This window comes from Amborella trichopoda, chromosome 5 (genome assembly GCF_054954075.1).
Source record: "Amborella trichopoda isolate Santa Cruz 75 chromosome 5, AtrichopodaSantaCruz75HAP2 v2.0, whole genome shotgun sequence".
Classification (NCBI taxonomy): domain Eukaryota; kingdom Viridiplantae; phylum Streptophyta; class Magnoliopsida; order Amborellales; family Amborellaceae; genus Amborella; species Amborella trichopoda.
The window spans coordinates 3,721,683-3,793,771 of record NC_142340.1 but is presented as its reverse complement, the minus strand read 5'-3'; the positions used below and the strand labels follow the sequence as shown (position 1 = coordinate 3,793,771).

At 35.0% G+C, this 72,089-nt stretch overlaps 2 protein-coding genes across 8 annotated transcripts; both read right to left on the bottom strand.

Moving 5' to 3' along the window:
• Window positions 1-15,524: 15,524 nt before the first annotated feature.
• Window positions 15,525-39,002, bottom strand: LOC18443406 (golgin Putative 1). Of its 7 annotated transcripts, XR_016055651.1 has the most exons (23): window positions 38,813-39,002; window positions 30,355-30,435; window positions 30,158-30,207; window positions 29,475-30,071; window positions 29,313-29,375; window positions 28,959-29,036; window positions 28,570-28,773; window positions 27,002-27,058; window positions 26,759-26,833; window positions 26,603-26,674; window positions 22,778-22,840; window positions 22,602-22,700; window positions 21,946-22,023; window positions 21,662-21,730; window positions 21,425-21,472; window positions 21,232-21,327; window positions 20,763-20,842; window positions 20,427-20,635; window positions 20,238-20,283; window positions 20,037-20,129; window positions 19,177-19,221; window positions 17,852-17,966; window positions 15,525-16,041 (listed from the first exon to the last, which is right to left on the bottom strand). XR_016055651.1 is itself a non-coding variant. In XM_011628430.3 (22 exons), exons 1-21 carry the CDS (start codon window positions 38,838-38,840, stop codon window positions 17,892-17,894), a joined length of 2,097 nt encoding a protein of 698 aa, XP_011626732.1. In that variant the 5' UTR covers window positions 38,841-39,002; the 3' UTR covers window positions 15,525-16,041; window positions 17,852-17,891. The 7 variants fall into 7 exon arrangements, 6 of the variants coding, with proteins under 6 accessions (XP_011626732.1, XP_020528762.1, XP_020528761.1 ...); XM_011628430.3 differs by lacking the exon at window positions 20,427-20,635; XM_020673103.2 differs by lacking the exon at window positions 20,427-20,635 and having other exon boundaries at window positions 15,525-16,033.
• Window positions 39,003-70,074: 31,072 nt separating this feature from the next.
• LOC18443404 (uncharacterized) lies at window positions 70,075-71,763 on the bottom strand. Its single transcript, XM_006853594.4, has one exon. It carries the CDS (start codon window positions 71,084-71,086, stop codon window positions 70,445-70,447), a length of 642 nt encoding a protein of 213 aa, XP_006853656.1. The 5' UTR covers window positions 71,087-71,763; the 3' UTR covers window positions 70,075-70,444.
• Between the last annotated feature and the right edge of the window lie 326 nt (window positions 71,764-72,089).

Genomic DNA, 72,089 nt, shown 5'->3' with positions numbered 1-72,089 from the left:
ATATTTGAGGTAGGCTCAAAGTTGATTGTTTAGAGCCTCGGCTCTATATAAACTTTTCTCTATATGTTTTACTGCCATTACTGCTCTTCTAAATTTAAATTGAGGAGATAAAGGTCTTTCTCTCTCTACTAGATATATTTACTCTACATCATTTATTAGGCAAATATGTCTTATCACCATTATTATTACATGTAAGAATTTTTTCTATATTTAAGCTCTAGATAAGGGATATGATATTTGCTTGCTAGAGAGAGGGGATTTGAAATAGTGAACATGAGCATCTTTGTTTCTCTCTCTACTTTCTCTCTCTTATTTACTCGACTGTGTGTAAATTGGTAAATGTGTCATATTACCCTAATTGCATGTAAGAAGCTTGTTTAAATTTGAACGAGGAGGCAAGAGAATGGACATTTGGTGCCTCTAAAGAGAGGGGCTATGAGTAAGTGAACATGGACATATTTTTCTCTCTTGAAATCTAGGTATGAGATTTTTAGACAGAGAATATCTCTCTCTTAATTTCTTGATATGAGATTTTTAGAATGAGAATACTAATTTTGATTTGCCAGTCAATAATAAGAAAATATCCTATTAACAAAAAAGTATAATAAAACCAATCCGCCTATAGTACAGTAAAACTTAGATGGCGTAGATTGAAGCAAGAGAATTAAACGATCAAATTTGAGCTCATAAGGCGCACTTAAAAAAAACAATTTTGAACACATGAAATTACTAAGCAAAATATATGCACCATTCTTGTCTAGGGCTGTTAACGGGCCGGCCCAATCGAAGCCCAGCAAGGCCTGGCAATGATCAGGCCCGGCCCAGTCTGAAGCTCGCTAAGTACCTTATTGGTATGGGCCTGAGCTCGACCCAGATCAGCACATTAAGAAACTTCGATTTTTTTTTTTTTTTTTTTTTTTGCCTTTTTTTTTATCTCACTCTTGCTAAAATATTTTTTATAAACTTTTTTTGGGTTTTTAAAGATAGAAAGAGATTGAGTTTCTAGAGAGACAAGAAAGAGAGATTGGATTTCTAAAGAGAGAAAGAGATATTGGAATTTCTATAAAGAAATAGAGATTGCGTTTTTAGAGAGTGAATGAGATATTGAGCTTCCAGAAGGAGTGAATGAGTTTTTAGTGAGAAAAAGAGTTATTGGGTTTCTAAAGTGAGAGAATAGGTTTTAGAAAGAGGGGTTGAGTTTCTAGATAGAGAGAATGAGATTTTAGATAGAGAAAGAGAAAGGGTTTTTAAATAGAATATGAGTAAGGGTTTTTAAATAGAATATGCGTAGGTTTTAGAGAGATATTAGGTTTCTAGAGAGAGAGAGTAGATTTTTAGAGATATTGAGCTTCTAGAGAGTGGGTTATTGGAGAAAGATTGGGTTTTTAAAGAGAGATTATGGGTTTTTAAAGATGAAAAGAGAGATTGGGTTTTTAGAGAGAGATGAGATATTGGGTTTTTAGAGAGTGAATGAGATATTGGGTTTTTAGAGAGAGAGATTGGATTTTTTTAGAGAGTGAATGAGATATTGGGTTTCTAGAACAAAAGAGATTGGATATTTAGAGAAAGAAAGAGATATTGGGTTCTTAGAGAAAGAATGGGTTTTAGAGAGAGATTGGATTTCTAGAGAGAGAATGAGTTTTAAAAATATTTTAGCAAATATTTATTTTTATTTTGTTTTGGTTTACTACAAAGAAGAAAATTTGTTAAAAAATGAAAAATAAAAACAAAAAGCATGCTAAATGGGCCGGCTCGAGACATTTTCCGGGGTTAGCGGGCCAGTTAGGCTTGTTGGGCAAAATTTTCAAGTCGGCCTGGCCTAATAAGCATATATGTTTATAGAGGCCCAGCCCAAAGCCCGCCAGCAACCCAGAACCGGGCCTAACCCGAAAGTCCGAGGCCTGACCCAATCCATTAACAGCCCTATTCTCTGCCATCCAAATGTCTATTTTTATTCATTTTGGGTCATCCCGGCTATGAGAGGTATATTGGCTCATAAAATCATCTTAACCAATATTGATAGAGATTATGATTCTAAATATATATATATAAAAAAAGGGTGCAATTGGCATATAAGAATGCTTTCGTAGTTGTAGAGGTAAGGTGCACCTTCAAATTTTATCATGATATATAATTTTGATGTAAAATGTTCCTATGATTCTCTCAAAATCTATTTTTATATCTAATTATAAAGTTTTAATTTTAAAAAATGATTAAAATCAAGTAGATCTATAAACATATGAAAATCTTAAAAATGGATGGTGTTGATAATATGCTGTAAAATGCACTATTTATGAGACTTAAAATCTTTTTATTTTTCATGGTCATACATCTCGATGTCAAGATGATCAATCAAAGGGTCTTTCAACATTAAAACTACATTTTTCGATGGATTTTTGAAGTGCATCCATAGTTCTACATTATAAGGTTGCATCCTTATATAAACGTGTTCCATAATAAAAAAGGGAAATGACCATGTGAGACCCTCCCACACCCATGTGGGTAGGACTCTAAATGATCACCATTAAATTTGGCACAGATCTCTAAAAAAATCAAGTCCTATACCCATGTAATAACTTTTTTAGAGACATGTGTCAAATTTAATGGTGATCATTTGAGGTCCTACATACATCAATGTGGGAGGATCTCATAGGATCGTTACTAAAAAAAATATCGTTTTATTCAATGGTATTATATGCTTGCTATAAGATCATTTACATATGATTCCAAATCTATAACTTGGAGGGTCATAATATTTGAAAAGATTTTATTTGGATGGGTCATAATATTTGAAAATATTTTATTTGGATGGTGAACCTAGTACAAAGAACACCACCAACCACCTGATTTCATATCTAACGCTTTAGGATGATTATAACCCTCTTATAATAAATGGGTCTTATTGCATAACTTTCATCATTCAATTGCTTTTATTTTAGCATCTACAAACTTCATGCATGCCTACACACTTCATTAAATTGCAACTACATATCTTAGAAGTGGAAATTTTAATTAAGTTCTTATTTAAATGTGGTTTGTTTCCAAAAATCCATATTAAAAAAGGATTTGGATTCTAAAACGGCAACTTAAAGTCATTTTAGATGCATTTGTGCTTTAGAGTCATGATCTTGTAGTTAAAAAAATTGTACAAGTCCAATAACATATGAAGAATTAAAAAGAATAGCGATGAGCAAAGTAAAAATAAATTTTAAAATAATATTTTTATATTTTATTTTTTAAAAATTCATGTTGATTATCCATTAGTAAACTTTCAAACTTAAAATTCTCATGCACGTGCTTACACAAACTCCACTCAAACCATAACACATTTTTTATTTATTCCTGGGATGTCCATATGAAGATAATACCTTCCTTTTTATGAGGGAGGTGGGGAAATATCTTAACGGTGGGAAAGGAGTAAGGGACATTGGGTTGAGACATCAACCACTCTAACCATCAATGCCTCAACCCCATTATTTTAAAATGAAGAATTGGCATATCTCACTCTCTAGCTATCTCAATTTAGTATGAGTACAGGGAAGACGTAAGAGGATAGTAAATCAATCTCTCTCTCTCTCAATTGGGCATGGCTATAGGGAAGACAAATGAGGATAGTAAATCTCTCTCTCTCTCTCTCTCTCTCCAGTGGGCATGAAGGGAGAAAAAAAGTTATTTGGTTGGAGTGTTTTAAAACTCTAAAAAGAAAAAGTTCAATTTGAATTGGTAATAACCCCCCTCCTTTTGGATTTGGTGCTATCCAAAATCACTTGTATTAGAAATCTCATATTATGATTGAGATTGATATTGATAAGTTTACTGAAAAAAATAAAAATCCAATAAGATTATGACTCTTTGATATATTTATAGGTTTTTTATATTTAAACATAAATAGGAAGTTTTTTATGTAGTGTGGATTCCTAATCTTATATATATATATATATATATATAAGATGAAAGATTAGAGAATTTGTGTGCCCTATTTAGGTCACCACATGGGAATGGTAGTTCCTCTAGAAAGAGAGGAGGGCAGGGCCTCCTGTGCATGAGATGCAAGGTTTTCTCTTGGAGAAAAATAACTTCTTATAAATAGAAATATTGTGATCGTGCCTCTTATAGACTCTTGAAAATTGAGAGGCATGTTTCTTGTAGAGAAACGGCTCCCATAGAGATTTTAGGTTGTTCTCATTTTAGTGAGATAAAGTATCGTTTGTTCTCAAAGTTCCTGTTCTTATCCCTTCTTAGACAGTAATCTAGTTTTGGTATCTTTCTAGACAATGATCTAGTTATGGAATAGAAATGAGATATCGGCAGTGGTGCCGTTTGGGAGAACAGTTTTAAAGGGTTTCCATGACTTGGTTTATGGTCGAGATTAGAGATATAACTCTATATCCCAAAATAGTTGATGTAACTTTCATTGGTACAATGGATTTTGGATTGTCGTGCCCTGTGGATGTAACCCTTATGCGGCGAATCACGTAAATCTTTGTGTTCTTATGGTATGTGTTTCATGCTTTATTTCTCGTACTTTATTATCCAAAAATTATCGCATCAGGTTTGGAGCTTACGTGCTCAACAAGTGGTATCAGAACCCTGGTTTGGGGTGTTGATATGACATTAAAGATTTCGAATACAAGGTTCGTGGTATGGTGTGACATTAAAGATTGCAAGGTTTGAGGTGGGGAAATTTAATGGCAAATATTATTTTTCAACAAGAATGAAGAAGAAATTTATTTGGAAACAATGATAAAAAATCCATAAAAGTATCAAATGGATGTTGACATGGTGAACAAGTGATTTTTGATATCAAGGTGGAGATTGTTGGATTTGGTTCTATAAAAATCATTAACATAATGAAATTTCATATTATGTAGAATTGAGATTGATATTGATGAGTTTCCTAAATGAAATATAAATCTTCTAAGATTATGACTCTTTGATATGTCCCTTGGTTTTTGAGATATATGTAACATCAATAGTAAGTTTCTGATTTAGTGTAGATTCCTAAGTTTATATATATATAGGATGAAATAGCAGAGAATTTGGGTGCTCTATTTGGGTCACCACATAAGAATGGTGATTATTCTAGGGAGAGAGGGGGGCAGAGCCTCATGTGCATGAGATGCAGTGTTTCATCTTAGAGATAAATAATTTATTATGGAGAGAAACATTATGATGGTGCTTCCTGTAAATTCTTGAAGATTGAGAGGCTTGTTTCTTGCAAAGAAACAATTCCCATAGAGATTTTGGGTTGTTCCCATTTTAGTAAGATAAATTCCCATTTGCTCTAAAAGTTCCTCTTCCTACATCTTCTTAGACAATTGTCCAGTTTTGGTCTCTTTCTAGACAATGATCAAGTTATGGAATAGAGATGAGAGATCGACATTGTTGTTGTTTGTGAGAGCAGTTTTAACAGGTATGCTTCACTTAGCTTTTTGTCTAGATTAGAGAGGTAACTCTATATCTTAAAATATTTGATGTAACTTTCATTGGTATAATGGATTTCAGTTTGTCGTACTCGTGGATATTCTATGGTGAACCACGTAAATCTTTGTATCCTTGTGGTATGTATTTCATGCTTGATTTTTTATACTTTATTTGCCAAAAATCAACCCATTAAGGTTAGAGCTTTCGGGCACAACAAGTCGTATCTGAGCCAAGATTTGGGGTTGTTGGTATGATATTAAAGATTTTTCGAATGCAAGGTTCGAGGTGTGGCATGACATTAAAGAATACATGGTTTGAGGTGGAGAAATGTGATGGCAAACACAATTTTTCAGCAATAATGATGAAGAAATTTATTTGGCAACAAGGATGAAGAATTCGTAAAGCTATCAAATAGATGTTGGCATAGTGAGTAAATGATTTTGATATCAATGTGGAGATTGTTGGATTTGGTACAATCCAAAATTACCCACATAAGAAAATCACATATTATGTGAGATTGATATTGATATTGGTAAGTTTCCTAAAGGAAATAAAAATCCAATAATATTATGACTCTTTGATATATCTCTTGGTTTTTGAAAGAGCAAAAAAATTGTGTATTATATGTGGGTCACCATATCGAAATGGTGGTTCCCCTAGAGAGAGAGAGAGGGGGGCAGAGCCTCCTGTGCATGAGATGCAAGGTTTCATCTTAGAGATAAATAATTTTCTTACGGAGAGAAACATTGTGATGGTGTCTCCCGTAGACTCTTAAAAATTGATAAGCTTGTTTTTTGTGGAGAAGTTGTTCCCATAGAGATTTTGGGTTGCTCCCCTTTTAATAAGATAAAGTCTCGTTTGCTCTCAAAATTCATGTTCCTACCTCTTCCTAAACAGTGGTTTGGTTTTGTTCTCTTTCTAGGTAGTGGTCTAGTTATAGAATAGAGATGAGAGATTAGCAGTGATGCCGTTTAGGATAGCAGTTTTAAAGGGCTTGCTCTGGTTTAGAGATCTCAAAGTAGTCCCCATTGGCCACAATTGCAAAAAATAGATAAAACACTAACACGACCCATACTTGCACATAGGCTAAGTGAGCCTTTGCACTAATATGAGCATGCAAAATGTAAGGTGTCTCAAGTGTGATCTCTCACCTATGACAAATTATTTCTCCTCCTTTAGCAAATCAGCATAAGTGAGGGTATCCTATAAACTTGGAACCCCTAAACAATATGTAGAACACCTATCAGAACAATGAGTGGATGAACATTGAAGTATGTCCATTAAAGCTAATCCTTCCACATTTCACACATTGATTTTAAAGAATATGTGACCTAATCGGCACATGACTGTTGCACTGTGATGTTGTTGCAATAAAATTTAGTATATTTTGAATTGAAAGAATTTAAATAAGAACTAAGATTGCATTTAAATAATTGTTATATAGGTGGTGGGTTTCTTTTTGTATGTTTCCTATGTAATCACTATTTTGAGAGTTTCAAATGTAGATTTCGGTCTTTAGAAGCATCTATACCTAAGTTTTTCAGTCTCTATAAGTGTCTTCAACGTTGAAAGCAATAGTGATGAATTTTGCATGAAAATTTATTCATTTTGCAAGCAATTCTTTGCTTCAATTGGAGTTGAGCACCCAAAGGTGAGTAGTTCCTATTACATGGAGTCCAGTGATTTTACCACAAGTTTGTTTAGTGGTTCCATCCACACCTCCCAGGTTTAGACCTTCTAATTTTCATGATTGCTGTTGAGAATCCAATTTTCAAAGAAAAAACTTTAACATTCACACTCATATGGATGAATCTATAGACTTTGCAGCTCAACATCCCAACCTAGCCTTGTATCATCTAGGCAAATGAATTCGTTAGAAGTTTTAGCTCAACCTCTCTATTCATTGTAATTCAAAAGTACCACATAGCTTGGTATAGACTGAAAAATACAAAATTCCACTAAATTTCATGATAAATCACATTAGACATCACATAAGTGACTTGCTTTTCCTTTTAAATCAAGCTCGTCCATTAGGTAAAGTTCCCATTACTATGTGACATATCATGAGTTGGCTTCAATCTCATCCATTTAGTTGTCTTCTAGACGTGGAACCTTATAAACTCTTTTAGCTTGTGAATCTAACAAGTTATGGTTAGATGTTATATGGAGCATTGAAATTACTTTATCTTCAAATAGCAGTCTCAATTGATTGTGCCTCAAGCAAATATAATATATTTTATACTGAAACTCTTACTCTTCGCTTGGTATAGTGCTTCTTTATAATCATAATTTATTAAGAGTCCAAGCAATGAACCTTGAACAAGTAGTACATGTACAGACAACTTCCTCAACTCCTCTGCCTCTTTACTAGCAGCTTCCAAGGCAATTGACTATTATTCCACTGCACATTAATATTTATCCGCTAGTAGATGTAGATTTTTCTGAAATTTGGTATCAAGTTCACATTTGTATCTATCCTTTTAATATAGTAGGTTCACCCACATAATGTAACCATAAAATGAGTGTAGCAAATGATGATGTTGAGATGGATGAGTGGCAAGACAAGAAGGGATAGAATATGAAATGAATATATTCGGGAAAGTTTAGGTGTAGCACTAATAGTCGATAAGATGAGATATAATAGACTCAAGTGGGCTAGCCATGTGTGGAGTCAACCCAGTACATCACCTATTAGGAGGTGCAAGTGGAAGGATTGAAAGAGCAAGAGGTAAGCCTAAAAAGATGTGGTTCGAAATAGTCTGAAAAATATGGGGACTTATAGTCTCACTGAGAGTATGGCCCTAAATAGAGTAGAATGGCGAACCAATATTCGCCTAACCGACTCCAAATAATTTAAAAAAAGCTATGATGATGATGATGATCCACATAATATATAAACCAAAGTCCATAAGTCCTTTAAGATGTCTTAGGAACCTATAAATTACATTTCTATGCTCTCATAGATTTGCTATTAAATTTGTTTAACTTATATATATCAAAGGATCCATCATACCTTTACAAGACATTGCATGCATAATACATCAAATAACCCTCGTATGTTATAATTGGGAAACTTGACCTTGACAAATCTAATCTAATTTTAGTATAAAAATCTTAGGGTTTAGGGTTGGCATGCAAAGTGATCTATCATGCCTTTACAAGACATTGCATGCATAATACATCAAATGACCAATGTATGTTATTATTGAGACACTTTACCTTGACAAATCTAATCTAATTTTAGTATAAAAATATTAGGGTTTACGGTTACAAAGTGATTAAATCTTTCATGCAATTTATAATAAATACATAACTAGTTATTTTTCTCACTATTTTGATTCTAAAAATTACATCAGCTTGCCCCATATCATTAATATTAAGTTCAAAAGACAATAATCTTATAGCATCTTCAATGCGTGGAGCTTTACTGTGTATCGCGTGCATATTATCTACATATAGGCAAATTATTATCATAACATAATTACAAAATTTAGGCCCATGGAGGAGCATGACTGATGTGAAATCCATGTGATAGAATTACTCAATAATTTTTTTATGATATTGTTTAGGTGTTTCTTTCAACCTATGTATGGATTTTAGGATGCTACACACATTGTGTTCGTGTCATTTAGGACAAACCCTTCATGCTACTCAACATAAATTTATTATTTAGCGCAACATGGAGAAAATCAATCTTAACATCCATCTAGTGAATTATTAGACCATCTCATCCTTGAACGCTTACTTCCACAATGGAGCTTCACATGAGGGCATGACTTCATGGAAATTTTTAGGATCTTCTTCTAAGAGTGTATGCTCTATTTGTATAAGAAAATATGACTTTTAAATTCTTAGGACTATCTAGCTCGTATGGTCCCTAGCGTGATTCTAGGTAGAACTAGGGTATCTTAGGGGATTAAAGGGGTAGGTTCAACGTCCAGGGTAAGTTTTGGAGGTCAACTAGGTTAAGATCTTAGGGATTTAAGGTTTTGGGCCCCTGGAGTTCACTTAACCAAAAAAAGTTGGATGTACGCATGAGGAATTAGGGATTATTTATTAAGTAAATGACATATGTAACCGTGGTTGTATTTATTGGAGTGCGGCCATGTTGGATATGGTGATATCCAAAATCACCCACAAAAAGAAATCCCATATTATACGGGATTGGGATTGACATTGATAAGTTTCTTAAAAAAAAATAGAAATCCAAAAGGATTAGGATTCTTGAGTATATCTTTTGGTTCTTGAAATACATGTAACATTTATGGGAAGTACCTTATTTCGTAGGGATTCCTAGCCTCATATATATGGGATGGAAGATGAAAGAATAAGTGTGCCGTGAAAGGACTTTATGATAAAGCACGGTGTATATATTTAAAAAAATTATTTATTCCTACATTGGCAAGATCATTTACAATGTCCAATTACAATTAAACCACTCTTAAAAAAAACAAAATAAAATCAGGTCTCAATTGCTACCCTCTTCAAATACAATTTTTTTTTTCAACAAACAAAATTAGACTTTTATTGCTTTATGGGAAAAGAAGATCAAAACGTTCATAAATATTATAAAAAGGTAAAATTGCCGGAGATTACCTCAACCGGGCTTAGTACACCCCACGCCGAATCTCCTCCGTCTAATGGTGCGCAGGATCTGTGATCGGTATGTTGATTTGGCTATTATGACAAAAATCCACTCAATAGCTTAATCTTGATAAGCCTCTTAGCTTGATTTTAGAGGGACGAGAGATGTCTATTAAGAGAGAGGGAGAGATCTACTAGTATGGGGTTCACCTCTTTGCCACTCACAAAAAAACACCACCTAGGCTTAGGTGTGCCACCCAAAGAGTTAAAGACACCCAATACCAACTTGAAGAGAGAGAGATAAAATTGGGGCGTGCTTCCATTTGGTAATCTTTTCAGGGAGAGCTAAATTTTGGGGTAGAGAGAGAGAAAATACATACGTAATTTGTTGAAAGGGGGAGACCTCATTTTATAGATTTTCTATACCATAGATTTTGCCGCAATCTATAGGGTCAAATCTCAATCGTCGATCTAGGGAGACTTGTGGGGTGAGAGATTTGAGTCATCCATCTCTTTGATCCACCATCAAGATTCAAAGAGATGAGCTAGAGCCTTATCCTCTATTTCCTAAATCTATTCCCATCAAATAAGAAAAGCTTATATTTTAATATATCAAATCCTTAATTATTGAATCAAGATTGTCATTAAATAAAGAAAACTTATATTTTAATATATCAAATCCTTAATTATTGGATCAACCAATCTTGATTTAAAGATTTAGTAAATATATCAAATATTCAACCTTATCATGACTATACCCAAAATATAAGCCAACAAGAGATAAACATTCTTCTTAAGAATAATACGTGAATGGGCAAGGCGTGCCACCCGTGTGGGCCCCACCTAATCCACATATATTTAAATATTGGGCCTCATATTTTATGGAGGTCCCATATATTTTTAGAAAATATTTATTTCATATTTAGAATTTTTTAAATATTATATTTTATTTAAAACATTGAAAATTAATTTTTTTTAAATTTATAAATCCAAATGACAAAAATAAAATATTATAAGATTCATAAATATTCATATAAATATTCTAAAAGTCAGATAGCATAAAATTAATGAAAATTACTTAATTTTGATGGGAATCGGATCCGTTATATCTAGGAAATTATCAATACATGGGAGCACTCTATCTTTAACTTTAAATCACAATCCGCCTAGCTTTCTCAAACTGACCCAGCAGTTCCCATGACCCACAGTCTATTGCAGGGGTTCATGATTGGACTACCAAAGTCAACCAATAGACTAGGAGACACAATCACAATTTATGGATTTTAGGTTCTCCCCTGGAGATAAAAATTATGGTCTTCCAAACCATGATGCAACCATGACTCTATGGTACATAGGGGTAATCTCTCGTACATATACACGCTTCACCATCATTGGTAAATCTCAAAACGGCTATCTATGTACATGTCATGCGACGATATAACAATGGGGTTTTAACCCTGTCTCTAAAGACTATTCATCACACGCAAGGGCTATATAGCCCATTGACTCTCATCTGGGCATACTCCTACCTCATCAAGGGATAACCCACTAAACCCTTATCGATAGATCCTTATGCCCAAGTATCTTGTGTTTTTCAAAACCTCGACTGGCCTAGTTCGTCGAGCCTAGTCCAAATATCAATAAATAACATTTGTTTAATATAATTCACAAAAGAACTACATCCCCACTGAGTTTATGTTTCATTTATTAAATATGTTTTCCACAGTCTCTCATGAGGCCTTTAAAGGCCACATAAACCCAACATGCCATATTTGGGTCACTATATTAAGAAACGTGGCTTCCTTTAGAGAGAGAAGCATAGCCTTCTGTGGATGAGAGGAAATGCCTCCCATTAGAGAGAAGATAGCTTCTTATACAGAGAAATGAGGCAAGGCCTCCTATTAGAAAGAAGATAGCTTCATATGAAGAGAAATATGACGATGTATATCTTACAGAGTGAGAGGCTCATTCCCATTAAAGAGAACATAGCTTCCTATTGAGAGAAATACTACGATGTGTGTCCTGTAGAGTGAGAGGCTCATTTATTGTAGAGAAATAATTCGTTTTCATGAAGATTTTTGGTAGTTTCTCCTTTTAGTGAGAAAAAGCCTCGTTGGTCTCAAGAGTATCTTCCTAGATAGCAGTTTAGCTATGGAATATAGATGAATATCTTCCTAAATAGTGATTTAACTATATAATAAAGATGAGATATCGATGGTGGCGCTGGTTGGGAGAACATGTATTAAGAGGGTTTGTCGTACCCGTGGATATAGCCTTTTTGTGGTGACCTACATAAATCTTTGGGCACTTGTGGTGTGTGTGTTTTTTGCTTGATTTATCATATTATAGCTCATATGCTCGCCTATTTTGTTTCTGGCTGGATGGATATTGGTAGAATATACCTTTGAGATTTCTGTTTCCACATCTAAAAAGGGCTATTAAATCCTAACAATGCCCTAAAGATACCCTCCAAAATAATAACGTTCACTCTTTAATGAGAAACGTTATAATGTGATCCTATTCAAATATTATCCCTTCCCAAAAATCCATCTCAAAGATCGATTCAAGATAGGATCCTAGATCCCTCGAGATACATTTATAACATCAATCATATGATCTATAAAGAATTAAAATGAATGGTCAAGTTTTTTAAAATAGTGTACTTACAAGGTTCAAAGACCCCCCTCTCTCTCTCTCTCTCTCTCTCTCTCTCTCTCTCTCTCTCTCTCTCTCTCTCTCTCTCTCTCTCTCTCTCTCTCTCTCTCTCTCTCTCTCTCTCTCTCTCTCTCTCTCTCTCTCTCTCTCGACGGTCATGGTGATCAGAATCATCCACATGTAAGGAAAAAGTTTATAGGAGAACCTATTCTACTGCAGTCTCATCCAAAAACCTATTTTAGAATTTAGAGATGGAATTAGGATATGTAGCACATCCTAACTTTAGAGGCAAACCATGTTTAGATTAAGGGTGTAGTTTGTATAGAGCCTAGGCTCTAAACAATCAAATTAGAGCCTACCTTCAAATAGTGTCGAGAAATGTGGTTTTAATATTGAAAATCTTTATAATAGACTTAAAATATATTTTCATCTTTATTTAGAAATGTTAAATCTTCAAAAATAGTGTAGATCGACAGATCTATAAAAACTTGGAAATATTGAAAATGGGCTGTGCAAAAATGTATTACAAAATACACTATTTTCAAAACTTGAAATCTATTTTTTTCTCATGTTCATGCATCTTGATGTTGAGATGATCAATTTTGAGGATATTTGGGCATCAAAACAACCTCTTCTAGTGAAATTTTGAGGTAAGCTCTTATTTGATTGTTTAGAGTCTTGGCTCTATATAAACTTTTCCCTTAGATTAATTACTTGTAAAATTTTAGATAAAAATCAAAGTAAAATGGATTTTTGAAGGAGACCCAATTGTATAGAAGTGTCAGGTGTACCAAAACTCTGATGTAAATCTAAAATTCAAGATGGATTTATGAAGGAGACCAGTCTCAAGTCCAAGACGAGTTTATGAATGAGACTGCATTTGAATAGGTATGTCGGTTGACTGACCAAAACCTATCCTTTAAATGTATTAAAAGATGTGTGGTTTGTATAAGGCCGAGGCCGTAAATAATCAAATTAAGGCCCACCTTCAAATAGTGTTGAAAGACGTTTTAATATTGGAAATCTTTGTGATGACTTGAAATTTTAGTTTCATATCTGATTATAAAATTTAAACTTAAAAAATAGTAGAGATCGAGCAGATGTATGAACACTTGAAAATTTTGAAAATTGACATTCGAAAAATGCATTACAAGATGCATTATTTCCAAGGCTCGAAATCTTTTTTTTGTCATGTCTATACAACTTGAGGTCAAGATGGTTAATTTGAGGATTTTTGAGCATCAAAACAACTTCTTTTAATGAATTTTTGAGGTGCACCTGATTCTTTAGGGCATCACCCTTGTATAAACTTTTTCCTTGAAAGAATTGTATTCCATGCCTATCTTTCCTCCTAGCCATGCATCACCTGGGCCGCCTGCACTATGGTGCACAAGACATTAACCATTATTTGTTGACAAAGAGCATGTGATATCACCTGTAGCACAGGGAAGAATATGATACAGGTACAAGGTATACTTTCAATTTTATGTGTGAGAAACAACACACCGTGGAAGTGAACCTAAATAAATTGTTTCCTTTAGTTGTTATGGGCCCTGATGCCTCTTTTCATGAAACTTTTATTTGGTAGTCAAGGGGACCAATTAAGTACCTGTAAAACAAAACATTAGTGATTAGAAAATTGACTCGAGACTTACCCAAATATTGCATGACTATATCTATTGATCATTTGGTTGTTCTCTATAAGGAAAAACTTTTCCCGGTGGTCACTTTTTTCCATGTATAGTCCATGAAAATGGGCTCGCCAGTGTGAAAGTGCATTCCCGTATAAAAAATTGTTTCATGCGGGCCTGTCTGAAAGTGCATTCGCATATAGAAAATTGTTTTAAGCGGGCTGTACCGTATTTCTACATATGCGGTACAGAAAGTGTAAAGCATCCATCTTTAAGATGGATGCAAGTAGGTATTTCATCTAAAAACAATAGAAATTAATGGTCGAAATGTTTTCTTACTATAATTCTTATTTTTAGTTTTTAAAATTTAGTTATTTTTTTATATTCATGATCTCCATGTTAGAGATTATATGTTCTAAATAATTAAGTATTCAAATCCATCTCAAAAATAGATTTATTAAGAGGCCTGCATTTCTACATGTGTGGGCTTGGCCACATAGAAACCTGGTCCTTCCTATATAACACTCTTGTCAATGTTGTTTAGTGAGAAAGCCCATGCATCCTAGAGATGCATATATCCACTTTTATATTGACGGACCATCCGATATATAAAAAGGAAGCTTTCTATGTTCCCCTACAACATAGAAGTTCTATCCTACCACTACTATTCAGCCATCAATTTTTTATCAAGAGAGCCACTCACCGTTTGATCTTAGATCCGACATCTCAAAGTATTTTATTTTTAGCTTTTTTAATACAATTTTTTTGAATATGAAATTTGGTACGTGCCATCTTCTCATTGGGCTCACCTATAAATAATAATAATAATAATTTTTCGATAAAAAATAATGACAAAAATACAGGGTATTTTGATTATTTTATTTTATTGAAAATATTTCATTTATATTTTTCGTTAGTACGAATTTAATAGAAGAATGGACGTCCAAAATTTGGTATCAAAATAGTTTATAGAAAAAAATTAAAAACAAAATAGTGTAGAGATACGACATTGTGATTGGGACAATCTTAACCCTCCATTAAAAAATGAACGGTTAGATAAAAAGAGGATAGAACTTCTATTTTGTAGGAAGAACGTAGAAAGCTTTCCCATATGTAAAAGCTCTCTCTAGGAGAAAATTTCCCGGCAAACAAAACAATCCCTTCTGAAAACAAAGAAAACTATTACTCTATTAGCTCCAAAAACATTATGCAAGTGTGATAATCTCCCTATTGTACAGCCAATCAAATCTCTCACCATCATTATCAAAAAAAAATTTAACCATTCGATTACATGAATTTTCGATGGCCATTATGTCAAGGGGCATACCCTTTTGAAAAAAAAAAAAAAGCCCTTTATGACCGAGACAATATAAACACAAAACTTAAATGAACCGTAGATATTATGATTTCATACATGCGATTTTAGGCATCTCTCTCTCTCTCTCTTAGATACCATACATGCATTTTTAGGCATCTCTCTCTCCCCCCCTCTCAACATGGACCACCCAACCTAATTTCATCAAAACTTATAATAGTAATGTTTTAAAACCCAAGACTGAATTCGGAATTGGCTGCCCATTGAATCAGTCCAGATCTGCGAATCCGCAACAGACAGGGACAAATGAAATTCAATATTCATAGGTGGGAACGAGTAATTCCAAGGCTGCTGAAACCCTAATCTTGCTTCCCGAAATGGCTGAAAAGGGTATACAATCGCACTCCAGGTAATGCCCATTTTCCTGAAATACTGTTAATACTCAAAATCAGTCAAGAGTACAATAGTCACCCTGCAAGATGTAAAATAAGGTCTCCAAAGTTCCATGAAGATTTCCTAGGACTTTGAGCGAGGTTTCAATATATCTCAAGCCCCCCAATTTTACATATGATGGCTTTGGATGATTGTTACCTTTTTAGTGCAGAAGTTAAAAAAATAATAAAATAAAATAAAGAAAAATGGTTTGATAGGGCTGCAGCCTAATCAAATTAAGTGAAGCCTAACCTCATAGCTCATAAAAAATTGCAATTCAAGCATTGGAAAATCTTTATATAGGTCATATCTTGCTTGAACATTATAGTTGTAAGAAAGAATAGGATTTTAAACTCTAAAAATAATTTATATTGGAATAAATTATCTAAACCGTCCATTTCACCCTAAAAATAAGTGTTTAAAATCTGCAATATACATTTTTTGAGTTTCAGATTCTATTGTCGTGTTGGAAATTGATTTTGGATTCATCATTGAGATTTCTATCACCAAAAGTGTTTTCTAGATGAGGATTTGAAGTGAGGCTTAATTTGCCTTAATAAAGCCTAAGCCTTATATAAATTTCATCCTAAAATAAATATATATTTTTTTTTCTTTTCACATTAAAAAAATTAAAATATATAGTTTAGCACATAATATCTGACCACCCATGATAATTAGGGTTCAGCCAATCTTACGATTGATGGCTTGGGATGATTGTTACCCTTTGGTGTAGACTTATTTTTTTTTAAAAAAAAGGTCAAAAACCAAGCCATGAGAACGGGTCAGAAGTTAAAAACAAGCCATAATGGAAATTTGCTACGTAAATTTTGCAACAACTTTGTATCTGCAGCTCGATATTTAGCTGCAGTTTTTATTGCTTATTAAAATGTCATTAGTCATTACAGGCTTTTCCATTTCAATCTCATACAAAGAAATGACAATTCATTGGGGTTTACTTTTTTTCACCATTGTACTTTCAACCTGTGGACAAGGGAATTGCTTCTTGAGAGAGAGAGAGAGAGGCCCATCAAGCTATGGTGGGCCTAGGCTTTGATAGTCAGGGTGGTAGTATGGGGCCACAATTTTACATCAAGGACTCCATTACGACCCGTCAAGGTATCAAAAAAGAAAAAAGAGAGGTCCATCATGTACAAAATTTTCCAAATATTGTCAGTACATTATTATTTCAAAAGTAATTTTTATTTGAATTTCCCCATTGCACCGGTTGATCTATCAAATGTCGGAACCAGCCCGCAATCGATACTTGGATTTACTGGTTCCTTGAACATTGATTGGGACTCAGTAATTGGACTTTGTATGATGCAATACACGATGGACATGGTTTCAGGGAGTCAGCCGACTCAGCTATTACCGTGCAGTCCCTTGTCCTTCTACCGTCCATCTAAGATTGATGTAAAAAAATGTTATATCTTATATCCACTAAAAGTTAAAATGGACAGTGAAGGAATTAAAAAAAATAATATTTATATTTTTTTAAAAAGATAATTTCCATATTAAGACCATTGTCATGGTTGAGATTATCGAATCGTAAATTTATCTTTGAGATATACTTTGTAGGGAGTCTGACAAAAATAGATTGAGTCGGCCGACTCACCAAACATATCTCCATACACAATTGAAGGGAAATTTTTTTTTTTCCTTCTTTATTCTGAAGATAATTCAAGTGAAATGACTCAGATTTCCATTCATTTGACCACAGATCCACTATACAAATATAAATATGAAAGAATAAAAGGAAGGAACAAGGGATTAAATGAGAGAGAAAATAATTGGAGCAATTGCTGCTTACTTCATGTGGTCCGAAGAGCATTGTGGGTAAGACGAAGATGTCATGGCAACTCAGGCTTGAGGAGTCCCATGGAGGCTGCGACTTCTCTTGAAGACGTTGAATTGTCTGCTTGCTCCTGCACAAACATGGCCAAACATCAGCTTTACTTCAATTCGATTTCTTTCTTTAATGTCTCAAATAAGTAGGTGAGATACTCCAAAACAAAAAAAAAGAAAAATGAAATCAATTGAAAGAGAGAGAGGAAGAGAGAGATGATAAGAAGTTGAAATCCAAGTAGAAAACTTGGATGGTCAAAATTTAGATAAACAAGAAAGATGGGTGACCTCTGACCCTTTTTCAAATTTCACGCTATCAGCATTCGTCTCCATGAGAGAGATGATAAGAAGTTGAAATCCAAGTAGAAAACTCGAATGGTTAAATTTGGCTGGAAATCAGATAAATTAGAAAAAAAAGTTGCCCTCAGAGTTTGTGTAGGAAATATTGAACTGGAATGGTCAACTGGACATGGGTTGGAAGTGGTTCAACCTGCCTACTAGGCAAGTCGTGAGTAGTAAAAAAGTGTTAAAAAAAATAAAAAAATACAAAAAAATCTAATAAAATATAAAAAATATATTTAAAGTATGATTATACAAAGCACATCCAAATGAAGTTGAAAATTAATGAAAAAAAATGGATTTTAAAGAATTGATTTGTGCCCAGGACTATTTTGAAATTTTTCAAAAAAGATGGGACAGTGTAAAAATAAGTATTAATGGCCAGAACAATTTCCAATCTTTACCAAAATGATGAAAAACATTAAAAAATGCATTACAAACAAAATCCTTTATTTTTTGAGATTTTATATACATTTGTTTTTTAAAAAATACTCGGCTTGTTCACCAAAACCAGAACCGGCCGGTTCTGATTAAACATGCGATTAGAATTCTAACTGCCCAATTTTTCCTACGCTGCTGCTGTTTTTCAAATTTGACGCTATCTATCAGCATTCGTCCGTGAGAGAGAGAGAGAGAGAGATAATTGTCAAAATGGAACATTCTTTTCTTAGACTATGGACGAATGTCAACATAATGGCTCTAGCTAGCATATCAACTATATGGATTTAAATCTTGCCAAAATAAGAAGTGATTGGGGAAAGTATTAATGTAAACAAGGAGTACCGAGGCCTACTTATAACCTTATTGACTGATGGAAATTTTGCCAAAAAAGAGGTAAAATTCAGCATAATATAAGTATCAACATGGAATACAATGGCTTACTAATAACATTTATTGACAGATGGAACCAAGCAAAAGAAGATTGTGTTTTCCTTGGAACAGTCAGTGTACCTGAAGTCGATGCAACAAGTATAGCAGGAAAATATGAACAAACACCTGGCAAAAAGTACGAAGAATTAATACTCTCATTAGCAATCGATGCGGAACTTCAATTTAGGCACCATTTGATTCCAAATTTCATCAAATGGTTTTTTTTTTTGGTAAAATTTGAATTAACCTAATGGCACTTTTCACAATTATCATTTGTTGTCAAGGTTGTAGAGCTAGTCCTGGTCTAGGCATATGCATCTATATATCAATTCAGGCTGAGATGAGCTCAAACCGAGACGACATGATTTGGGATTGACCGAGACCAGATCCAATAAGGGTTCAGGTCACATGGACCCTGAACTGACCCACAGGCCGACCCAATGCATTTATCACCCTTACTAGGTTGTTTAATTTAAATTGCAAGGTGGTGGTAGCTTGGCAGTGTTGGTGGCGGTGGTGGTGGTGGTGTGATGGTGGCCGTGGCAGGTAGGTCGTGACATGGAGGAGGTGGCGGTGGAACAAATGAAGTGGTGGTGGTGGTAATAATAGTGGTACGGTCGTGGTGTTGGTGGCCGTGATGATGGTGATGACAGGGTGGCGGCTGGTGTATATATATAAATATATATATATATATATATATATAGCGAGAGAGAGAGAGAGAGAGAGAGATTTGATATTCCAAGTGGTTTTCAAAAAACAAATCCAGTTTGGGTTGGGAATCATTTAAACGTTGAAATAGAATACCCCTTGAGATCAAATTGCAAATTTGTCTTCGAAATCAAATGGTGCTTTCAGCTATGCAACGAAGTTCTCTTAAGTCTTAACCTTCCCCACCACCCAAAAAAAGAATAGAAAAAAAAAATTAGTCCACAAGGATTCACCAGATAAAAAAGGAAGATGACTCGTGCAATAGGGTAACGCCACAAGAACCTAGTGGCACTCACAGCTCCTGAATCTAAAAGCTTTGCTGCTTTCTGCAAAAGAGTTGTCAACAATGTATGACATCATATTGTTTGCTAAGCATATGATAAAAATAGAAAAATTGTCAAAAAGGTATGATACCATACAAAGAGTATGAGTACCTGTATGCTTGCCCCAGCTATCTGGCGATGGTGCAAATGAAGTGGCCTGCATGTACACAGATGTTTTCTTAAATTTTTGTACTCTCAGGTGGAGAATATTCTCAATGATATTAGTCTTTAGGGCAGAGTGACTCATTATTTTATCTGCAGAAGAGTAATAATCTTAGGCCTTCTGAAGAATACACGCACAGGAATTTGCCCAAAGAGAAGGTTAGGGTCGGCCAAGTTAATTCCTACAGTTCCAGAACTTTGGAATCATGTACATGAAATTATGGTGGAATTTCATATAATCCATACTCCTGACAATTTTCAGAAGTCCAAGTCACTTTGGAGTTGTTAAAACTGGCAGCATTTTTGTAGATTCGAAGTGGAAATTTTTTCCACAATCATAACAGGCACTGCCAAAAATAGAACAAATAGTTGACTGGAAAGGGAACTTAATAAAAATCCATTGGTTTGAGTGCAAGCTGATAACAAGTCACTCAATAGCAAGATTTGAAAAAGGTAGGCAGTATATTCACTTACTCAAGCACTTTCAAATCTGCTTCGTCATCCCAAGTTGTTGTCGATGCTCGACGGAGGGCTTTACTTCTTTCTGCTTCCACCTATGAGAGGAAAGGTACAACATCCATGTGGAGAGAGAGAAAACAAAATCACTATACGAGATAGACCAAAATGTGGAGTTTTTCACGAAAAGATATCAAGACAGTACTTGTAACAGCTGCATAAGTCATGTGGTCCAAGAACTTGAAATGTCAAGACAGTGCTTAAACATATCAATCTTTAAATTACCTAGTTTACCCCCGTCTGGTGTCTAATATACCCGGTAAACCAGGGCCAATGGGTAAAACAAGAAAGTTCGATGGTCATTAAAAAGAAAACATTAACAGGACCAGGTATTATCCTGATATTCCATCTTTCTGAACTGCAGACATGTCTATGCAGGTAGTCCAGGTACTTATATTTTCCCAAATCTTAAAGCCAGAGTACATACCTGGGCTTCCTGATAACGCCTTGCCTCCTTCTCCAGTTGGAACTCAGCTGCAGCCTTCTCACTGGCCACGGCTTCCAGCTGAGTTTGCTTGAGATACTGAAATACAATAATTTGTTACCACAAGCAATAGGTAAAAAGTGAGATATTTTAATCACAAGAAATAGGGCAATAACCAATTCTTTGTCTGGCATACCAACAGATCAGTTAGTTCTCGATATCGTTTCTCAAGTTCCATATGCTCCTGAAACAGCAAACCCAAGAAAAAACCATTCAAGACTCAAGTATGTCAAAAAAATAGAGAATCCCATTTATTTAAAATTTGTTAAAAAAAGAAGACAACATAGTCAAAAGAGGAGAACATATGCCTGTGAAAACATCCTCAACGCATATGAAGAAAAATGATGGGGTCGTCAAACCTCATGTAGCTTACCTGACGTGAATAATGCTCAGCATCCCTTTTCATGCCAGCCATTTCCACTCTCATTTTCTGCATCTCAGCCTGCAAAACATTGTAGTAAGGACAAGTAATCTCTGAAGAAACCACCATTTGCTTAACAATATTCAACAACCAGAAAGAAGCTTGATAAGCTCAGCTTTTAAAGTAATCATTCTTAACGTAAAAGGTCCCATCAATCATCCACTGTTCATTCACCTCTGATTTTGAAATGATATAACTAGTAGGCGATAAAGAGCCACCAAAAGAAAAAAACTTGCCTCTAAAGCAAAAAGCTTGCTTTCTGCATCCCTTTGACCTTGGCGAGCCCGCTCTGCTTCTTCTCTCCATGCCTGCATCTACATAGATAAATACAATTGGTCAAGTACTTCATAAATTTACGATATTGTATTTATTCAGACTTTTTTGGACTGTTGATTCTAAGGATTGGTATATTTGTAGTAACGGGTGCACTAAATGGAGGTAACCCAAATATCCAACACCGATAAAATTATAGTAAGGATCATCCACAAACATCAACTTTTCTGAGGGATAAATTCCACTGTTAGATATGACTGCCATCTTAATTCCCATTGCTCCATGAAAGGCCATACCATTGTTCAACATTTTCAAAGGTGGAAACCACAGCATTCACATCATGAAAAAGAATACCACGGATTAAAATGACAGCTTTGATTAAAAAATTCATAAAACAGTTCAGGTTATCAACATTATTATTATTAATTTCATTTTCCTTAGAGACAAGGCTAAAGGTAAATTTACCCCCCAAAAAAGAAAGAATATGGTTCCAACACTGAACCACGAATTTAAATTTCTGGGGCATCTGCATGTCAAACACAGGAGTCCCCGGCACCACTGCAACGTTTTGCCAATGTAAAACACGGTGAAATCTACAAGACCAATATAGCCAACATACCTGAATGGTTTGATTCGCTTCCTCAGGAGACTTCTTCTGCTCCCTTTTAACACGAGATTCCACTTCTTGTAGCTCTTGGTTCAATGATGCACATTCCACCTGACAGAGATTTGAGAATGATTTCACGACATCACTTGAAAAGTTACTCCGATCTCCAAAACGTGTGCACTTCCTACCTCAAGCAACGATAACTTGTGCTCCAGATCTGCCGCCTTTTGGGTTCTCTCATCCACCATCCTCTGAAAACAAACGTCAGCTCCAATCAGTGTAATAATACTGCAAAATTGTAAATGCCCGATAGTGTTCTAGAAGGGAAAACAGATGCATCAAAACCAGTGTTTAAAAATGCAGACCTATGGGTTGAATAGGTCACATCCACCAGCCCGAATCGTATCGCCACCCAAAAGAAGGGGTAAAAATAGAGAAAAAAATAGCAAAACATAAGGTAAATACATAAAAAGATAAAATAAAAAATCAAATATTTGGTTTTATCTAACAGTTGTCAATCATTGTCAAAATAAAAAATAAAAATACAAAAAGCGTTTTGGAAAGCAAATGGCCAAAAAGAACGGAAAAAAAACAAACCAAAAATCAATCTGTCAGTTTCTTGGTTTTTATTGAAAAAAGTTTGTTGTGGCTTTTGTGGATTGTAGTGATGCAAACAGTTTGGACAAATTTGAATGTATTTGGTGAAAAACTGAGTGAGAAATTGGAATTTTTTTACTCCGGGTTAAAAAAACTCCAGAAATTGCGACTCTGGATAGATCTCTTCAAACAAGGGTTTCTATCCAACAAATTATGATATGGGTCTGTTGGGCTGATCCAGAATGATCATTTTGAGACAAATTTCAAATAATTTGGTGGAGAGTTGGGTGAGAATCGAAAGAAAGGGGGACAGGGTCTTGAAAAATGGAGAAAAAACCAAAACAAATCCGAAATTTGATATTGAGATTTCATGGATTTTGGGGTTTGTTTGGATACATCACTCTAGGGTTATTGCATAAGAACAAGATGGGAACAAATTAGGAAAAATTTGAGATAACTTGATGGAGAAACAAGAGAAAAATCAATGGTTCTCCACATTAGGTTTGTAATGAAAAAACAAAATAGGGCCTGATTTGCCCAACTCCTGGGGGTACTCGGGCCAGTCAACTAATTTTTAATCCTTGATCTAAAGTAACGCATATATTACACAAAATCTCAAACTCCACTGTACAAAAAATTCCAGTGTCTTGTAAAATATGGGCAACCATTAATGATTAAAAAAGAAGAACATCACTACGCAATTGGAATGCTAACATAGCATGAAAGCATCTGATAAAATTATGTGAAAAACATATGGCTCTTATCTGTTGGAATAGTGAGGAAAGGTCATTAATGATTAAAAAAGAAAGAACATCACTAAGCAATTGGAATGCTAACCTAGCATGAAAGCCTCTGATTAAATTATGTGAAAAACATAGGGATCTTATCTGTTAGAATAGTCAGGAAAGGTCTCACACATGAACCAAAAACTAACAAGAGTACAACAGTGACCAGGTCGACAAATATTGATGTATCATGACTCATCAACCTGAGTCACACATCTAGTAATATCAAACCAACCATCTGCGAGCCAAATTAAATCACTAGGATCCAAGAGCATTAATTGTGTCAAAAGAATGTCCTAGATTGTCCAACTAAAGACAACATTGGAGTTCCGGCAGTTAATGAGACATGTTAGCTGAGAAACATTGAAGTATAGAACTGCCGGATACACTGACTAGGACACATGGGTGGGCACCCAAGAACCAGTGCCTAGAGATACCTGCCCAGGCCTAGGCGAGGCGACCTAGGTCGCCTAGGCACTCGGCCGAGCATTTTTTTGAACTATATCTCAATCAGATTGCCAATAATTTCATCAAACGGCTTGCATCACAAATATGAAGTTCCTCTTTAAAGTCTCTCCACAAGGAGTGTGATTGAAGTATGGTTTATCCCAAGAGTTCTTAATACCTAACAACATCATCAGCTTCAAGAATTCCACCGCCGTCCAGTCCTCTGCGATGAGGTGAAGTTGACAACACAAAGCTCGTACTTCTGCATCTCTTTCCTCATCTAGATTTATATATGCTTCTCTTGAACTGTCTAACATGACCATCCACATTTGAAAACCCATATAATCAGAAGTTCTCAAGCACGTGATGGACGTAGATTGAAATGAGCAGAGGGATGCAAACACACAAGCTTTGTGTCTTCTCCTAGATCTTATCAAATAAGAATTAACACATATTGGAAGTCTTGATGCTAATAATGCTTTCAGTAATCAATAACTTCTCAAAAACCCCTATGTCAATTGTGTGCTGCGCAAAGAACCATTGGAAGAGGATATCTGAATAGATGGATAATTTTGACAAGTTGATTATAGATTTGATCAACCAAAACCAAATCTTGAAAACCACATGAGGATGAGATTAGAAGGCTGTTTGCATTTCTCAATGCCCATGGAGGAAAATTTTGGCAATTGGATCAAATTAACCCATCTTTTTTCTTTTTGTTTAATATGTTAATGGGGTAGGAATGGAATCCTTGATATCATGATGTGGCTCTGCCGCCCTGACCACCCAGGCCAAGGGACATTCCTGACAAGCTACCCCACCTATGATGAGAATGATGCCACTGAAGAAGAGGTCTTCTTTATCTTTTGTTTTTTTTTTGGTGGAAGATTGGTACAATAAGGAGTTTGCGCTCACAATGCTCACCAGTGTGTTTGAAGACTAATTTCTAAAAGAATTTTGAACAGGTTCCAACTTGCATTTTTGAAGGATTTTGCTTTGACAACATTGGTCTAAATGTCGTCTTGAGGTATAGACACCTAAGAAGGATTACCAACACAAGCAATGAAACTATGCTGACCAGATACATAGGCGAAGTCCACAATACGAAAGGAATACAATGCATGTGTAGTAATCACCTCTCCAAGATGAAGTCCAATGAAACTTGAGGGCAAGTTCTCTCCAACCATGGAAGAACAACGAAACTGACTTTTGTTTGATGCATTTCAGGGCTCACATTGAGCTATTGTCAAACTCTATGTTTTTCATCAGATTTGGTCATTTTCGGCCTCAAATCACAACATGATATTTAGTGACACGTCATAAGATTCTTGCATTCTTTAGTTTTAAGATTACGGTAAAATTTTGTTTCATATAAAAACTTGTTAGAAGGGTCATTTCATTAGTTTTAGAGCTTGATTGTCATTTGATACTAAAGTTGGAGTAGAGAAAGGCTTCTGCCTGAACAAGGCAGACTTGCTCGTTGGATTGTTATGTATCTAGTTTCCCGTGCTTTTCAATTCGATTTGCACGTTTGCATCTGCAGACTACATCCACTAGTATTAACTTTGAATGAGAACTACATCACAAGAAGTTAAGTCCAAATTGCAAAGATGGAAAGGCATGATACAGAATGACATTTAATTCATCATTGGATTAATAAGATTCCGGATCTCATGGAACACTATCCAGAATATGCATCATAGGTTTTGTCATTCTACTTCAGGCATAAAAAAATAGATGGCTACCCAACACACCATGATTTAACCAAAACTCATCCTCTTAACTCCTCAACAAGGCTTACTGATAAAACAAAATAACAATGATGTGTAACTTTATCAGAAGCATGACCAGCAAACCGTCCCAAATGAGATAAAAGAACTTTGAAATGAAAAGGTATTTACTCTTATGCATATTGCATGTTACACCTAATCAAAAGTGGATAATAAAAAAGTCTCCAATGAATTAAGGGAAAGCAACGAAGAGAATAAAGCATTATTTTTAAATGCTTTGTCATTTTTATGATGCAAAAAGCATGTAGAACTACAAATAATATAGGAATATATTCAGTGTACTACGCTAGCATGCTTCATCTCAAATATTTTCCATCGGTGCTAGAATTGCTATTTTAGCCCAAAGAATGAGATATATGTCTAATTCTAATTTACCCCATTGCTTGGATAATACCTGAGTCCTAGCAAGTGCTGTTGATGCCTCAACTGCCCTCTGCTCCAGTTCCACTTCTCTTTCCATAAATGCCTGAATATCCACCAATCCAGTCAAAACTTGATGAGTAGATGCATACTAAGGGAAAGATAAAATTAGGGTAGAAGAAAAAATAACCTTTTTAGTAGCATTGTGTGCTGCACGCTCTTGTTCTGCCCTGCGCTCCGTAGAGGCCAAGTCTTCTCGTAGTGCCTAACACATGGAGCAAATCCTGGTTCAAATATATTTATTATATTTGAAACCTGAAACGGCATACTCCTGTGCCTTACCACTTTGATGATAGGTTACCAAGCAGGGATGACTAAATGAAATTATTAGTGATAAATACTCCTTGAAACATTAGAAAGCAAATCATTTTACCTGTATCATTCGTGTCTCTGAAAGTTCTCGGGTTCTCATCATAGAATCCATGTTTGCCTGGTATAAATCCAAAAACACAATTTTAAAAAGTCGCTTTGTTATCTGTACCCAACCTCTGGGCAAAGAATCATGTATCAATATAAGTGAAGGCAAGTATGCAAGACTAAATGGTTATTGTTAGGCAAGTCCGCATTAAAAGAAGCTCACCAAGCCATATAATTCAAGAAAAGACAATTAGTTTAGAACTGATTCACAAGGTCAATTAGGTGCTCTGGATACAATATTCATTGATGAGTGGCAGTCATGTTCAAGCACCCTGTTGCCCCCAGAAGATATCTCTTCTGCCGGAAATTGACAAGGATACAATAACCATTGACGAGTGGCAGTCATTTCAAGCACCTTGTTGCCCCAGAAGATGTCTCTTCTGCCAGACAATGACAAGGATCCACTTACTACACGCTTTAGAGCCCCTTTATTTTAAAAGTGTAATATCTGAAAGTACTTAATGCATAACTGGTTCAACAAACAACTTGTTAACTATATAAACATTTTGGAGAGACTTCCTACCAGACAACATCACCCAAAACTGAGTGCTTCCAGTCTTTTCCCTGGTCGTCAAGTCCCTTGAGGCATAGATTATTTGTAAGTTCTAAGGCAATAATGAAATAGATAACAGCATAAGAATGAGGAAGAGGGAAGTTGTGGGAGGGGGCAGTGATTACTTTAAAAGAGATTAATTTAAAAGGAGTAAAGGTTCAAAGTAACAAAATGGAAGCCTATGAACGGTGAAACATCAGGGTGATGTTAACGAGCTAGGGAGGTGCCCCTCAATTGGTAGCAAAAGTTCAACAAAATTTAAAATGTGAAGTAAATTCATTTCGAAATCAGCCTACCATTATAGAACCCAGCTTTTGGGGCATTGGGAGGTCAATCAGGGACGAGCATGGCATGGTTCAAAGGCATTGCTGAGTTTGATAGGGATAGTGGATAACACAAGGCCATTATTCCCGTGCCCCCCCCCCCCCCCCCCCGCCCAAAAAAAAAAAGAAAAAAAAGAAGAAGATTACACAAGTCTGAGGCCAGGGCTCTCCTTACTGGATTCAAGATTTTCATGGATTGCCCAGCCCTTTGATTATGGAAGGGGATTCTATGAGTGACTCACTGGGCTAGTAGGGATATCCTATCTTGTGGAGATAGGTGGACATAATGGAGAAGATTCTAGATATTAACAGCTAGTTCTCAGTGTATCTCCTTTCCACATACTCGTAAAGAAGCGAATGTAGATGATGAATCTTGAGCCGCCACAAGCAAGGGACTGTTTAGGATTCTTTCTCCACTGTCAATACTGACCTTGTTGAGTACCTTTTGAAGTAATCTTTAAATCATCAATACAATTAGATTCTCCAAATAAATAAGACCGACAGCATTAACAATACAAGAATGATACCTTCAGAACTAAATATGATAAATGAAATGATATGGATATGTTACCATTAAGAGCATTTCTCTATCTGTAAACATAATTTACAATTTAAAAACAAACATATCATATTATGCAGATGACAAACCTGCAAAGAAGCCAACTTTCCTTCAGAAGTGGCGGCTTGTTTATTCAGTGAATCCAATGAACTTAGAAGTCCCTCGATTTCTGAATTTTTTGAAGCCAAAGCATCAGCCATATCTTTCTCCACCCTGGTCACTGCACTCTTGGCTATAGATAACTCTTGTTGTAGCTGTTTTACGTGAGCTTCAAATGCCGTTTTTTGTTCTCTCTGGTAATAAATAAGATTATGACTGATAGAGCATAAAGTACTTTGTAGCTTCAGAAGATCAAACTTTCAGATTTTTTTCATTTTTTCCAAGTAATTCCAAATCCAAATATCTCTCTATATACATGTTGCCTCTTTTTTTTGCCTACACTGAAGCTAACTAGAGTAACATGAATGAGTAATTTCACCTCAGCGATCAGAAGTTCTTCCAATTGTGCATTTTCAGATTTGTACTCCTGAAGACGAGAGGAAAGACCAGCACAAACCTGCATAGTGGTAAAGTGGCAACAAAAGAAGTGATCAACACTACTCTGACATGAAATAGAAACAGAAAATCTAATTATGATCATATACCCAGCCTCTACACAGATTTTCATAAGAACTTAAATTCAGAAAATCTAATTCTGATCATATACCCAGCCTCTGCACAGATTTTCGTAAGAACATAAATTAGAAACAAAAATAAGGAAAAAGTTATCCTTTTAAACAAATGAAAAATTAAAGATGGAGTAGCATGGCAATAGAATTGCACAGAATCTTACCCTAGCCAACCTTGCTTCCTTTGATTGACCAGTAGAAACTGCAATTTTAAGAAGTCCCTGCGCCTGATGGAAAACTAAAAGATTATTCAGTGGTGATCTACAATTTTTCCACCTTTTATGAAAGTCATAAAATGTTTTCGCAATAAACAATTGATGCCTCACCTCATCAAGTTGGTCTTGCACTCTTGCAACACAAGGGGTGTTATCATGCACCTGACTTACACTCAGAACGGGCTCGGGCTCCTGAGGCAAATTTATATTTTCCTTCTCTTGAGAATTCGTACTTAATTCCACTTCTTTTTGGATCTTCACTTCTTCAGCGTTTGAGGGAACTTTCTCCCTTGGTACTTCATCCCCCACCAAATGCTCTCCTTTTTTGAACTCACTATCACTGGCCTTGGCCAATAGAGACGGACTTTGAGGTCCGTCTTGCGCGTTTGATGCTTCAATTGGGGTATGCCCCATCGTAGAGGACAATGCAACCTCAGGAGTAATCTCATCTGTGGCGGTCTCTATCTTTTGTGCAATACATGCACCCAAATCATTTGGTGGTCGCTCTGCTTTACTTGTTGTGCTCTCAAGTAAGGGCTCTGCGTTCACTTGAGCATCTAAGTCACTCGCTGGCACGTTTTTAAGTGCAGGCATAACAATTTCATTGGTAGTTCCATTAGAAACAGATGAAGGTATAATAATTTGATCCTTTTCCTTTTCAGTAACATTAATCTTAGGAGGTTCAAAAGAGTTAAGCTTTTCCTGCACCTAGAAAAAAAAAAAGCAGTATGATTAGATCAGTCAGTAAGAAGAAGGTTTAATCATGAATGGGGAATGTCATTTTAGTCAAATACCTTTTCCTTCAGCTTTGGCTTGATGGTTTGAAAATCTTGTTCATTGGAAACTTATTGGGTTGCAAAGGACAAGAAAAGAAAATCATAAGTAGGAAACCAATTATTGAAATGAAAAAATTCATTTGAACTTCAGAATGAAAAAAATTAAAAGCTATGAATATGAGAATAAAAATAGTTGCATCGGCAATGATATACACCTGATGGCTGCAAGTCAGACTGTTCATCTGGTCGTTCCCCAACAACCAGCTTTGCTCTTCGATCAACAACGTCAAATAAATCTGTTTGCATCATAGAAACACATTAGAGTGTTAGACAACGTGAATAGGACTAGCCCAACAGTGGTCTTTTATGATTCAGGCCAGGTTAAGATTAAATGTACTCTGTCAATGCAAGCTTGAGGTATCAGGAATGCAGATGGATTACCAATGCCCATATATATTAGAAATCGAGAAATGAGAATATGAGAGATAAATTCAGACCAAACAACAGAGTAACTAAAGTTGATGACCCATTAAATGCATCCACATAATATATTAGATCCATACATGGAAGAAACACAACCATGCTGCATGATGGCTAGGCAAAAAGTACATGCACGAACAATTGTGAACCAATCAGGATTGAACATTTCATGCTCAGAATTCTTTGAATAAGGATACGCGACAACTGAAACTTTCAGCTCCAGAAGCTGGGAGTTCGAGTTTACAGTAGCACTTCCTTTTTTTTTTTTAATAAGAAGTGCTACAGGATTTGCTTCAGGGCGCTACAAATTCTCCATAAATGAGAACCTACTTCCATCTTCCCATGGAAGTTATCCTGTTTCTTAGGAAGTTCGCCTTTCACTTTTTTCCGCTTCCCATATCATTTCTCTCCCCTTCTAACTCTCTAACTGCTTTCTCTCTTTAACTGTTATCTCTCTCTCTAAATTCTTTCTCTAACCAAGCCCTTTCTCTCTCTTATCTTCTCGCTATCTTCTGTCTCAAACTCTCTAAATGTGCATTTTCTCTGTTTAACTAATCTCTCTATAAATCTAAATCTCTCTCTCTCTAACCAGGTCTTTTTTCTCTCTAACACTGTCCGACTCCTTTGTCTCTAACCATGCTCTTTCTCTCTCTAACTCTCTCTCTAATAGTTCCCTTTCTCTCTCTCACTCCTATCTCCCTAAGTATGCATGTTTTCTAGCTAATGCCATTCTCTTTCTAAATGTGCCCTTTCTCTCTCTTACTGTGTCCTTTTTCTCTCTAAATCCTCTCCCTAAGCATGCCTTTCTCTTTCTAACTGCTCTCTTTTTCTCTAACTATGACATCTCTCTCTCTCTAATGGCACCCTTTTTGTATCTCTCATCTAATTCTCTCTCTCTCTCTCTGTGAAGCCATGAAGATCAATCTCTCGAAGCTTTCTTAGATCACTCGAAGCCAGAGTTCTATATTTGAGAACTTACAGACAGGTTATCAAATAAGTGTTGTTGAACTTCCAGATATCATTCTAGCTTCCAGGGAACTAGAACTTTCAAGTTCTGAGAAATCCCCAGCTTCTACCAGCTACCAAACGTCCATAAGTTGAATCATCATTTTTTTAAATTAATGCATCACAATTTACCATCGCAATATTTCCTCTATTAAAAAACACACATTTGAAGGCGTAGAACCATGAGACATCTGATGTTATCACATAGCTTGTTACTATTGAACTAGCGCTGCATCGGTACTTAGGCAAAGGCATAGCCTAGTTGGATGTAACACAACATGACACATCTGACATCCTAGCCTCATGAAAAACCGTGGGAATCCTTACTACATCTAGAAGATCATTCCATCACTTCTGTTCTGAAATTACAAACTTTTCCCTAAGGTTGGGATATTGAGAGTCAAGCCCTAATGGCACAGGTTACATGCTTTCATGAGAGCAAGGAGGGTAGTAGCATACCAAAAAGTAGGCAGTTCAGTAACTCTTTCATTTTTCTTTTCATGGGAAGAGGCAAGCAGGACTTAAGGAAGCGGGGACTACCATGTTGTCCTCATCTGATGCAATTAGCAGTGGGATTATTTTGGTCATTTTATTCTTGTAGAAAATTTAAGGATAGTTTCGGAGATAGGTCACTTAGGGAATTTTATTTATTTATTTGTCTAGGATATGATTAGAAAGTCCATGTAGGAAGTTCTTAATTAGGGTTAAGTTAGATTATTATTGAATTTTATTCGATGTTCCTTGAATTTTGAGTTCCATTAGTGGTTATTGAACTCCCCCTCTTGACAATCTTTTTTTTTTTTTTGCCATTGTTGCCTATTTGCTGCATCATCATCCTAGATGCACAGGTCCACCCAACTTTTAACCGTCAAAACCTTTAATATAGAAATCACGTACTATGAAAGGTTGTCGCCATCCACAGACCAAAAACCACAAATTGACCCAAAATCAAGACCTAGGTCCATTCTCCACTAACATAAGAATACTAACTCCAGCTTCCTTCTCCATGCAGCCAATGGCCCTCTAAACCTTTGAAATGTTCCTCCTTTCAACTTAATAACCCATAAGCTCAGGCTTCAAGTATATACTTTTCTAACAACACAAGCATGAAGTCTTAGGCCCTGCATTAAGCAGGCTTATTAAGATGAGTGAGAGATTCTGGAGGAAAAAGAGAAGGGAGACGTGAGGAAATTATTTGGTAAAAAATTAAATGGAAAGTAATGCAGAAAAAGAGGGTCAACAACACAAAATTTACGTGGTTTGGAAATATGCATGTCTCTTTGGCAAGTTATGAAGTAAAACTAGGCTATCCACCATCTTTTCTCTCTTTAGAAGATCACAGTTTCCTCTCACAACCCAATACTTTTTCCCTTGGAATTGTATGTTATAAGACCACTTAACTATGGTAGAAGAGAGTAACAATCACCTCTAGCCATCAAATTAAAAGACATAGCTAGGGGTGTGCGTGTGTCTTTTCTTTGCACAAAGGCCGGGAAAATTTGCAAGGACTTTCAATAGCAGACCCCCAATAGCCTAATTTTACATATGATGGCAAAGGGTAATTGTAACCTGCTTAAGGCAAATTAAACTGCTTTATTACTTTCCCTTCTCTATTCATGAAAGCCCCCTTCAATTCCAAAGTCAAGGAGCTCAAGCTTCACAATGTTTTTTTCGTTTTCTCTCTTCCTTTTTTTTTTTTTTTTTTGAGAAATTTATCAAATTAACCATGAAAGATGAACTATTTAACACTTACCCATATCTTTTGATTTAATTTCAAAATATCCGTAGAAGAAAGAAATGGTCTTGAGTTGGAATAGTTCCAATTTGGCAACTCCATCTCTAATGGGTATTTTGATGAATTTCCCCCTTTTTTCATGCGGAAACATACAAGTAAAACCCAAATACGTGAATGCACACGATACCCTCTTGAAGTTATGTTGTATGAGTACGGGTATGGCTGTTGGTGACAGACACAGGTGTAGGGTATCAGATTCTTTGAGCTCTAACAAGTAGGATTTGGGGGCACTGTGTGCACATGTGTGAGCGTACATGTGTGTGTCTGTGACAAGATGAGGAGCATGAATGATTGAGAAACCAAGATGCTAAAGATTGCAACTATACTGTTGCACAAAATTTGCAAGAATCCAATGCACATAATATGTATACAAGAGCTGACAGAGAATACAAGAATCTAGCAAAGTTGCAAAGAGGAACTCACACGTATTTGACTGTAGTACAGGCAGGAGATATTGGGGTTTATGAACTTGAGATTTCAGATGCATACCTCTTCTTTATGTTTAAGGTTTAAATAAAGAAAAATTAAGAAATAAATGTTCAAAATACAATATTATATTATAGGATTCTTTTGGCAAAACAACATGAGAAGAATCAAGATGAGTCACATTCAACATGTCCACGTGTCTCAAGTATCCTCCCTGTAAGATTCTCGAGAATCGAGAATCCAGTCGTGCCCATGACATACAAATACCCATGCCAGTGCCCAGTCAGGTTCAACATGGATAATGAGCCTAGGGTAAGAAATCCATGCAACAAAGTCTTGAATCAAGGACTTCACAAAATATCATCTTTTAATTGAAAGATACCTTCTCCTTGGGAATACGTAACTTTTGAAAGAGGATGTGGAGTTGACTGGATCCAATTGGGTTTAGTATCCTAGGGTTCAAGATCTTTCATGTGTAGAAGATTTATTAGATGGCAAATCATTCAAAATGGCTAGAAGTGATTACATCACTTTGAAATCCCAAAGTTTGATGCATTGAAATAAGTATGCCTCTTAATAAGACTCATAGGAGGTTTTGTAGGCCTTGTGATCTTGGACACCAACTAGATATTCCTTTTTCTCTAGCTCAATTTCAGGTTCTTGGTTTGCCAAATCTGTAGATTTTCACCAAGTCAATAGACTTCCACCAAGATTCTCATGTATTTGGGTTTTTCCTTGATGTGAGGCTTCAGATCTTTGACTTTAATGTTCAAGGAAAAGCTTTCTTTGAAGGAAGCATCTACCAAAAGCCTATAGGTGAAGTTCTACAGTACATTACCTACACCTCATCACCGTCCAAAGTTCATCACACGGCCACAGTTGTCTGGTAGCATTTGAATTTTTATAATTATTGTACTAATTAGATTTATCTAAAATTTGGGGCGTGTGTACATATGACCAATTCACACCAAAATAAAATACTAAAAAAATAATAGTCATAAAATAAAATGACAAAATTACCCCTGAAACTTTATAGGGTATTTTGCGCAATTTATATTATTCCAATTATTTGTTTTATATTTTATTCATGTGCATCTCACTAAGGCATGCACCTACAAAATTCAGATCATTATAATTCGTAAAAAAAATATAAAAATTCAAACACTATCAGACATTTGTGACCGTGTGATAAACTTTGAATGGTGATAAAGCCATAGGTGAAGTACTGGAGAACTTCACCTATAGGCGTTTTGTAGTGTTTTCCTTTTTTGAAAGCGAAAGCACTTTTAGTGGAAGAGAAAATTGTCTGGTTTTCTAGCGGGCGAAAAACCTAAGGGTGGAAAATCAGTTTTATTTTGTGGCTTGCTAGACAGAGCTTCTTGTAACTGTCGCATTCTCCATGGCTTTTCCAATGGTATGAATTATCCCAAATCTTCGAGGAAATATTAGCATCCCAAAAAAACTTCAAGGGAAGTTCACACTTCCCCAAACATACCATATAGACCTTGAAAATTCTGAAAATGGAAGTCAAGGTCTCTACACTATCCATTAGGATATACAAGCTTGTAGAAATAGAAGTACACCCTATGTCATGCACACAATTATAGAGAAATCCATATCAAGGAATCAATGACACAACAGTAAGTCAATAATGACAAAAACTACCTTTTTATGGTCCCCTCAAGTTGGAACATGGATACCAAAGAAGCCCAATTGGCCTAGATTAGCATGAAATCAATGCTTATTGGATGCCTTGATGAAAAGTATAAACCAACTACTCTTCTATTTTGATATATGGAGAGTGTACATCCCCTTTGACATGATTTCATATTGAGTGAAGTGAAATCCACTTCAATGTGTTTCATCTAGTGGCCATGTGAGTGGCAGATTGATTGTCAATACATGTATAATAAAGTGTTGATCAAACATCATCATCATCATCCATGCCTTATCCCAACTATTTGGAGTCGGCCACATAAATCCTATTCCGTCATTCCCCTCTATCAAAGTTCACACCCTCAGTCAAACCATAAGCCCACACACCTCTTCTCACTACTTCTATCAATGTCCTTTTGGGCCTTCCCCCTAACCTTTTAGAGACTTCCACTTGAACCAATTCGCACATGTTAAATGGTGTTGTTCTAGTTTTACACTACACATGGCCAGCTTACCTAAGTTTACTCTTTTTTCTTTTTTTTTGATGCTTGCTTACCTAGGTCTATTTTCCCTCATCTTATCGCTTATTGGAGTCACATCTAAGTTCCCTTGAATGTATTCATTTCAGATTCTATCCTTTTTTGCCTTGCCACTCAACCGTCTCAACATCCTCATCTCAACTACACTCATTTTATGGATATATTGTTTCTTAACCATCCAACATTCTGTTCCATAAAGCACGGCTGGTCTTATAGTTGTCTTATAAAACTTCTCTTTCAGTTTTATTAGTTTATGCAGCAATCACATAAAACTCCAGAAGCACATCTCCATTTCGCCCAACCAGCTCTAATTCTAATTTTATGTACGAGATCTTCTTCAACCTCTCCATTCTCATGGATTACCGACCTCAGATATAAAAAAAAATCTCTTTTAGGTACTTCTTGGCCATCAATCTTAACTACTACCTCGTTTATACTCTTATTATTAATAAATTTGCATTCCATGTAATATGTCTTAGTTCGGCTAGTTTTAAAGCCTTTACATTCCAGAAAATCCCTTCAAAGTTCTAATTTTGCATTGACACCGTCTCTAGACTCTCATTCATCAAAGCTATCATGTGAACAACATACACCACATTACCTCCCCATGTAAATGCATATTTAACTCATTCATAACTAAAATAAATAGATATGGACTAGACGTTGACCACTGATGTAAACCTATTGTCACTGAAAACTCGCTTATCTTCCCATCAGTTGTCCTCACACTAGTTAGCGCTCCTTTATACATATATCTCACCATGTCGATGGACCCTCTAGAGACTCATTTATTTTCCAACACCTACCAAATTAACTCTTCAGATACTCTATCATATGCTTTCTAAAAATCAATAAAGACCATGTGGAGCCGTTCCCTAAATTTCTCAATCAATTACCTAAGTAAAAAAATAGCCTCAATTGTTGACCTCCATGGCATAAAACCGAATTGATTTTATGGTACACTTGTTTTATGTCTTAGTCATTGCTCAATCACGCTTGTCCACAGCTTCATAGTGTGGCTCATAAGCTTGATCCCTCGAGAGTTCATAAAATTTTGTATGTCTCCTTTATTCTTGTAAATAGGTACTAAAATACTTTTCCTCCATTCATCTAGCATTTTCTTTGTACTCACTATTTTGTTGAACAACTTGGTCAACCAGAATATGCCAATCTCTCTCATGCCCTTCAAGGATACCATTTGATCCTAGGGCCTTTCCTATCTTCATCTTTATCAAAACTTCTTTCACTTTAGATATCCTTATCCTATGAATGTATCTATGAACTCCGACCTCATTTATGTCAAAGGTTCCTGCTAACACTGAGCTCCCATTGTGTTAGTAAGTTAACAATTTTTGAAAATAGATTCTCCATATTTCATTGACCTCCTCATCCTTCACCAAGACCTAATATTCACTTTTAATGCATTTAATATGATCTAGATCCCTACACTTCCTCTCTTTCATTTTTGCTAGTTTGAAAAAAAAAATTTCAAAATCTCTTGTCCCCAATTGTTGTATAAGTGATCATATGCCTTAAGTTTGGCCTTACTTACTATTTTCTTGGTATTTTTGCTAGCATTTTAATTGATTCAAATTGCAAACCCATTTGCAGTTATACAACCTCAAATGTATATTAACTATCAGAGATAATAGTCTCCTTTGCTTTCAATTGTTAGTTAGGTGCAATAATTTCTATTATGGGTACTAATTTAAGTACCTTACAGTCCATTTGGTTAGTCCCATATGATTTGTGCACATGGAATGCATAAACTGGCAACCATCTTAACTGCATATAATAGCTAGTTCTACATGTAACATAAATAAGTCAACCATAAAGCCCCTCATACAATATAATATGTCCTAAACAGGTTTCTTGTAGATTAAATCTACCAGGCTAGACACTGAAGCAAGGATAACACATGCAAATAATCCTTTTGTCTTAGCACCAAATCTTCAATATTGCTATGAATTTAACCTTCTTAGACTTATACGAGCTTATAGGATGATAGAATCCACTTTTGAATAAATGTCCCCTTTGAAGATTGTCTTAAAATCTCTATGCAGGAGGCCTCCGTAATTCTTTTTCAAGTTAAAGCATCCTCAACCACCATTGTCACCCACAAAATGGATCACTTTGAAATTAGAATGGTTTAAATTCCCTATTCACTTTTTTTTCCTTTTTGATAGGTCTATTCCCTCTAAGCATCAACCTCACTTCATCCTCATTTTCTTCTTTATTTGCAATATTCACATTGGGGGCATTTCCATGACTTGATGCCTGATTTCATGGTCTTGAATCTTTTGAAAACTTTCAACAACTACCAATGAATATTTTCAGGTAATCCATAAAAATCCCGAACTTTTAATCAACAAAACACGTATGTGAATGTCCTTGTTAAAAATTATTATTTGGTATATTGCTGTGAAGCTAGCTCGCGTGTCAAAGACAGAATAACACGGTTAACCCCAAGCAAATAAATAAATAACAATAAATTTTATTTGAACCTACTAAACATTCATGTCAAATTTACAGCAGATCAATGTCATGATCCCTCAAATTCCACTAGGGCAGCACAAATCGAATCAAGGAAATATATTACAAAATGTAAAGGTCAAATACTCTCAAATGATTCACAAATGCACTGCCTAAATCCACAAAAAGATTCAACTGCATGATGTTTTTCGCATTTGTTCGAATGATTAGCGATATTGCACTGAAACCAATAAAATAGTGGCCTAGAAGAATCAAATAAAGATTATAAACAATGCGTACCTTCTGCAACTTTCAGCCAAGAAGCCATGAGGAAATTAGGGCCAAATCCAACCAATTAGGGCCTAACAGAGAAACATTTGCAACTTCGAAATCACCATATTAGGGTTAAACAGAGAGATGAAGCATCAACCGAGAAACAATTAGCAATAGTAACCCCATAAAAGGCATAAACCAAGAGAGAATAAGGCCCTATCAAATAAATTAGGGTATACGATCAAATTAATGGAGCCCCGAAGAGAGACTTTTCAGGGTTTTTACAGCTGGATCAGATCCACGTGCTAAAGTTTTCAGTGAGATCGGATGTGCCAAGAAAACCGTCTGGTTTTTTACATTAGGTGCCTGCTTCAGTTCTACGGCCACGTCATATTACGAAACTATCCTAACACTGTTTTATTTACTAACTGCCGTTGCTATCTCTTTTTTCATTAAAAATAAAAAACAAGGAGCGTTGGGAAATTAAGGTGTTGATAATGTTTATAAAACTAGCAGGTTCCAAATGGTTATGAAAAGACTGACATGATTATATTCAGAAAACGCGTACAAAGGGCCGGTTCGTTCCAGTTGATAACGATAACGGTCATTACGGTAGGGAAAAGGCGTTTAAGTAAAACAAAAAATAGAGGAAAATATAAAGGAAAAGCAACCAAAGATACCATTTATTTTTGGAAAAATTATAAAAACCCTCCAAAATCAAGTACTCTATCAACTTAAACTCTAAGTTAACTTTTCTCACCTATTTTTTTTTAAACCTGGCTTTTCTAACAAAAAAACACCCCAACACAAAAAGTAGGTGATTTTCGGACGAATATACCATTCCCATAACTCAAATTTTTTTTTTTGTGTTCCATTAAACTTAAATTCGGACCGCAATAAACAAATGCCAGACAACTCCATCAAATGTCGGACTGCACCAAAAAACGCCGGACTAGGGCAGCTCCAGTGACATAAAACGCCGGACTGCCCCAAAAAACTATCGGATTGAACAACGCTGGACTGTAATACAAAAACGCCGGAATGACATACCCAAGTGCCGGAGTGCTCCTCATAATGCCGGATCAGGGCAGTTCCAGTGAAGAAAACACCCGACTATCCTACGAAAATGTCGAATTGGACCACATATAGTGTCGGTCTGGTCCATGATAACACCGGACTGGGGCAGTTCCAGTGATATGAATCGCCGGACTGCCCCACAAATTCGTTGGAATGTGAAATGCCGGAATGATACAAAAAATCGCCGGACTAATGTGCCAAAATTTCGGACTGCCCCTTATTACCCTGGAACGGGGCAATTCCAGTGACTCTAACATTGGACTGCACAGTTCTTTCAACGGACTGACGAAACGAAATGCCGGACTGGTTTTCCCAGTGAGATCAAACAGCGGAGTGAACAAAGATAATGCCGGATCGAATGCTATAAACGTCGGACCGGTTGGCAAAAAATCCGGACAAGAAATTCTAGTGAGCATAATCACCGGAGCCACTAGCTTAAACGCCGGACTGATGCCCTTAAACACCGGATTGACCTTATTTATTGCCGGACTGAGTGCTCCATTGATATAGTCGTCGGACTGACCCCATGAATTTTCAGACTGCCAGAGAATATCGCCGGACTACCACTTTCAAGTGAGTTCAATCACCAGATTGCCTAGGCAAAACGTCAGACTGAAGCCCCAAAATGCAGAAGTGCCCTTAGAGAATCGTCGGACAGGTGTTTCAATTGACCAGACGCCGGATTGCCCCAATAGTTGCCGGATTGAACCAACCTTTCGCCGGACTGCCCCCATTAAGTGTCGACCTACTACTAGTGATCGTCGAACCGTGCCTTTAAGGTGTCGGACTGCTCCTCATTATCGCCGGAGCGCCCAAATATATCACCGGACTGCCCCTGTGATTTCAATGAATGTCCAACTGTAGGAATATACAACTTCCTAAGTGAAGCAGTACCTTTTTACATTGTCATTTGATGCTGAGACATATCATCAGCATTGTAAATATAAAGGTGCATCAAAGACAAAGGGAAATTGCACGGAAACCGAGTGCTGAGAGCCTATGGAGAGAATTAAGGTTTACCCAAATTTAAGATCAAATGAAAGCATGAAAGTGACAGATGCTACATTTCCTCTCTTTGATGCAAATATTTGAAGAATTTGTTATGAGATGGAAACAAAGAAATCATACATTATACAGAGCATACCCTTTCTGCAATGCTCACAAAGGTTTCAAATTCCTTCTCTTTCAAACATCACTGTCTTGGCAAAAGACCTAAGATTCTAATGTTGACATCTCGTTCGAATCTCGAATTTGTTTCCTCACTGCAGAAAAATCAACAGCAGTTTCAAACCCAGAGAAGCTCTCAGCAACAAGAGTAGAATCATCCCAAGAGCCAACGAGGATATATATATATATATATATATAAGGGGACATTTCATTAGCTAGCTACTTGATAAAGTAGCTTCAAAGACAAAAACTATTACAATGAGACACTTCATTAGCTAGCTACTTCAAAGTACAAAAATACATATTAATTGAAAGATACAACTGAATCACTTTCTTCGCCTCAACCATTTTTTTGCCCAGTTTGTAATACCATTTCCTTTTACATTTGCCTGGACATCTCCATCTCTTTGTGATCTTGTACGCCTCCTTGATTCCCCCTGTAAGGCTGGCAGAACTTGAATTTGAAGGCTTCTGCTTTTGTCATTTATGTTTTTTGTTCTCAGTTCATCTCCCTCGTCAATGTCACTTTCATCATCTCCCTCCTTAGTCTCGCTTTCCTCATCTTCCTCCTCAAACTCTTTTTCCTCATCTCTCTCCTCGCTATCACTTTCATCATCTCCACCATCTCTCTCTTCGCGCTCATTTCCACCATCTCCCTCCACCCTCTCCTCGTCATTTGTTTCCATGGGAGTATTTTACAATAGCAAATCATGTGCCGCTCGTACGTAATGCCTTGATTCACCTGTCAATACTTCACCCCTAAGTGCAAGTTGTAGCATCCCTATACAGGTTAATCGCTACAGGTAGACAATGAAAAACAAAATTAGAATTATTTTGAATGCATATTAAGTCAATAAAAAAGAAAATACACAAAGTATATAATATACCAATGTCCTCTCGGATTGATGCCCTATGAGGGTGATAATTGGGATTACGACTACGAGGGGGGGCACATGGGAGTATTTCTATAACTTGAGTGCGACTGTGAGGGGGGGCACATTGGATTATTTTCATATCTATGGGTGAACATGTTGTACCAGCTCATATATTTATTTGTAGGCATTCCACCATATTTATCCACGTCTGCCCTAACAATGTTGAGTTCTTGTTGATGTCAGTCGCTTATCTCCACACTCAACTCGTCAATCCAACTTGTGGGATGCAAGCCGGCCTTTTCCTTCCTATCCCACTTGGGTGGCCCAATAGGAATCGCTTGTATCATCCCAAATTGTCGCAATACACGATCAGGCATATAGAACTCTGCAATGTTGAAACATATCTGATGATCGACACAACGCATTTTCTTTACTTCGTGTATCTCGTGGATTGTACTCCTCATATGATTGTCAAGTCACCTACACAAGAGCAAAACATAGTTATAACTTATTTGTATTTGTATTTATCTACAATTACATATATATACAGACTAGCAAATAACAAACCATGCCACATGAGATGTCATCAAATGATATTAGTGGGTCTTTCCTACGTGGTTGTTTCTTCCATTTGCAAGCTCTAGGCATTTCTGTAGTGATAGTTGTAGGCTTACTGCCTAGAGCTGAAAAATGCTCATAGATCCAATATTGCAAAAGAAATAGCTACAATGTAAAAATATAGTAATGAACAATAGCTAGAAATAGCTACAATGTAAAAATATAGCAATAAACAACACCACAAGTTACCTGTAGTAGTGTTGTTGACCCACTAAAATGTGTATATCCCCGTCCACAACCTTAGATAAGGAACAATACAAGAATGCAAGCGCTGCTGCACCCCATGCATACTTTCCTGCCTCATCGAGATCTCAGAACAATTACAGGTAACGTGTCAGTGTCGATCTTTGAGATGCATCAACAAATGTAGTTGTGCCGCCTAAATACAGGAGATAAGCTCTAGTGTGTTGAAGCAATTTTAATTTGGTAGGGTTTTTTGGTAGTTGTTCAAATTTCTCCCTCAACCAAGTATGTTTAAGTCGGTTCAACTTATTACCAGTAGGGCAATCTCCCAAAACCTTCATGATGAAAGCCCTGTAGTCTTTAGGTCTTATGGCTGTTACAGGCTCGCCTGTCACAGGTATTCGTAATATGTGCCACACATCGTATATGGTTGGAGTCATCTCACCAACAGTTAACCGTACGGTATTAGTCACCTAGCAACACTTTCTAATAAAGGCCTTCAGTAGACTACAATCGATATGTGTGACCCCTATGTTTTTCAAGGAGATCAAATTGGTTTTTTCAACCAAAGCTACATGTCGTGGAACCAGCACCTATTTTCTCAGGGTCTTAGTGGATTCATTAATACGAAAGTTGTTTTTCTTTTGAAATGGATTCAATAAAATATGTCAATATTTATTAACAATATAATAATTGTCTAATTAATTTATATCATGAACTAATATCATACCTTTCCCATTTGATTGGAGGAAGTGGATGGGCCCCTTGCTCCACTTGATGGTTCTGGGTCTTGCATCACTATTATCTATTTATATTATCAGAGTTTACATGTGCACAACATATAAATTGGTAAAGAGAAAGTATGCTTCTTTAATAAAAAATAAACATATTACAAGTAAAAAGGAAATATAAGTAAAATATGTTTTTTTAACCAAAATAAACACAACTACAAGTAAAATAACATCAATCAAATAAAAAAGAAAAGAAAATATAAATAAAGTTTATGCCTTCAAGTGGGTGCTTTACAAGTTGCCATGTTATGACCAGTTTTGTTGTACCCACTACAGTGAATAGGTCGCACTGGTACTTCATGTGACTCGATGCGCTTCTTTTTAGATCAACCAGGGGGACGCCTTGAATGAGGTGGAAGTACTCTTACTCCCTTTGGACAAAGCTGTCCACATAAACTATGCCTAGACAAGTCGATCATGGTAACTGGCATGATAGCTACGGAATATGTTTCACGAAATTTTGCAATTGTGAAATATTCTTGACAATAGTCAACATGATCCTTATTTATTACTTGAGGGGCTTTACAAGCATGCTTGCAAGGCAAACCTGTTATTTGCCAACCCCGACATTCACATTCTCTTGTAATAATATTTACCTTGTAATTTATGTGATTACCCCTAGCTTCATAAACTGCTCCATTTGATGCCACATTGACTCTCACGGAATGACATTTTTTAGTTCGTTTTGTGCTTTTGGGGTAAGTGTTGTAGTCCAAGTTTTAGCTTTCAAGCTGCGAGTGGCCATTAATTCCATGATTTGTCTCCTAATCAAGTCAACGCATTGGAGAATTGGCATATCTCATGTTTCTAGAATCCATTTGTTATATGACTCAGCCACATTAGCTGTTACTTTGTCATATCGATTACTCTTGAATTGTGATGTGGCCCAATGGTTTGGTGAGGCTTCCATGAACCACTGGAATGTGTCCTCAGAAAGTAATCTAATTTCCATCATCTTATCAAAATACTCTTGCTGACTATATGCTCTACATGCACTAATAAAGGTACATACAATTGCCTTCTTAACATCATTAGGTATGTGTTTTGCTTCTTTCTTGAAATTCTCCTCTAAATGACGTTCACAGAAGGCATGATGGACATTCTCAAAGACTTGATAAATAATATCAACTAGACTAGGATGTCTATCTGATAAAAAAGTAATTTCACGATCCGTCGCAATAGTAACCTTTAACGATTCCATAATTATAACCAGTTATCTGTATTTTCGGTATCCACAATTGCGAATGTAATAGGAAACATTTTCCTTTCCCCATCGAGTGAATTGACAGCAAGTAGAGTCCCAAGGTACCGTGCCTTCAATGATGTTCCATCGAGAAATATACGTGGACGATATCTATTTTTGAAGCCATGTATTGACCCATAAAAACTTAAGAACAATCGACGAAATCTATCACTTGGCCATACATGTCCTGTTGCATAACTATCAGTATTTGTCTCCATCACACAGTTTACATATACTGTTAATTGGTTGTATGCCTCCTTTGCGAACCATGTATGTCATTTATGACCGTTTCTTTTTATCGTCAAGCCTTCCAATAGGGTAATTCTAACCCATAATCTCAAGACAAATCACTTATGATTTCTCTAGCCTTGTAATGTGTAGTGTCACTTAATTTATCTTTAATTAATGATGCAATAAATTTTTGTGAAGCTCTTCTCTGTACATCACTGTTTGTCCTAATATTGCATGAGTGATCTCTTATCCATGTTTTGATTATGAAAACATTCGTCTTGCCAAGCTTCCCAGCATATATCTCCCATTTGCATCCTTCACTCTTCCATTTTGCCTTTACGCGACAGGCCTCATTTTTTATAAAACGATATGTGAAATGGTTTGCTATAGCAAACTTGTTAAGGACTTCTCGAAAATCTTCTAAAAATTTAAACTGTTGTCCTATCCCAGAAAAGTGCATTCTCTCATGTACTAAGCAACCTTGATGCAATGCGTTGTTCAGAGACTGAGACTAAAACATTAGAGGATTGTGGGGGTCTAACCTCTTCGACTGTCATAGTATTATGTGAAGTACTTCTATCCCTACGTTCACTTCCATCAAATACATAGACAAGTACTTCATTCTTATCTTCATGGACGTTTAACATCCTAATAATATCGTCATCATTGTATAGATTCACAATAAATCTTTTATTTCTAGGGACAAAGTATCTTAAAGATATTAAGTGGATGTCAAGTGAGAACTGCTCTACTACGTATTTTCGCATGTCATCTAACCTAGTACTACTGTCAATCGTAAATGTACATGCATTACCACCAATATAATCAAAAGTCCTATCGACACTTGTTTGGAGTTCTCTACCATAAATACAATAACCCAATATGTTATCACCCATTTTCTTTTGTCCTACACAATATTTGTAAAACTTTACACTCTATACATTGCATTACAACATCTTAAAAACAGCCTTAAACTTGAGGAAGTTTAGCAAGCTATTAGATTTTTTTCAAAGAGCTACAATTAAATTTTAATAGGAGGTATGCATATTGTTGGGAGTATATAACCTACAAATAACAAGAGCTACACATAATTTTATTTTTTAATGAACTAAAGTTAACAAGAATAATATGATGGATTATTCATATAATAATTGACAACAAAACCAACACAATTTCAGCCAATAGAGAATAAAGAATCGCTCTGATTTTATCTTTTTTTCATTATTTTTTTGTAAAAATGGCAACTCTATAATCTCAACATTCTCTCTGTAACAGGCTCTCTCCTCTAGTCAATTTTTTGTACAGATAACTTCACAATGAGTAACATCTTTGCAAAGATGACACATTCAAGCCCTAAAGATACCGCATTCAATTTTTTATACAAAAGTAAACAGTTTTAAACAAAAAATTACAACTATCAATAACATTCATGCCCTAAATATACCACATTCAATTTTTTATATAAAAAAAAAATAGTTTCAAACAAAAATTTACATCAATAACATTCAAGCCCTAAATATACCACATTCAATTTTTAATACAAAAAAAATATATATATATTTTCAAACAAAAATTTACGTCTATCAATAACATTCAAGCCCTAGCCCTAAATTAATTTTTTTAATACAAAAGAAAATATTTTCAAACAAAATTTTACAACTACAAATAACATTCAAGCCCTAAATATACTACATTAAATTTTTTATACAAAAGAAATAGTTTCAAACAAAAATTTACAACTACCAAAAAACATTTAAGCCCTACATATACAACATTCAATTTTTTATAAAAAACAAACAGTTTCAGATAAAAATTTACAACTATAAAAAACATTCAAGCCCTAAATGTACCACATTCAATTTTTTATACAAAAGAAAATAGATTCAAACAAAAAATTACAACTATAAAAAACATTCAAGCCCTAAATATACCACATTCAATTTTTTATACAAAAGAAAACAATTTCAAGCCCTAAAATCGAGCTCCACATTCAATTTTTTATTTCTCAGCTTCATACATGTGGGCTGATTTAGGGCTAAAATCGAGCTCCACAAATTCGCCTGGTTTGAGGGAACATGTTTGAGGGTAAATCGTGAAGACAAAGAGAGCACCACAGGGAAAACTTGACCAACACAATGAAGACAGAGAGCCCGTGGAAGATGGTGCCTGCTTGGAAGAGGCGATGAAGAGAGCTCTTAGATGAAGACGATGCATGGTTGTCAGTGAAGAGAGAGAGGGAGCGAAAGCAGAAAATGTGGTGAAGAGAGAATTGTAAAGATAGAACCTGAGAGTAAATGGGAAAAGGTGATTGGTAAAGGCAAGAGAGATGAGAAGAAGGGGCAAAATAGGGATGGTTTAGAACTTTGGGTAGGTGGGAGGTTATTTGTTAGAAAATATAAGTTTTAAAAAAGTTAGTAATAAAACATTTGAAGGGGGGTAAAATGATGGAAAATTTTTTTGGAGGATTTTTATAATTTTTTTTATTTATTTTTAATATAATGAGGTCACAATCAATGTCGTCCATCTTACTTCAAATAGTTTTGTTATAAGTGTGTCATTAACTAGACTCAAATTTCAACAAAAAAAAATCTAACTTTATGACACACTCAAGCCATCTAATAGCTTGTAGCCTAGTAGCAATTGTGACCTCCTCATAATAAAGATAATTGGTCTCACAGTATACAATCGCTTATCAAAATACCCATATGATATGAACTATCAAAATACCCATGTGATACTCATAATTGGTCTATAAACACTTGAAAATCTTGAAAATGGATGGTCCAGTTAATGTGTTAGAAGATGAACTATTTTTAGGACTAAAAATCATCTTTTGTTTTTCATATCTATGAATCTCGAGGCCAAGATGATCAATTTGAGGGTTTTACATGATAGGAAAAAAATATTGTGGAATTTTTGGGTGTACCTTACTTGTATAAGGTTGACACCTTATATCAACTTTTTCCATATTAAAAATATAATAAACGAATTGGTTGAGGAATGAGTCTAGAGGGAGGGCAGAATTTTTCGGTTCAGGTATGGATCCAGCTCGATTTGGATTCGGATCCAAAAAGGATATATGAGATCTGGATTCATATCCGAATCTAATTGGATCCAAAAGATTTGCATTTGGATCTAGATCCAAAAACTATACATGAGATCCGGATAAAATAACTACACATGGGATCCACATTAGGTCTTTTAAAAGTTAAAAAAATTATATATATTATATATAAATTAATAAATATATAATATATAATATATATTATTTTAAAAATCAAGTCGGATCAAGGCTGGATCCACCTATACCTGGATCCAATTTGAATACCTATTCGGATCCAAAATTTGGATCCAAATCCAGATCTAAATTTTGGATCCATTCCTGGATCCAAATAGGATCCGAAATTCAAATTTCCGATCCAAATTAGGAAAATTCCCAGCCCTAGCGGAGGGTTGAAATTTAGGGAACTAGACTAATATATCTTTCTCATCCATTGTGATTGGTGTATGGCATGGTATACCATGCTCCTAATTCAAAATCCTTGAGATTATCCTACTCTCTTGTTTGCCTCCGCCTTGCTATTTCTAGGCCTCAACCCCATGATCCCTGCATCTATACCGATATGTTTTGGTAGCCTTAGAATCAACATCATCACCATCCTCCTCTATCTCCCTCTATATCTATTGGCACATTTTATCATGCATCTCCTAGCTTCTCACATTGTAGGCTCGTCCATGGTTGTTCACCTCCTCCTCTTTGCCGACTCTGGAGTGATTGATTCAATCAATGAATATTTCTTTCTTTAACTTGGGATCGATTCACAAGAATTTTGAAATGTGTAATAAAAGGATCCGGGTTATAATTAATCGTTCATGCCTTCTAATCATTCCTCATTGCCCAAGGGGTCTGCCGCTTCTAGAAATGTCATCTTATCAAATGTTGGCTTTTTTGCTTCCGCCAACCACTCCTAAGCTGGATACCTAAGAAGGATGAGATATAGGTTGATGGGGTCGTGGTCTTCAGCTTCCTCCCTCAACTGTTACATTTGGAGGTTCAAATTGTAATGGATATAGACAAGCTTTTGAAGCCTAGGACGTGCATCCACATGAATATACTCCAATTTCGCTTACACCCTATAATAAAACAAATACGATTGATCATCTTAATCTAAATGCTCGTAAGTGGGGTGACCTATTATCATGTAGCTCCCACCATCGATAGAGATAAATGACTGATACCTTCTATGAAAGGTTCGAACCAGTTTCAAAACTAAAATAATGAGAAAGGATGCATACGAAATGACAAGAAAGCTAAGATAGATCAATCTTTCTACAAGATAACCTAGACAGGTAACTTGCAAATATCCATTTCTCATCCCTGTATAAAAGATATTGAGAAAAGTTACAATGGTTTTAAGATCATCTATCAATAGGCTTGTGGTTTTCATGTCCGACTGTTGGACCACGATGCTGGAACAACTAAACAATTTTACCTCATGTAGTCATACAGGAGATCTTCAAAAAATTTTAAAAGCCTTTTAAAGCATTGAATATATTGAGAAATTTAAAAAATTTCTTAAAAAGCGATGGACTTTACAATTTATCCACCTAATGGAGATAGAAATTTGATCAGTGGAGGTCTAATCTACTGAAAAAGTAATTGTATAGTTAATTTTCAAAATCGGTTTTCATTCAATTACTTAAATAATCTTCTAAAGCCTTGGTGTATGGAATTGCTATAAAAACATGTAGTGCAAGAATTTTTGGCCCTAGAATATCTAGGGTCCTTTGGATTTCCAATCTAGTTTCATTATTGACAACTTCTAAAGTTCAGATAATTGAGGTACTGTAGTTATATAAAAAATAATTTGCTCTAGCCGATCAAGCTAATGCCGTTAGAGATTTTGAACAATCAATTGGTGTTTTTTATTTTTGAAAATAAAGGTCCTAATACTGAATGAGCATTATGAGATCATTTTATGCTTTTATTCCTTTTTTCTATTAAAGTGCTGCTAGTTTTGTCTGTCATTTTTTTTTCTTACCAAACTATCTTTTGTATGTTTTCCCTATGTCTGTCATCCATATCCACGGGACCTTTTGGGTTTTCACTGTCTATCATTTTTTTCATTATCATGTTTGGAGACTCTCTTCTATGTACCCTTTTGGGCTTTCATCATACCCATCATTTTTTTTTTTTCTAAAGAACCTTATCAGTAGAATTGCTTGTAGTACATGACATTGATGAGATCATGTAATTCCTAATCTCCATGCTTTTGATCTTCTATGCATTGCTTGGATATTCCTTTGTAAACCCACATAGACCATCTCAACTTGTTCTAAACTTCCCTAAAGGATAAGGATTTGTAGATGAATGAAATATATATAAAAAAAGAAGTAGATTTTGAGCTGTAAAAAATGACAATGTATTTCTTGACTGATTATTGTAAGGGATTGTCTACAAAAAAACTATTTATCTTTTGTACATGGAAGTTACAAACATTCCTACTAATTAAATGTCAAATTGGATGGCTTGAGGTAAGTCATAAACTCCGAATTTTTTTTTTTGAACTTTGTGTATATTCAATAATAATCTTACAGCCACCCATTTTGAAATTTAAGAGACAAGAATGATTGTAACCTCCATGTACAAAAGATCAAGAGAAAGTTTATGTAGAGGCGAGGCTCTAAACAATCGAATGGAGCCTACTACAAACATTTCATTAGAAGATGTTGTTTTGATGCCCAAATATCCTCCAATTGATCATCTCGACATCAAGATGAATGGACATGAGAAAAAAATGGATTTCAAGTTTTGAAAATAGTGTATTTTGTAACGCATTTTTGGACCGTCAATTTTCAAGATTTTCAAGTTTTCACAAATCTGTCGATCTACACTGCTTTTTAAGATTTAAAATTCATAAATAAAGATGAAAATATATTTTAAGGCTATCACAAAGATTTCTAGTATTGAAACTATATTTCTTGACACTATTTGAAGGTACGCTCTAATTTGATGTTTAGAGCCTAGGCACTATACAAACCGCACCCAAAGATAAATGGTCTCTTGGTAGACAATCCCTTATTTTAATTCCTTACAGATTGTTAAACCTAAAACTATTTTTTGAACTGCAAAATCATGAATCTAATGCAGAGATGCATCTCGAGTAACTTAGGATTTGTTGCAGATCCTAAATATTTGCAGATCCTAAATACATCTTTTAGATGGATTTTTAGATAGGGACATTTGAACAGGACACACCAAACTTTTCCCAATATTTATTGAAGTAGATTTTTCAATCACATGAGATTGTACTAGATCCCCAATGAACTTGACATAACCATATCTTTGCATTGCCTCATGTCCTCTAAAGAAGAAAGAACAGAGTGGCAAAGCCCCTTGGTGGGGTCCCTTGTTTCACAATTTTTCTCCCTAGTACAAAGCTGCCATGAACAGTGTGACAAAGGACTAGCTGGTGGAGGAATGTTAATGTTGATACATCAACACCCCAATGGAGTGGTTCAAAGTGACTGATTAGACAAAAGAGTAACAAAACATTGATGGTTACATGTAGTGGGTGGAAGAATTGTGAAAAAACTCATGGCTTGGGGTAAGTGCAGCTGTTAGTGAAGTGATGGATTGACATATGAAATTATTTGCTAGAATTTATTGATGCATTTGAAGCTAAGTAGGATGAGCATCTGGTTTCCCAATTTTGGTTCTTATAATTTAAGTTTTATCTAGTCAACATTGACAAATATATCTCAAATTGAATGAAATATTTTTGTTTGAGGAAAGTTATGCTGGTATCCCCCAAATTTTTCGTGCTTTATTACCTAGAAATGTATATTATATTGACACCTTTTTTCTTTTTTTTTCTCCTAAAATTCTCTCACTTCGGTCTTTTAAGTTTAGAACCTATAACTTAGGTGATGACTTCGGATTTTAATGATCTAAAGCAAATTTTTTCAATTATGGCTTCAAAGCTCAAAGATCCAAAGTACTTTGGACCTTGAAGATCTCAAGCCAAGACTGGCTTGTTTTTGCTTCAAACACAAAGCATAAGACTTGCTTATATTTTGAAGACAAAACATAAAACACAAACTAGAAAAAAAAAAAGAAGAAAGAAAAAAAGAAGCCAAGAAAAAACATAAAACACGATAAAATGTAAAGCAAGTCTTATGGTTTGTATCGGTTCCAAAGGACTTTGTAAGTTTTTGCTGAAAAAATGACTTCTGATCTTAAAGGTGAAGTCATAACTTAGAAAAGTGTGATTCAGGTATCAAAGGTCGAAGTTGAATCACGAAGATCTTGAGTTGCGACATTTAGGAAAAAAATAAAAAAATATAAAAAGAAAGATGTCTATGTAATATAGAACATTTTTGCGGGGATTTTTTGAATAACAAAAACTTAGGGGACATAAGCATAAATTTCCCCTTCTTTATATAGAATAAGTAGTAAGTTCATTTCTTTCATTGTATTTACTCTTAAGTAACATATAATACTTATGAACGTAAAAAACAACAATAAAATTACCGAGGGAACTGCTGTTAGTATCATTTTCTTTGTCTCAGCACAGTGCATACACCATTTATATTTTTTACTTTGTAACATTGCATACAAAGCTCTACTTTTATAGGGTCCAATGTTGAGTTTATGTGGCCTTTAAAGGCTTTAAAAGAGATTGTATAAACATTTGAATAAATGAATCATAACTCCAATGAGAGTGTGGTTCTCTTGTAGACCATATTAAGCAAATGCAATTTACCGATACTCGGACTAGACGTAACGTGCTAGGCCAGCCGAGTTGGAAAACCCAAGGTACTTGGGCATAGAGATGAAACTGATGAGGGTTTACTAAGTTAGCCTTTGATGATGTCGGACTAGACGTAACTTGCTAGGCCAGCCGAGTTGGAAAACCCAAGGTACTTGGGCATAGAGATGAAACCGATGAGGGTTTACAGAGTTAGCCTTTGATGATGTCGGAGTATGCCCGGATGAGAGCCGATGGACTGTGTGACCCTTGTATGTGATGAATAGTGTATAGAGACAGGAGTAAAACCTTATCATTGTATCATCACACGACATATACATAAATAGTCGTACTGAGATAGTAATCCACCATTAAGGGTGAAGCATGTATATGTGCGAGAGATTACCCCTATGTACTATAGAGTCATGATTGCATCATGGTTTGGTGGATCATAGTTTGTCTTTAGGGGATGACCTGAAATCTACAGACTGAGATTACGTCCCTGAGCCCATTGATTGACTTTAGCGGTTCAATCATGAGCCCTGCAGTGGACTATAAGCCATGGGAACTGCTGGGACAGTTTGAGAAAGCTAGTGTGGATCGTAGTCTATAGTTGAAGGTGGAGTGCTCCTATACATTAATTAAATCCTATACCTATTCAGATCCGATTTTCATTAAAATTAATTTAATTAATTTTATGTTATTTGATTTTTAAAATATTTATTTGAATTTTTATGAACCTTTTGCTATTTTAATTTTGTCATTTGAATTTATAAATCAAGAGAAATTCATTTTTAAAGTTTTAAATAAACTAATAGATTTAAAAAAACCTAAAAAGCAACTTTTATTGTATCTAAAATATGTGGGACCCTCCATAATTATTGGAGGTCCATTTAAATCACATGGGACAATTAGGTGGGCCCATGAGTGGCCACCAAAGGATGGCACACCCTACCCATAGGGGATTGCTTTTTCTTGCTAAATATTGTGAGAGGCATCTCATGCTAGTTGGCTTTCCTTTTGTGTAGAGAAGTTTACTTGTAATAAAAGAATGAAATATGTGGTTTTAGACAATCTGAAGAATAAAAAATGTTTGATTGAGAAATAAGAAATGAATATTTACTGTTAGACAAAGTAAAGAAATATTTTTTTCTTTTAACTTATTTGATGAGAATAGGTTTAGGAATGGGAGGATAATGTTCTAGTACTTTTCTTAGCATCTTGATGTTATATCTAGAGAATGGATGACTCCCACAAGTTTCTTTAAATTGACGGTCAAGATTTGCTCATACAATTTTATGGCAACCTCTAATGCATAAAAAATCTATATAAAGGGGATCATTTTCCTCCCTTGTCTTTACACCTCTTACTTACTCTCTCTTCTCTCTCTAAAATAGAATATCTTTCTCTAGCCTCTCTAAGGGGCATGCCCCACATAGGTTACTTTCTCTCTCCAAAAAACCTAAGGGGTCACACCCACCTTATCCTACCTCTCTCTCTCTCTCTCACACACACACACACACAAAAACTATCTTAAGGGGGCACGCCCAAGCTAGGCTAGGTTAAGTTTCAATCTATCTCATGTGTTTTAAATCAAGCTAGGTTTTGGTTATGTGATTTTGTAGGCAGCAAAGAGATCATCCCTAGCTAGTAGTTATCTCCCTCATTTCTTGATTTTTATCTCTCATAAGGATCAAGTCCAGGGGCTTGAATTAGGGCTAAGCATTGAGGCTTTAGGCGGGTGGTTCTAGTTCGAGATCTATGTGCATTGATTGAGTTTTGCTATAAGAAGGAGAAATCAAGAGACAGATCAAAAATTCCGAGCACCGTCAGAAGGAGGAGACTCGGCGTGTGGTATACTAAGTCTGGTTGAGATAATCTCCGATTTTTTTTGTTTCTTCCGTATTTATTTATTGTGTTTGTTATTCCCAAGCATAGGTTGTGTCTTTTATTTGTTATTGAAAGGAAGGCTTTGAATGACTTCAAGTTCTTGAGATCATATTGTATTATTTTATTTTATTTTATTTGAAGTTATTATATTGTAAAAAGATTACTTGTAAGTTATCTAGACTGAAAAAAAGAGAAAAAGAAAGAAAATAAATTATTATATACTCTGGTTAGATTATACGAGTTCTTCTTTCAAACAAACCATTGCACAGACTGTTATAAAGAAATATATAGGATGAACCACTTCCTTACATTATTATCATTAGAGGTTTTTTCTAACTATTTGGGGTCGGCTACATGAATTCTGGTCTTGTCATTTTGCTTTATTGAGGGTCATACCCTCACTGAAGACATAAGTCACCATATCTTTTCTCACTATTTTCAACCATATCTTTCTGGGCTTACCCCTTGTCTTTTTTGAGTCTTCCACTTGAACTAACTCGAACCTCATAACAGGTACTTTACTGGATTTGCGCTGCATATGACCAACCCATATCACCTTTTGGAGTCACACCTAAGTTCTCCCAAATGTACTTATTTCAAATTCTATCCATTATTGTCTTGTCACTCATCCATCTTAACATCCTCATCGCAACTATAAGCCATCCTAATATATATATATATAAAATTTGGGCCGATCTGACGATCACAAATGTCTGGTAGTGTTTAAATTTTATTTATTTTTGTACAAATCTAAAGTATTTGAAATTTTAGACATGTCCTTATAAAAAATAGGTGAATCTTTGAAAAATATCAAAAAAATATTTTACATGAAATAAATTAACCAAAATACCCTCAAAATACTTCTGAATGTATTTTGGTCATTTTATTTTCACAAATAATTATTTTTATATTTTTATTAGCTGTGCCTTGATGAGAATAACATACATCTAAAATTTCAAGTGATTTGGATTTGTAGAAAAAAAAAAATTCAAGCACTACAGGACATCCGTGATCGTCAAATCGGCCCAGATTCAATCTGGGCCGTTGGGCTCATATGTTCATATGAGCTAGTGGGCTAATCCCAGCTTTTTCCATATATATATATATATATATAGAGTCGAGGCCCTAAACAATCAAATTTGAACTTACATAAAAAATTTCACTAGAAGAGGTTGTTTCGATGCACAAATATCTTCAAATCGATCATCTCGACATTGATATGCATGGACATGAGAAAAAAAATGGATTTTAAGTTTTGGAAATAGTATATTTTGTAACACATTTTTGCACCGTCAATTTTCAAGATTTTAAAGGTTTCATAAATCTGTCGATCTATACTATTTTTAAAGCTTTAAAATTTATAAATAAATATGAAAATATGTTTTAAGGCTATCCCAAAGAATTCCAATATTAAAACCGTATTTCTCGACACTATTTGAAGGTAGGCTCTAATTTGATTGTTTAGAGCCTAGGCTCTATACAAACCGCACCCATATATATATATATATATATATATATATATATATATATATATATATATATATATATATATATATAGTTTATATAGAGCCGAGGCTCTAAACAATCAAATTTGAGCCTACCTCAAAAATTTCACTAGAAGAGGTTGTTTTGATGCCCAAATATCTTCAAATTAATCATCTCGACATCAAGATGCATGGACATGAGAAATAAAATAGATTGCAAGTTTTAGAAATAGTATATTTCGTAACACATTTTTGGACCGTCAATTTTCAAGATTTTCAAGTTTTCATAGATACGTTGATGGACACTATTTTTGAAGCTTTAAACATTATAAATAACTATAAAAATATATTTTAATGCTATCACAAAGATTTCCAATATTGAAACCACATTTCTCGATAAGGAGGCTCTACTTTGATATTTAGAGCCTAGGCTTCATACGAACCGCACCCTTTATATAAAGCAAAATATTATACATAATAATATGTACAGACAACCATAAATTCACAAGGGTGCAATATATGGACTCTACGTTGTTTGTGTGGAAGTTACTTTGTTTCACCGCCATTATTTTATTAATTTTAGCACCTCCGTGGAATTCGATATACGTAATTATTTTTGTGTAGAAAGTACTTTGTTTTATTACAAAATTCAAAGTAAGTTTTTATAAAGCCTAGGCTTTATGAAAACAAAATAAAGTTTTATCTCAAATCTTTGTCTAGAAAGCACATTTGGTAACGAAAATCTCTATAATGTCTATAAAATCGTTTTTTAATACTGACAATAAAATCCAAAACTAAAAATATGTTATATATCTCATGGATCTTTGAACACGTATTTTTAGGGCCAAATAGATAGTCTAGATAATTTGTTACAATATACATTACTTTTAGAAGTTGAAATCCTAATTTTTCTTTACAACCATAATATTCAAGCCAACATGATCGTTTTAAAGATTTCCCAATTGTTAAATTGGGATTTTTGACGAGTTATGATTTGAGGCTTTAGTTATTTTGATAGGGCTGCAGCCTATCAAACCATTTTCCTTCAACATTCACCGATTCCAAGTTATGATTTGAGGCTTTAGTTATTTTGATAGGGCTGCAGCCTATCAAACCATTTTCCTCCAACATTCACCGATTCCAAGTTTCACAGCTTTCATTCATTCATCCCAAGTTTATTAATAAAAAAGGGTTCTATCATGGGATGGGCAATATATAATATAGTAATGATCTTATGATACCGTCCCACACCGATGTGATAACTTTTCTAAAGATAAAATAAAAAAAAGAAAATATAAAAAAGGGATTAAGGCAAAAGACACTCACCAATCTTGTTAAAATTATCTAAATCATATAAAAAAATTAAATAATATTTCTATATTTTTATAAAATTTTTAATTTTTTTGAAAAGTTTTTTACTACCCAAGCTGTACACACAACTCGGGGGTCAATCATCCTTGCCCATCCAGGTGGCGATTAACCCGCACGAGTCCGAGTGGACCCGCGCGAGTTTCGTAAGACTGGTCGGTTGTGTTTCTTCTTTTATAAATGAGTCTAGTCCCTCTAGGAAGGAGCAAATCAAAGACAAATGAAGAGAATTCAAGGCTCAAAATTAGTGAAACTTGTTGGATTACCTGCTTTTTCTTTTCCTGATTGAACTGAACACATGATTTTTGGGGGGTAACTTTGCCTCTTGCTTTGATGGTGTGAGAAATTTCTCCCCCAAATTTGGGAAAGGAATAGAAGTAGGCAGCCGTTACCATAGACTTTGTTGGTGGGTAAGATATTTTCTTTATTGATGGTGAAGAGAGGGAGTATCCATGCCCCTTCCTAGTTTAATTAACAGGTCTTTATAATTTTAGTATGTGTCGATACGTAATATTTGTATCTGAAACTTTAAAATTGTCTTTTTTAATATTTTTTATAAAAATCTAGATATAAAAATATTTAATGTCATCTAAAATGTCACCTTTTTTTTTTTTTTTTAATGATTATAGGTGTACTTGAATTGGATATTATATACTTTCTTTCAAAAGTCTCAACCATTCCTTATTCCTTCTTGCAAGGTTCATTGGTTCTCAACAGATGGATTCCCCCATGATCCTTGAGAAGTAAAAGCCACGTATAATCAGTGTACGTGCTCAACGTTTTGGGTTTTTTTTTTTAGAGTTTAGGATCTAGGTTTAGGATTTAGAAATATTTTTATAAAAATCTTATTGAGGAGAAACAATGGTTAAATAAATAAATATAATAAGTTTTAGGATGTGGTTTTTGTAAGGTTGCAACCTTAAACAATCCAATTAAAGCGCAAATCTAAATTTTATCATAATATGTAATTTTGGTGTAATTTTTTTTAAGATTATTTGTATTTGGTTTTGATAAGGTAGCAACTTTAAACAATCCAATTAAGGCGCACTTCCAAATTGTATCATAACATGTAATTTTGGTGAAAAACAATTATTAGGATTATCTCAAAATCTATTTTTATATTTAATTATAAAATTTAAAACTTCGAAAATGGTTAAATTCAAGTAGATCTATATACATACGAAAATATGGAAAATGGACGGTCTAGATAATGTATTGCAAGGTGCATTATTTTTGGGACTCAAAATCTTTTTTTTTTTTTTCAATTAGAGGTTTTTTCAACATCAAAATAATATTTTTTGATGGATTTTTGAGGTGCATATGTAATTCTGCATTTTAAAGTTTCAACCTTATATAAACTTTTTCTTTATCTGAAAATTTATTTTGATATCTAATTATAAAATTTTAAACTCTAAAAATGATTAAAATCCAGTAGATCTATACAGATTTGAAAATCTTGAAAATGGACGGTCTAGATAATGTGTTGCAAGATGCATTATTTATGAGACTCAAAATCTATTTTTTTTTATATTCATACATCTTGATGTCGAGATGATCAACTAGAGGGATTTTCAACATTAAAACAACATTTCCTATTGATTTTTGGGTGCATCTTTGATTCTACATTTTAAGGTTGCAACCTTATATAAAGTTTTTTCTAAGTTTTAAGTTTAAAAGAAATTTAAAAAACAGAGATAAATCCTCTTAGAGACACACATGACACGAGACACCAATTCTACACTTGCCAACATTGGAATATAACCCTCACCACCAACAAGAGTACATGGATAGCTGGTGCATTGCTTCCTTTGGCACAACACAATCCTTAAATGAGACCATGATTCATCATAACTAACATAATTGTTTGCTTGCATGCATGCTTAATTTAAAACTCTCTTGAGATGCGACCCCATAATGGGTCTAGCTTTTTTGAAATGCAAGTTGCCATCTAATATAAAATATGGAATTTTAAATCCGTGGCCATCCATCTGAGCAATAAGTGCACCTATGAAGCTGATTTCTATATAACCCTAGAGCTTTTCCAAATTTGACTAATATACATCAACCTATGGCATATTCATCTTGATTTGTATTGTTATATATTCATTATGAAACATATTGTGGCATCTAATTGAATTGAAGATAACTACCCCTTGAATTACTTGAAATTTCACATGGAATTTTTGTGAATTCTACGACGGCCCCATTTGGTTCATCATGATCATCAAAGTCCTTTTCCAATTAATTGAGATTAGTTACATAAATCCCGGTATATCATTCTGCTCTATTAAGGATCATATTCTCAGTGAGGCCTTAAACTCCATATCTTTTATCACTACTTCCAATCATATCATTTTGGGTCTACTCTTTGCCCTTTTTGAACCTTCCACTTGTAACAGGTGTTGTACTGGGCCTCCGCTATACCTGATCAACCCATCTAAGTCTATTTTCTTTCATCTTATTGCCAATTGAGTACCTTTGTGTATTCAAAATCCAAGATTTGCTGCCTTTCCAATGTTTGACACTCGTTGAATCTTGGATTTTAGAAGTTTTAAATTTTAGATTTCCTCCTACCAAAAAGGGCCACGAGAATGCTTTGGCAATTTGATCCAAATCTTCAAGTGCATTAGGTGGATTTAGTTGCTAAACTTTGTTTATGGACTGAGACTGAAACTGAATCCTGACCGAACTCCTGTCTAATTTCAACCACCCAACTCTAATGCATCGGAGAAACATTATTGCTGTTTTTTTTCTTCTTTTTCTTCTTTAGCTTATGAATGCATGAGAGACACCTTTCAATAATTAAGCCACAAGCACTATGCCACCCACTATAACGAGGTCGTTTTCTTGTACAAACTTTTTCCTCATGGTGGTTTCCATGCACTTTTTTTTTTTTTGGAAATGTTTTAGTGTCCATGCATTGTTATTTGAATCTCTGTCGGATTCTGGTACGCGCAAAACCAACGTATCCTCAACTTCGAACTAATAGAAATATAATTCAAACAATAGGAAAGTGTAATACACTTTCCTATCTTATTTGAATTTTGTTTCTAATAAGCACATCATACAAGACTTAGACAGTTTAAAAAAAATGAATCTATATTATATTTAGAACAATGAAAACATTTCAAAGAAGAAAAAAATGGGTCTAATAAATATGATGGAATGAGATCCATGCATAAAGTACTTGATCATTCTTTTAAGAAATTTATCAAAATACACTGAGGGCGTGAAATATTTAACATTTTATGTACTTTTATTTAATTTAAAAATTATCATTGAGGTGGAATATAATTGAAAATTTACAAAAAATATTAGTAATTGATAAGTTAGGTGTAATTTGATAACTTTCTTTTCTTTTTTTACTGAGTAAAGTCTTTGGGCATTGATCATTCTTTCCCCAAGTTTGTGAAAGGAAGTGTAAATCTTTAGATATTTTAAGGCACTAAGGAGCATTTTATATAAGGGTGCAGTTGGCATACGGATGCATCCGTAGGTGTGGAGGCAAGGTGCACCTTCAAATTTTATCATGGTATATAATTTTGATGTAAAATGTTCTTAGGATTATCTCAAAATCTATTTTTATATCTAATTATAAAATTTTAAAATTAAAAAATGGTTAAAATCAAGTAGATCTATAAACATATGAAAATCTTACAAATGAACGGTGTAGGTAATATGTTGTAAAATGCACTATTTCTGAGACTTAAAATATTTTTATTTTTCATAGTTATACATTTCGATGTCGAGATGATCAATCAAATGGTTTTTCAACATTAAAACTATTTTTTCCGATGGATTTTGAAGGGGCATTCGTAGTTCTACAATATAAGGTTGCATCCTTATGGAAACTTTTTCCTTTATATAAAAGCCAAGAAATATTGTGAAGGGCTATGGACCTTCTAGAAGCTATCGAGTGGTCAAGAGTAGTTGGTCCCTTCTTTAATCAGGAAAGGACAACTAGCCCACCAATATTTGTTTGTACCATCTCTACTGTCCATTGGAAGGGGAAGAAACTTTTGGTATCATCTCGGCTGTCTATTGGCAATGGGCCAATGAGATGCATACATACACTGTACTTTTAAACCACCATGACACATCGGCACATATAGTTTGTAAGGGGTTTGAAAGGCCCATTGGATACTTTCCTTCTTAGCCACATAAAGCTCTCATTTTATATGAATTGTATGTGTAGCCTCATTTATTTATGGAAAAAGGAAAAAGTATGTATATGGTTGAGGCTCTAAACAATAAAATTAAGTCACACCTAAAAAATTCATTAGAAAAGGTTGTTTCGATGTCAAAAACCCTCAAACCAATCATCTCAACCTCGAGATGTATAGACATAAAAAAAAAATGGATTTCAAGTTTGGAAAATAATGTATCTTGAAATGCATATTTGAGCTGTTGATTTCAATACTTCAAGTGTTTATAGATCTGGTCGATTTACACATTTTTTGAAGCTCTAAATTTTATAATTAGAGATGAAAATAAATTTTCATAGATATTTTTTGCTACAGAAAAATCGTCTTTCGATACCATTTAGAGGCACGTCTTACTTTGATTGTTTAGGGCCTCTTCCTTATACAAACCCTATCCTTTATTTATTCTATTGGTGGTTTTTGAACTGAAAAGTACATATATTTAAGTTCCTAATTTTATTCTCAAGATTTCCAATGATTTTATTAAGTATTCTTTCATGTGTAGGAAATGGACAATAGTTTCAATAAGTTTGAGAAGAACCTCAGATATTCTACTCTTGTTGACTTCTAAGATCCAAAGCAATAGAGCCTGACGATCCCTCTCTACTAACTCCAAAAAATAAAGTTGAATACAACTTTTAATGATATTGTTTCACTCGTAAGCAACAAGGGAAATGGGCCTCTTGTGTTTTGTTTGCTGGGTTATTTAAGATTGTATCAAAATAGCAAATATGATTTTAATCAAGTAAGGATACAGTTTCTATGAGTCCATGTAGAAATGAGTCACCACTTAAAAATCTATTTTTGAGATGGATTTTTGGACTTCATTTTTAAGGACATGTAATCTCTAACATGGAGGTCATGAATATAAAAAAACACATAAATTTTGAAAATTAGAAATAATAATTCTATTAAAAAAACATTTGGACCGTTACTTTCAAATGTTTTTAGATGGACCACCTATTTGCATCCATCTCTAAAATGGATGTTTTATACCTCGAGGACCGCAAATGTAGAAATGCGCCCCTGCTGCATGAAACAATTTTCCATCAAATAAACTAGAGATTTTTTCTCAAAGCATGAGAGTCTAGGGTTTTTGCCCCTCCAAACTCCAGCGTAGATAATCTTTGTAGAATATATACGAGGTGAAAGGTGTTGGATTATTGGTTAGGGTTAAAAAATAACCCATCTTCTTTTCCAAGGATTACGAGTAGTTTAGGTCAATTTTATGAAAAATATATAGTTTCACAAAGAAGAAACCAATCTATCTGTCTCTACCACATAATTTATATTTATTTGAAAACTCGCGCACGTCACCCCCCAAAACAAATCAAGATTAAATTGTTGGAAGCGAGCTGAGTTCAATGTCATAGGCTGGTGCTGTTTGTTAGGACATTGTTAACGAGTGTTGTTGGGAGACATGAAAACATCCGTTAGACAACAAGATTTGATAGTCCCACTTTTAGAATTTTCAAGGTGGGTGGGTGGAGGCTTTGTTGCAGTAGGATTAGAATTAACAAGAAGAATTGTAGTAACGAAACGAGAACGAGACCAAGAACAAGAACAAGAACAAACAACAGAGGTGATGAGTTGTAAATGATATGACCATGGTGACAGTTAATGTATTTTAGTACTGTTATTGTTCTCATTGCTATAATTATAGTTTAATTGTACTTGTTCCATATGATTGCATATGCTGCATATATTTTAAATGTATGGATCTATCACATAAATCAAGCATTGGCTTAGCATTAGTTTTAAGGGATTGTATATAATGAGACTATTTGCCTTTGGTACAAGGTCACACTTACAATATTCAGATGTGAACTCTAATAGCTTGGGTGTTTTACAAAGTTCGAGAAAATTTCTTTTGAACTTTGTGCTTGGTCAATAGAATAAATACAGCCACCTAATTTCACATCTAATGGTCAACATTAATTGTAACCATCTTAGACCGAAGATAAATATTCTCATTGTGTAATTTTCCTAATTTTAATAAGTTACAATAATTCCTATTGAATTGATTATTTAATCCATATATTTGATTTTATGCTTGCATGCTTCTATCCTCAATCTCTTCAAAAATAAAAATTATCTATCTTCAACCCATCCTAAGTTTACTTTCCTTTTCTTGTGTTTTCTATGGAAGGGGGCATGAGTACAACTAGGTCAATTAACTTGGTTTTCATGATTTATAGCCTTTTATCTCCCTTATCTATGTAACATGGACACACATGTTTATGGATGTTCTCATATTCAACACAATAAGGATGCGACACAATCATATACTTTAAAAAAACCTTGACACCTTTTCTTAATATTTTTTATTGAAATCTCATTGCTGAAGTATTCAAAGTGACCTAGAATTCCACCTATCCTTTTCAAGCTACAGAGATATTTCGTGTCTGAATGATCAATTTTGATATTAACATTTTGTTGCTATTCAAGCATCCAAGTTTTAGATACAATGACATGTCTTGGGTATACATGCATCTCTGGCCTCAATTTAATCAGTTTTTGGAGCACTTTTCCTTCTCAAAGATAAAACCTTCCATATCCTGTATTATTTTTGATAGATTCCCTCCGTTCCTTGTCAGACATAACTAACTTCTCAATTTAGGATATGTCTTGTTTGTTTTTTCGCCAAGTAACTTATTAATTTAGGTATGTCACTAGTGTACTTTTTCACAATTTTAAAGAGGAGTAAGATGCAACACTAATTTCTTAATTTAGGTATGTTACCGATGTACTTTGTGTTCCTTGTGATTTGAAGATGGAGAAGGATCGGTGGGGTGCAAATGTGTTAGTATTGTTGTGATAAAAAAATACTTTAGTTTTGCTTCTAAATTAATTTTTTTGTATCCAGAGTAAGGAGGGGGTGGGGTTCTAGGCCCTCATATCAAAATTTATGGTAAAAGGTTCAATTTATATGAAGTACTTTTTTATAGTTCTAAGGAAATGTATACAATGGGATCATTTACCTATTTTACAATGGGCACAATTACTTATAACCATCCGATGTGAAATTTGATAGCTTGGATGTGCCATAAAGTTTGAAAAAATTTGTTTTGAATATTGAGCTCGGTCATTAGAATAAATATAGCCACCCAAATTCACATCCAATAGATAAGATTAATTATGACCACCTTATAGAAAAGGTAATTGGTCTACTTGTATACTTTTCTTAATTTTAATTTATGACAAATAAAATTTTCACGGAAATAGAGTTATGACGGGGTAGCCCAGCCGGGACCGGTCCTGTCGTAGCCCTACCCTAGACTCGGCCTTGTCATAGCCCTACCCCAATCTTTCAAGACGGGGGACAGGGCCGATCGGCCCATTGCCAACCCTACATGGATGGTCACAATGGACAGTGACCTACACTCTTTAGAAGGGCAGTTAAGCGACAGTCACCTACACTCTTTAGAAGGGCAGTTAAGCGAACCTCTCATATAAGGAACATGTTAATAACAATTCTCTCTAGAATTTTTTGCTTTCTTCCCATTAGGATTAGCGATTCTCATTCTCTCATTTTTGTTTTTTGTACTTGTTCCTAAAAGAGATGGTAGAGCCATGGTCGTTTGGGTTCTTTTTATTTGTGTGCATTTAATGAGTATGAGACCAAGGACAAATTTATTGGAGTTCCTTAGTATAAATCGAAATTGGTCTTGTTGGGAGGCAAATATTATTTTGAGAAAGCCCCATTAAAATTACCTCGAAACATGAGAACAATATTTCTTTGGGATCATATACTATTAAGAATATTTTTCTTTGGTACAAAGAGGTCACAATAGGAAAAATTGGGTAGTTCAAATTCTAACCGCTTAGTTTGATCAGAAAAGGCCGGTTCCGATTTCGGCCGGTTTTAATGAACAGGCTGGGTATTTAAAAAAATTATATAAAATCCCAAAAAATAAGAGATTTTGTTTGTAATGTATTTCTTTTAGTGTTTTTCATCATTTCGACAAAGATTGGAAATTGTTTTGCCCATTAATACTTATTTTTACAATTCCCACCTTTTTGAAATTTTAAAAAAGCACAAATTCCCACCTTTCTTTAAAATCTATTTTTTCATTAATTTTCAATTTTATTTGGATGTACTTTATTTAATCATGCTTTTAAGTATATTTTTCATATTTTATTATATATATTTTTGTATTATTTTACTTTTGAAACACTTTTTTTACTACGGGGACCTGCCGGTTAGGTCAGTTGAACCAGTTGGTTTACCAGTTAGACCGATTGAATCGCTTTGAGCCCTCGATTAACCGTTCTGATTCAATTTTTCCTACACTGATCACGATCACTCTAAATCATCATATGTCAAATCCTAAAGCCAAAGACTGATCAATTTTCTTTATAACTTTGTGCTTTGTGAGTGCCACAATTGTTCAATTTTAAATTAGCTGCAACTAGTAATTGTGATTTCTTTGTTCCAAAGATGAATAATCTTATTCTATATTTTTCCTTTTCCTTGCATTTCACCGTCGTCCTAGGCTGCCTCAAGTGTGGACCTTCACACTCCAAGTTTAACCTCCTTGAATTTGGCGGGTCCGTTACTGCGATTACTCACTTGAATTTGGCAGTGTTATTTTCTGATTCGGCAACCATACTCTTTAAGTCTTAACAACATGTAATTTATGGAAAGAAAAAGTCTTTGATGGATCGGGCCAAAAGAAGAGGCCAAATTTGCAAACAAACTTATTCGGATTGGTCACCGGTCTAACCATTAGTTAAACCAGTTAGTTTCGATTTTAAAAAAAGAAAAAAAATAGATACAATAATTTAATATATAAAATATATAATAAATTTACTTAATTTCATTTAGATAGTCGAATCGATTAAAACTAATTGGTTTGATCGGCCAAAACTAGTCAAACATTAGTTTGGAGCAGTTTTTTATCAAACACAATTTTCACGTCAAACATGACTAGTCAAGGCATCGGTATGCCGTTTGATTGATTGGACTACCATTCGGTCCAATCTTGATAACTATGATGTGTACTGCATTGCATAAGTATTTCGCATTACCTGTCCAAGCAATTACTTTGTTTTCTCGTAACAAATGATAAAAAATGCGTTTAATCAGTGTTCGCAAAATCGGCTAAGTAGTTCTACTTAGACGAGTTACTCGGGTTCTGGCCTTTGCCAAGCCTGAGTTGTCCTGTGTTAGGTATCCAACTCGAGGATATTTTAAAAAATCAATATTTTTTTAATGAATTGGGAATTTATTTGAGATGTGTATTTTTATGTTTTCTATCATTTTGACAAAGATTTGAATTTATTTTTTATAAGTTTTTTAACTTTTTTTTGCTGCTACCGTTCTTAGAACTAATTAGTCAAGTTACTCAGACTCGGCCCTAGCAATCGGCTCGGAGCAAGACCTGTTGGATTTGATGCTATCCAAAATCACCCACATAAGGAAATTCCATATTATGTGGGATTAAGATATTCCCATATTATGTAAGATTAAGATATTATATTTCTTTATTATGTGAGATTAAGATTGATATTGATAAGTTTCTTAAAAGAAATATAAATCCAAAAAGGATTAGGACTCTTGGATATATCGTTTAGTCTTTTGAGATATATGTAAGATTTATAAGAAGTTTTCTATTTAGTGTGGATTCATAACCTTATATATATAAGATGAAAGTGCAGAGAATTTGTGTGTCCTATTTTGATCATATAGGAAATGTGGTTTCCTTTAGAAAGATAGGGAGGCAGGGCTTCCTGTGCATAAGATGCAAGGTTTCATCTTAGAGAGAAGATAACTTCCTATGAAGAAAAACATTGATGATGCCTCTTGTCGACTCCTGAAGATTGAGAGACTTGTTTATTGTAGAGAAGCAGTTCCATGGAGATTTTGAATTGTTTCCCCTTTTAGTTAGAGAGAATGTCGGTTTCTCGTTGCTCTCGCATCTTTATTTGGTATTGCCGGTAATGGTTGCCAGAAGTAAAGAGAATGAAGTGAAAATTGTTTAAAAGGGTTTGCTCGACTTGAGTTTTTATCGAGGTTTAGAGAGATAACTCCATCTTCCAAATCTTTGATGTAACTTTAATTGGTATAATGGATTTTAGTTTGCCATGCCTATAGATGTAACCCTTTTGGAGTGAACCACATAAGTATTTGTGTTCTTCGTATTTTATTTCTCATATTTTATTTGCCAAATATTAACCATCGGGTTTAGAGTTTTTGTGCACAATAAGTGGTATCAGAGCCAGGTTTGGGGTTATCAGTATGGCGGTAAAGGTTTCGAATGCAAAGTTCGAGGTAGAAAATTTGATGACAAATATTATTTTTCAACAATATTGATGATGGAATTTGTTTGGCAAAAGATGAAGAATTTATGAAGCTATCCAATAATGTTAGCATAATGAGCAGGTGATTTTGATATCAAGATAGAGATTGTTAGATTTTGTGTTATTCAAAATCACCCACATAAGATATTCCATATTATATGAGATTGAAATATTCCCATATTATGTGGGATTGAAATATTTTCTTGTTATGTGATATTGAGATTAAATATAAATCCAAAAAGAATTAGGACTCTTGAATATATCTTTTAGTCTTTTGAGATATATGTATATCTACGGGAAGTTTTCTATTTAGTGTAGATTCCTAACTTTATATATATGAGATGATAGTGTAGAGAATTTGTGTGCTGTATATGGGAAATGTGGTTTCCTTTAGAGAGAGAGGGGGATGTGGGGTCTCCTGTGCATAAAATGCAAGGTTTCTTCTTAGAGAAAAGAGAGCTTCCTATGAAGAGAAACATTGATGATGCATCTTGTTAACTCCTAAAGATTGAGAGATTTGTTTATTGTAGAGAAGCAGTTCCATGGAGATTTTGAGTTGTTTCCTTTTTTAGTTAGAAAGAATGTCGGTTTCTCGTTGCTGTTGCGTCTCTATTTGGTGTTGTCGGTAATAGTTGTCAGACGTACAGAGAATGAATTGAAAATTGTTTAAAAGGGTTTGCTCGACTTGAATTTTTGTTGAGGTTTGAAGAAATACCTCTATGTTCCAAAATCTTTAGTGTAACTTTAATTGGTATAGTGGATTTAAGTTTGTTATGCCTGTGAATGTAGCCCTTTTAGAGTGAACCGCGTAAATATTTGTGTTTATGTGATATGTATTTCATGTTTTATTTCTCATACTTTATTTGTCAAATATTAACCCATCTGATTTAAAACTTCCGTGCACAACATGACTAACTACTCGCTTCGAGTTGTACTTTCTAAACTATGTTTAACATTAATGCGTTTTAGTGAGAGTGTAATTTTAGAAAGCGTTAGGTTAGAGAGAGTGTAATTTTAGAATGTGTTAAGAGTTAGAGAGAGTGTAATTTTAGAAAGTGATAGAGTTTAGGGAAGCCAATAACATACTCAACTATTTTAGCCTTAACCCTTCAACTAATCTAACTTATAATCATATATATTTTGATGGGATTTTTTAAATTAAGTGGGTAAAGTGTTAACTAGTTAATCACAAATATGCATTTTGATGAATATCCTAGAATAAAAAAAAATTAAAAATAGAGATTTGATCATGCCTAACTTCTTAAGTAAATATGAGAATACCGTATCTTTTTTTACTACAATCCGTAAAAATATAAGCAAATATCCATATTTATAAATAATTTGATTGGATGGCCAACTTCTATTAGAGCAACTTACTTTGTCTAGAAATTTTAAGATTTTGAGATTTGAGCACTTATAAATTCATTGAAAGTATGACCGCATAATGACGGCTTAATTCATGTAGCCGACCATAATTAATTGAAAAAAAACTATGACGATGATAATTTCTTATAAATTTTCATATTTTCTTTTATTTACAATACCTAGAGGCCTTTCTTATAAGTTTTGATACTATATTATACTATTTACATTTTTACATGTCTTTCTAAAGTAAGATTACATGTTCCCATCTGGCTACAAAACAAAATGAAGATTCTCCATGGCAATAAGATGGAGAAAAGCCAAAAAAAAATAGAGAAACAAAAAAGGAACCAACAGACAAAGCCCAAAATTCCATGATATTTTTAGCAAAATTACAAAAAAAAAAAAGACACTAAAAACTAATCATTTTTTTTGTCTTGTCATGCAATAAGTGGGAGAACTCAAACATCAATCCAAGGATCTCAAAATAAGTATAACAATTTTTTTGGAAAAGAAATTATAACCCAACTTCTAGACTTAAACCTAACTTCTATATTTTATTCAAACAAAAGTGGGAGAAAGAAAAGTGAGAAAAATAAAAAGAAAAAGAAAAGCAAAAAGGTAAGAACCTGAACCACTTGCTTACTATCACACAAAAAGCTAACAAAACCAACAGCATAAAGCTAAAAATTTAAAAAAGAGAACAAGAAAAAAAGAAAAAAAAAGGACAGCAACACCCTCAAATCCAAATCAACCGATCTAAGATTCTCAATATTATTAACAAAAAAAAAAAAAAAAACTAAAAACCTAAAATAATAACAATACGAGGGGAAAAAAAAAAACTAAGCTATACATCAATTTTCCGGCCAGGGACTTGCAAGAAAAAGAAAAAAAATGACAAAATAAAATAGAGAGACATGGTCATTCATAAAGCTGTAACATTGCCGAAAACTCGAAACAATCAGAAAAGTACAAACCCCAACGTGCAACATTTCGTTTTCTTTTCGGCCAAAATGATCAAACCCTTAACCGCTTCACGGCGGCCATCACCTCGCCGGAAAACCAAGTTCGGGGCGTTATTCTGGCCGGGAAACTGACCCAGACCCCCGGAATCTCACTTCCCGTCCCTTTTCCCGGCCTGGGTACGCAGCCCCTCGTAGAACCGTCGGATGAACTCCTCGGCCTCCCTGTCCACGTGGCAGTCGTCATCACCGTCCATCAATGGGAAGGGCGAGTCCGTGACTCTCAGAGGAAACGGCGAGAAGGGGGCAGTAAGCGCGATGAGCGGGCTCCGTTTCAGGGCGCCGGAAAAGTCATTTCCCGGCGTCTCCTTGCCGGGAAATTCGGAGTTGAGCAATTCCAGTGCCTTCTGTAGCTGTAGGGCGGTGACCGGCACGTCATCGTCCGAGACCCGGGTGTAGATGCAGGGAAAGGACACGTGGCGGTGGGACTTGCGCTTCGGCGCGGGCGTGTTCCGGCACGAGAACTCGTAGTCTCGGGGGAGGGGGACCGACACATGGCGGTGGAGGTGGGGACCGCAGGTGAAGTAGGGGGTGTGGTGGCGGGAGAAGACGAGGTGGCCGAGAGCTTTCCCGGTGGCTTTTCCGGCGGCCTTCCCGGCGAGTTTGCCCCGCTCGAACATAAGGTTGAGGTCCAGGAGGAGCTTCGGCTTCGATACTCCCTTGCGGAGCATGAAGAGCACGATGCGGACTATTTTCCACAGGCGCTTCGCCATGGCTGGTGGTCTGTCTTCCATTCTGGTTTGTGCTTTTTCTCTCTCTAGAATTTGGTTTTGGGCCCCTCTCTCTAGAATTTAGTTTTGGGTCCTCTCTCTATGAACTTGGGTTTTGGTTTCTCTCTCTAAGTGATGCCTACCCAACTCGAGTCTTCTCTCTTTACACTGGTCTCTGATGACTGTTTACTGCAAGTAGCACCCAATAAAACCAAACTTCACTACACCCTCTCTCTCTAAAAATGTTATACCCTCTCTCTCTCTACAAATGAGGTGTCAAGGTGGCATCAGATGCACTGCACTGGCTCGCCTCTAGAAAAGAAAAGAGGAAGAGTCTCTTTCATTTTCTCTCTCTACAAATAAACAGTGGGAGATGGTACTTACCAGTCATCCTTTACTCTCTCTCTAGGAAAAAAAAGCGCAGAGAATGAAGGAGTTTTCGACCCTACGAACTGAGTTTCTTTCTCTAAGATAAGGCTTTGGGGAATTCAAGAAAATTCACGAGAATGTTCTCTCGGAAAAGCTTCTGAAAACCTTACTAACAAACTCTCTCTCTCTCTCTCTCTCTATAAGAGTTCTGTAAAGTCTCTCTCCAAAACTCGTTTAAGTCGTTTTTCTCTCTCTAAAACATGCAGCTGTTTCGTGAAGATTCGCGAAAGGGCAGTCTGCAGAGCTTGAAATCCTTGCACAGGAGTTGAGTTGAGTTGAGTTGGTGGTGGGCAAAGCTATTTAAAGCACTCTCAAACCCTCCATCAAACAATTAAATTATTCCCTGATTTTTTTTCCTCCTTGTCTCCTAAATAGGCACTTCTATTCTTGATATCTCCATTTAGTCCCATCTTATAAAACTGTTTTAGAAAAATGGCTGATATGGATAGGGAATCATCTTTCGAATGGGTGTGCTTCAAAATCCAGATTGCGTGGGTGGATCATCTACGCTACATGTCTCCGTCAGACAATTGGATCAACAATTCAGATTAATCCTATACTTGATCCATAAAATATTAAAAAATAGAATAATAAAGGT

Bases quoted from the DNA above. Each gene is read 5' to 3' on its own strand.
- LOC18443406 (XM_011628430.3), bottom strand. From the start codon at position 38,840: ATGGCTTCTTGGCTGAAAGTTGCAGAAG. The intron at 29,376-29,474 runs GTGAGGCATCAA...GTTTTCCATCAG, and splicing joins TGCAAGACCAACTTGATGAG to GCGCAGGGACTTCTTAAAAT. The intron at 21,731-21,945 runs GCAAGTTTTTTT...AATGTTTTGCAG, and splicing joins GCAAGCTTTTTGCTTTAGAG to GCTGAGATGCAGAAAATGAG.
- LOC18443404 (XM_006853594.4), bottom strand. From the start codon at position 71,086: ATGGAAGACAGACCACCAGCCATGGCGAAGCGCCTGTGGAAAATAGTC.